Source organism: Lepisma saccharinum, chromosome 18 (genome assembly GCF_977018435.1).
Source record: "Lepisma saccharinum chromosome 18, izLepSacc3.1, whole genome shotgun sequence".
Lineage (NCBI taxonomy): Eukaryota > Metazoa > Arthropoda > Insecta > Zygentoma > Lepismatidae > Lepisma > Lepisma saccharinum.
In genome coordinates, this window is record NC_139246.1 from 17,525,290 (window position 1) to 17,597,378 (window position 72,089).

A 72,089-nucleotide genomic window follows, 5' to 3' on the forward strand; every position below is an offset into this window, starting at 1 on the left:
TACCCTAATATTATTTTGAGGCTTAGTGAATTCTAGAGCCTATTTATGCAGGAGAGAGGGCTTGAAAATTTTGATCTCAGATAACCCACAACTATTTGTCAGAGTATTTTAAAGGATATTTTATACTTATTATGGGCCACTAGAATATCTAAGCTTGCTTAATTTTAATGCCTGTAACGCTGTTATTGTATTTCTAGCTAAGGCTTACTGGATAAAGTACACGAAATGTTTAACATTTCGACTATTTGCCAAATTTTTTGTGTAACGAAAATTATTGTGTGTCTATAAAGACTGAAATTCTTTTACCGAGGGGTCCACAATTGGACGCTTACCAACATTGTTTCTTTTCTTTTTTAAATATAACCATTTATCAATATATTGACAATTCACAGGACAAGACGAAGTTCACACACGACTGACTATATGAACCATAGGTCCATTTGCTAAACTTTTTTCTATGCTAGAAGAATAATTTAGCCTTATAGCCTTTTTCAAGGTATTTTTGAAGTATTACTGATGTTTGGGTGCATCAACATTTGGGTTATTTCCATTTGGTTTATTATACGAGGCTACAATCACTATCTGAACACTGAAATCCTCAGATTGAAACTAAAAGCTTAGGCTGTAACTAGGGATTTAGTATGTATATCGACAATTTATAGGACAACACGAACTTTACAAAGGATTGTAGGTGACGTAGGATCACACGCCAGAGCTTTGTTAACCTGCAAGAAGCATTTACAACTAATATTACGAGGAAATGAGGTTGATTTTTTACTGTTTCACAAGAATGCTATCTTTTATACACCCAATATTTGCTTTTTCAAGTAACTACTTGTACCAGAAGCACTTACAGGCCAACTCTAACTAGACTTTGACTTATTCTATATCAGGTGCTAAATTTATAAAGAACTATGATTGTGTATATTTCTGAGGAAGTACGCAAAAGCAGATTACCCGATTAAAGTATCTGAAAAACAGATTTTTCTATGTAAGTATATTTTTATTGACTGGATTATTTAACAGATCAAACAGGAAGACTGCAAAATTCATTAAATGTAGTTCTATAGTATAGGTGGTTTCAGAGATATAAAAAGAACAAATATAAGATTTCGCTTTTTTTGCTTCTGAGGCTAATCGCAACGCTAAGGGTAAATGGCCAGGAAATGTAACGGAGGAGAAACAGTCCCAAAAGTTATGGGCTGCATGTAAGTTAATACCACAGAGATATTACAGTAGGTGTAGGTTCTACCACCAGAACATTTCTATTATAATAATACTGGTTATGCTGTACTGTTAGCTAAAGATGCTGATATTTGAGAAACTTAAAAGGTTATTTGCAAAATTTTAGATAAATAATAATCTGTTAGACTGTAAACATATTTTATATCCATTCTGCAAAAGACCCGATGACAAAATTTAAAAATTGTTATCGCCCAGACAGGGACTCGAACCCTGGACAGATAGGTTAAAAGCCTAACGCTATACCAACTAAGCTATCTGGGCACAAGGTATTCTTTTCTTGAAAAGTTAGTTATGTTAAGAAATATATTGAAACATTTGAGAACACTTTTGGTCTTGTTCGACAGAGAAGGAGACAACATTTCCAAATTTTTACAGACTGGGTGTATTTTTCCACTATAGAGGCCTTCACTATATGTAATTCGAAACGCTAAAGTTCAGCTAGCTTCCAAAATTGAGGTAAAGATTTTGTTTGGCGAGATTAACAAGTTACAATTATATCCAGTTACGGACAAATAAAGCTAAAACTCTCAGATTTACTGTACTAGCCAAGTTTTAGTAACATTTTCTTCACTTTAGTACAAATACCAAAGAAATAGGTATGTTTTATTTATAATTTGACAAAATGTACTAGTATATAATTCACAAAGTTAGGTAAAAAAACAGTATTTTAAAAAAATATTGTTACTGCCTTCAAATTTTATGTTATTTAGCTACTAACAACTGGTTTACACTGTTTGACATCATTTAAATAGGAAAAGAAGGAATTATTTGTTTAGTATTTTTATTATTTTATATTTATTTAAGAAAACAATTCTACAGTTTAACTTAATTTTTAACAAATTGTTACTAATTTATATATCAAAGTTATGTTATTTAGAGTGTATGAAGGCGTATAAAGTTAATAATTGTACTTATCAGTGCAACTAACAATTATATTGTACACACACACACACAAAAGATAATGTATACAGTTAAATCACTTGAATCAGAGAATAATATTTTACAGTAATTGATTCATTCAGCACTAGTCAGTACTTTTATGCATCAGAAAGTTTTCTTAATTTTCTATTATGCATGCTATTTTGTGCTATTCTTAAAATGTATTTCTAAGGCAAACTGGTTTAATTTTCTGCTTATAATGCAAAGTTGACAGTTTTCACACAGTGCATTGTACATTTGTTATATTCACTACTTACAATCCAAATATTATGCTTATTTAATGTATAACTAACTAACTCTCTAGCCTTTTTAAACCCGAAGGTTCATGGCTGCAGCAACACATGCCTTTCATCTGTTCCTGTCCTGAGCAAGATCTATATACTCCTTTCCTTCCCTACCAATTTCCTTTAGGTCCATCTCTACATTATCCCTCCATCTTTGTTTTGGTCTTCCTATTGGTCTTTTACCATCAGGTTTCCCAACAAGAATCCTGTATACTTTCTTTTCCTCTCCCATTTGTACCACATGATCTACACATCTAAGTCTTCTTGATTTAATCATTCTAATAATATCTGGACATGAATACAAATTATGTACTTCTAAATTATGTAACCTTCTCCACTCATCTGTCTCCTCATCTGTTTTAGGCCCAAATATTTTCCTAAGGATCTTATTTTCAAATACTTTCAATTTATGTTCCTTTTTCAATGTAAGGGACCAAGTTTATTTACTGTATTTAACTTTTATTTTTTGTAGTTAACAAAAATTAAAAGCTTATGCTGTAGTTATTATATCTTTTTCTATCAGCTTATTTTGAAATTAATATTATTAGGTATAGTCTTTGATTTATAACTATATTGGTTTTTTATCAATTTATCTAAGAGTACACGCAGACAAACATATGTGTACACACTTTTATGTAAATAGATATGCCTTTTTTCAATATTTTAGTATGAAGATTGCACTTTAGCTATTTAAGCAAGGGTAGGAAAGGTAGGATTTCTGAGAATTTGTTGCATAATTTGTTGTCCAAGTATAGATGAGAACTGAGCTGGGAGACTGTTTTGAACCTTTTCATGAGAGTTTGCATGTGAACTGTATGCAAATTGAGCACTATTGACTGTGCATGCTTCTAAGTTTTGCTGTTATTTTACATCAAGTCTGTGAGACTGTAGTCAGTTTTCCCATTTCAAGTAGTTTTATTGATTGCATTTGTATATGTTGTGGGGACTTAGCAGTTTTATGTTATGAGGCAGTTTGTTGTAGAATATTTTTACATGATTGTTTTGAGATATTGAGTGTCTGCTGTTTTACTTGTAATTATTTTCCTTCTTGTGTTGTGTATTTGACTATATTTTGTCCAAGTTCGTAGTATTTAGAATAATTGTTATTGACTTGTAGATGTAGGGAGTAATAATCCTTTGCAAGATGCCCTATACTTTAGTCTGAACATTATTCTTAGTGTTCACTTTTGAAGCCTTAGTATTCTCGTAGTATTATTAATGTAGAGATAAATTAGGCTGAAACGTAGGCATTTTTTCTGATAAATTATACTCACTTAGTTGTTTCAGCAGGTAGAAGTTGCACGATGGTTTACTGCTGATGATGTTAATTTGCTCTTCTTATGTACTATGTATGATGTAGCTTACTTGAGTAACTGGAATTTTCTACTGAAAAAAGGATTGCTTGTCTATTTTATTCCTATGTTGTTGAGTTTGTCCATAAGCAAGCCATGTTTTTACTCTATCCTATGCCTTGGAAGAATCTAGATATATTGTGTTTGCACTTTTATGTTTCTCTAAGGTTTCAGCTATGTAGTTTTTTAAACTGTGCTATGGGTGTGACTACTGATTTCCTTTTCTGGATGCCATGTTGGTTTCTGTGTATTCCTCTTGCTGCTTGAATTTGACTTAGGTTGTTTGCTTTTTTTCTTAGATCTTTATTTGTTTATTTCTTCAGTATTTTTTATTACTGTTAGTATTTTTGTTAGTAGAAGTTTTTATAATAGAGTAAATTCTTTTGTTGTTAAAGTAAAATATGTTAGTTAATGTAAAATTAAAGTAATTAAAAATCAATTTTTCAAAGTTAAAGTTTTAAAAATACAATTTTCTAAAATTAAAAGTTATAATAGTACATTTTTGTTAGAAGTTTTTATACTAGAGTAAATTCTTTTGTTGTTAAAGTAAAATATGTTAGTTAATGTAAAATTAAAGTAATTAAAATCAATTTTTCAAAGTTAAAGTTTTAAAAATACAATTTTCTAAAATTAAAAGTTATAATAGTACATTTTTGTTAGAAGAAGTTTTTATACTAGAGTAAATTCTTTTGTTGTTAAAGTAAAATATGTTAGTTAATGTAAAATTAAAGTAATTAAAATTCAAAAAAATAAAAAATACTGAAGAAATAAACAAATAAAGATCTAAGAAAAAAAGCAAACAACCTAAGTCAAATTCAAGCAGCAAGAGGAATACACAGAAACCAACATGGCATCCAGAAAAGGAAATCAGTAGTCACACCCATAGCACAGTTTAAAAAACTACATAGCTGAAACCTTAGAGAAACATAAAAGTGCAAACACAATATATCTAGATTCTTCCAAGGCATAGGATAGAGTAAAAACATGGCTTGCTTATGGACAAACTCAACAACATAGGAATAAAATAGACAAGCAATCCTTTTTTCAGTAGAAAATTCCAGTTACTCAAGTAAGCTACATCATACATAGTACATAAGAAGAGCAAATTAACATCATCAGCAGTAAACCATCGTGCAACTTCTACCTGCTGAAACAACTAAGTGAGTATAATTTATCAGAAAAAATGCCTACGTTTCAGCCTAATTTATCTCTACATTAATAATACTACGAGAATACTAAGGCTTCAAAAGTGAACACTAAGAATAATGTTCAGACTAAAGTATAGGGCATCTTGCAAAGGATTATTACTCCCTACATCTACAAGTCAATAACAATTATTCTAAATACTACGAACTTGGACAAAATATAGTCAAATACACAACACAAGAAGGAAAATAATTACAAGTAAAACAGCAGACACTCAATATCTCAAAACAATCATGTAAAAATATTCTACAACAAACTGCCTCATAACATAAAACTGCTAAGTCCCCACAACATATACAAATGCAATCAATAAAACTACTTGAAATGGGAAAACTGACTACAGTCTCACAGACTTGATGTAAAATAACAGCAAAACTTAGAAGCATGCACAGTCAATAGTGCTCAATTTGCATACAGTTCACATGCAAACTCTCATGAAAAGGTTCAAAACAGTCTCCCAGCTCAGTTCTCATCTATACTTGGACAACAAATTATGCAACAAATTCTCAGAAATCCTACCTTTCCTACCCTTGCTTAAATAGCTAAAGTGCAATCTTCATACTAAAATATTGAAAAAAGGCATATCTATTTACATAAAAGTGTGTACACATATGTTTGTCTGCGTGTACTCTTAGATAAATTGATAAAAAACCAATATAGTTATAAATCAAAGACTATACCTAATAATATTAATTTCAAAATAAGCTGATAGAAAAAGATATAATAACTACAGCATAAGCTTTTAATTTTTGTTAACTACAAAAAATAAAAGTTAAATACAGTAAATAAACTTGGTCCCTTACATTGAAAAAGGAACATAAATTGAAAGTATTTGAAAATAAGATCCTTAGGAAAATATTTGGGCCTAAAACAGATGAGGAGACAGATGAGTGGAGAAGGTTACATAATTTAGAAGTACATAATTTGTATTCATGTCCAGATATTATTAGAATGATTAAATCAAGAAGACTTAGATGTGTAGATCATGTGGTACAAATGGGAGAGGAAAAGAAAGTATACAGGATTCTTGTTGGGAAACCTGATGGTAAAAGACCAATAGGAAGACCAAAACAAAGATGGAGGGATAATGTAGAGATGGACCTAAAGGAAATTGGTAGGGAAGGAAAGGAGTATATAGATCTTGCTCAGGACAGGAACAGATGAAAGGCATGTGTTGCTGCAGCCATGAACCTTCGGGTTTAAAAAGGCTAGAGAGTTAGTTAGTTATACATTAAATAAGCATAATATTTGGATTGTAAGTAGTGAATATAACAAATGTACAATGCACTGTGTGAAAACTGTCAACTTTGCATTATAAGCAGAAAATTAAACCAGTTTGCCTTAGAAATACATTTTAAGAATAGCACAAAATAGCATGCATAATAGAAAATTAAGAAAACTTTCTGATGCATAAAAGTACTGACTAGTGCTGAATGAATCAATTACTGTAAAATATTATTCTCTGATTCAAGTGATTTAACTGTATACATTATCTTTTGTGTGTGTGTGTGTACAATATAATTGTTAGTTGCACTGATAAGTACAATTATTAACTTTATACGCCTTCATACACTCTAAATAACATAACTTTGATATATAAATTAGTAACAATTTGTTAAAAATTAAGTTAAACTGTAGAATTGTTTTCTTAAATAAATATAAAATAATAAAAATACTAAACAAATAATTCCTTCTTTTCCTATTTAAATGATGTCAAACAGTGTAAACCAGTTGTTAGTAGCTAAATAACATAAAATTTGAAGGCAGTAACAATATTTTTTTAAAATACTGTTTTTTTACCTAACTTTGTGAATTATATACTAGTACATTTTGTCAAATTATAAATAAAACATACCTATTTCTTTGGTATTTGTACTAAAGTGAAGAAAATGTTACTAAAACTTGGCTAGTACAGTAAATCTGAGAGTTTTAGCTTTATTTGTCCGTAACTGGATATAATTGTAACTTGTTAATCTCGCCAAACAAAATCTTTACCTCAATTTTGGAAGCTAGCTGAACTTTAGCGTTTCGAATTACATATAGTGAAGGCCTCTATAGTGGAAAAATACACCCAGTCTGTAAAAATTTGGAAATGTTGTCTCCTTCTCTGTCGAACAAGACCAAAAGTGTTCTCAAATGTTTCAATATATTTCTTAACATAACTAACTTTTCAAGAAAAGAATACCTTGTGCCCAGATAGCTTAGTTGGTATAGCGTTAGGCTTTTAACCTATCTGTCCAGGGTTCGAGTCCCTGTCTGGGCGATAACAATTTTTAAATTTTGTCATCGGGTCTTTTGCAGAATGGATATAAAATATGTTTACAGTCTAACAGATTATTATTTATCTAAAATTTTGCAAATAACCTTTTAAGTTTCTCAAATATCAGCATCTTTAGCTAACAGTACAGCATAACCAGTATTATTATAATAGAAATGTTCTGGTGGTAGAACCTACACCTACTGTAATATCTCTGTGGTATTAACTTACATGCAGCCCATAACTTTTGGGACTGTTTCTCCTCCGTTACATTTCCTGGCCATTTACCCTTAGCGTTGCGATTAGCCTCAGAAGCAAAAAAAGCGAAATCTTATATTTGTTCTTTTTATATCTCTGAAACCACCTATACTATAGAACTACATTTAATGAATTTTGCAGTCTTCCTGTTTGATCTGTTAAATAATCCAGTCAATAAAAATATACTTACATAGAAAAATCTGTTTTTCAGATACTTTAATCGGGTAATCTGCTTTTGCGTACTTCCTCAGAAATATACACAATCATAGTTCTTTATAAATTTAGCACCTGATATAGAATAAGTCAAAGTCTAGTTAGAGTTGGCCTGTAAGTGCTTCTGGTACAAGTAGTTACTTGAAAAAGCAAATATTGGGTGTATAAAAGATAGCATTCTTGTGAAACAGTAAAAAATCAACCTCATTTCCTCGTAATATTAGTTGTAAATGCTTCTTGCAGGTTAACAAAGCTCTGGCGTGTGATCCTACGTCACCTACAATCCTTTGTAAAGTTCGTGTTGTCCTATAAATTGTCGATATACATACTAAATCCCTAGTTACAGCCTAAGCTTTTAGTTTCAATCTGAGGATTTCAGTGTTCAGATAGTGATTGTAGCCTCGTATAATAAACCAAATGGAAATAACCCAAATGTTGATGCACCCAAACATCAGTAATACTTCAAAAATACCTTGAAAAAGGCTATAAGGCTAAATTATTCTTCTAGCATAGAAAAAAGTTTAGCAAATGGACCTATGGTTCATATAGTCAGTCGTGTGTGAACTTCGTCTTGTCCTGTGAATTGTCAATATATTGATAAATGGTTATATTTAAAAAAGAAAAGAAACAATGTTGGTAAGCGTCCAATTGTGGACCCCTCGGTAAAAGAATTTCAGTCTTTATAGACACACAATAATTTTCGTTACACAAAAAATTTGGCAAATAGTCGAAATGTTAAACATTTCGTGTACTTTATCCAGTAAGCCTTAGCTAGAAATACAATAACAGCGTTACAGGCATTAAAATTAAGCAAGCTTAGATATTCTAGTGGCCCATAATAAGTATAAAATATCCTTTAAAATACTCTGACAAATAGTTGTGGGTTATCTGAGATCAAAATTTTCAAGCCCTCTCTCCTGCATAAATAGGCTCTAGAATTCACTAAGCCTCAAAATAATATTAGGGTACATAAAATAAAAAAGCAGATGAAGAGTGGTGCTGATCGCATCATCTCCAAAATAGCAAAAACAAAAATATACAGAGCCCTATCTGATATATTTAGAAAACTTTTACCTAGTACAACAGTAACAAAATACTCAGCAAACTCTAAAATAAACAAACTTTCGTTGTTATTTGAGTAATAATAAGCCTAAACTTGTAAAATAAAAGGGTAGAACTTGCCAAAACATACTTTTGCATCCAAAATATAATTGAAAACTCTTTCTTGAATAGACTAAAAGGTCTTACTTTGGTAAAATAAGCATAAAATTGAAAAATAAAGGGTAAAACTTGACGAAACACACTTCGTGTGTACAAAATTTAATTGAAAACACATTTGAATTGTGTTATTTGAGTAAACGTGGAGAATAATCCTGTAAACTTGGAAAAAAATCTCTCTCCTCTCTCTCTCTCTCTCTCTCTCTCTCTCTCTCTCTCTGTGTGTGTATGTGTATGTGTGTGTGTGTGTGTGTCCAAAATGTAATAAAAAACACGTTCAAATCGTGTTATTTGAGTAAATATTAGGCTAAACTTGTGAAATAAACAAATAAAAGTTGAGAACACACACTTCGTGTGTCGAAAATATAACTAAAAGTCTTTCCTGAATAGTATAAATAGTGTTATTTGAATAATAATAAACCTAAACTTGTAAAATAAACAGATAGAAGTTGAGAACACACACCTTGTGTGTCGAAAATGTAACTAAAATTCTTTCCTGAATAGTATAAATAGTGTTATTTTGGTAAAAATAGGTATAAAGTTGTAAAATAATAAGTTAAAAGTTGAAAAAAATGTCTTTGTGAATCCAGAATTTAATGAAAAAATGTTGCCTGAATAGTATAAAAAGTGTTATTTTGGTAAAAATTAACATAAAGTTGTAAAATAATAAGTTAAAATTTGAAAAAAAAATGTCTTTGTGAATCCAGAATTTAATGAAAAAATGTTGCCTGAATAGTATAAATAGTGTTATTTTGGTAAAAATTAACATAAAGTTGTAAAATAATAAATTAAAAAGTTGTAAAAAATGTCTTTGTGAATCCAGAATTTAATGAAAAAATGTTGCCTGAATAGTATAAAAAGTGTTATTTTGGTAAAAAATAACATAAAGTTGTAAAATAATAAGTTAAAAGTTGAAAAAAATGTCTTTGTGAATCCAAAATTAATGAAAAAATGTTGCCTGAATAGTATAAATAGTGTTATTTTGGTAAAAATTAACATAAAATTGTAAAATAATAAGTTAAAAGTTTAGAAAATGTCTTTTTGTGAATCCAAAATTTAATAAAAAATATTGCCTGAACAGCTGAAATTGTGTTATTTGAGTAATAATAAGCCTAATAAACAGATAGAAGTTGAGAACACACACTTAGTGTGTCGAAAATGTAACTAAAAGTCTTTCCTGAATAGTACAAATAGTGTTATTTTGGTAAAAAATTAATATCAAGTTGTAAAATAATAAGTTAAAAGTTGAAAAAAATGTCTTTGTGAGTCCAAAATTAATGAAAAAATGTTGCCTGAATAGTATAAATAGTGTTATTTTTGTAAAAATTAACATAAAATTGTAAAATAATAAGTTAAAAGTTTAGAAAATGTCTTTTTGTGAATCCAAAATTTAATAAAAAATATTGCCTGAACAGCTGAAATTGTGTTATTTGAGTAATAATAAGCCTAATAAACAGATAGAAGTTGAGAACACACACTTAGTGTGTCGAAAATGTAACTAAAAGTCTTTCCTGAATAGTACAAATAGTGTTATTTTGGTAAAAAATTAATATCAAGTTGTAAAATAATAAGTTAAAAGTTGAAAAAAATGTCTTTGTGAGTCCAAAATTAATGAAAAAATGTTGCCTGAATAGTATAAATAGTGTTATTTTTGTAAAAATAAGGATAAGCTGTGAAAATGTTTGACATAAAGTCAAAGTTTGGTAAAAAATAAACTCAAAATTAAGTTAAATAGCACACAGTAACATACATTTACTACCTAAATCAATAATTAAAGAGTCCTAGGTTCGTTACCCTGTGATAAAAGCAAATAGTGAAAACTGTAGGCCCAGTCCCTGATAGGTCTCCCTTTTTCCTAGTACATATAATAAACCCCTACGCTTCGTTCTCCTTGTTCAAAGTAAAGTTCTCGCTCCAATCTAATTGGGTATCCAAAAACCTCGCTAAAGCGTCCTGTGCCTTAGGGCAACCCTGAGCGGAATATTAATTGGCGGCGGAAACCGGTTCTACAACCGACGCATAGCTTCAGAGATTTGACCCTTGCTGCGCATTCTCAGACATCCTTTGTTGTCTGGTTGAATCCCTCCCCTACCCTACGGCATTGCATACCTTTCTCCTGTTCTTGCGTACTGGTTAACCTTGAAAAAACCGGTTCTGAAAATCTACCGACGCGTTCTCTGATTGGTCAATCAGGTTCCTTCTTTGTCCTGGCGTTGTGACGTCATTTGACCTTGAACGCTCATCTCCCAAATTCCTTTCTCCCCTACCTGCGCGGAGTTCACAGTCTTCTGTCTGGCGTGTTGCACCATCGTGTTTCATAACATACATTATTACATAGTACTAATTAATAATAATACATATCGCGGGTTCGAGTACCGGGACCGTCTTCTTTCGTACCGTTACCACCGTTCATAGCGGTTCATAAACCATAGAAAACTTATTTTCAATATTATAAACATTAATATTATCGATTTATACATTACATACTTTGCAGTAATAAATATAAAACCATATGCATAGCATTTAGTACCTCTAATTACCTTCTATATACATATTTTTCATAAAATAAATAAATATATATTCATAAAAGTTATAAACATGCAAATACATAAATGTAAAGTACTCTAAGTACTTGCAAATGAATTCTAAATACATGCGAATTAATTAAAACCCGTGCAAATTAGTTATAAGTACGTGCAAATAAACTGCGAATATTAAACGCCCGAGGGCACAAACATCCACTATCTCAGATACCATCTACTAGTGTTGTACAACGACCGGATATTTTACCATGAAATGTCATGCGGTTTGTTAGTATTTCTTTCATTGTTTTCCTATTAAGGCTCTGTCCGAAAGATACGAAGTACGTACTTGAAGCATGGTTTTGGCGGAAGTGACGTCACCTAGTACAGTTCGAAAGCGCCAAGAACAGCAGTACGCAAGTGCATAGCTCGCAGTGCAGATGGAAGCTGACTCGATCACGTGATTTCCACACTCGTTGTTCGTTTGTTTAAAATCGCGGAGATAGAAAGCCAGCAACACAGGTTAAATATACGTTATGGGTCAGCAAGTTGTTGGCTAAAGTGCTTCTAATGTGTGGAAATATATGTGTACGAACATTTGAAAATGCAACGTGATTTCTATGGTGAAAAACAAGTGTTTAAAACGTGGGGAAAACAACGAGTACTCAGTTTTATCTACTGATTGTATTTGGCGCTGCAGTCGAAGTGCAATTCGAAAGACTTTCACTTCCAGTCCAAGAACTTTAAAACAGCACTCCAAGACCATACTCGGAGGATGCTCGCTTCAAGTACGGTCTTGCACCTTTGGGACACGGCCATAATATATTGAACGTATAATTTTACCCTTGATTGCTTCAAAAAAGCTAATTCGATTATGATCCGTTGAAAAGAAGGAAGCAACCTGCGAGATTTCACAGTATATGAGTAGACAAACAGGTCGACGTTGCAGCGTCGAAGCAACGGCCTTGTCTCTACAGCAAGGAGTATTGGAGCGATGTTCAACGCCGTTGTTCTATCATTGGTTCCTATCCTCCTGTCTAAGCCGACTCCTCGTTGCAGAGACTGTGCAACAAAGGTCACCCACCAGGCGCAGGCAGGAAAGACTTCGCGACAGGCCGGAAGGAAACTCTGGGATGTTAATTGTTTTTTACGCCGTTAGAGAGCAAAAGCGTGCGAACAGTAGGCAAGGTCTTACTGTCCCGTGTCGTACAGCAACAGACAAAATGTCCATGTTAGGCAAAGAAAAATATTTTCTTTTGGGGAGAATTTTAACCTAATTTACTAACCTTATCACCAATTCAAATTCAGTTTAAAATATAACTAGGAACGTGAAGTTTTCGTTTTATTTTCCCCTAAATTTCGATGTTATTTTTTACTGCAATTCGGTGTTATTTTTCGCGGTTTATGGCAAAATTCGTTGTTATTAATTTAAAATCGGTGTTATTTTTATATTTATTTTTATTGTTCCTTCTAGTTTTAAAATTTTCACATCTTTTTAGTTTTGGAAAATTGAGACAAATTTTAGTTTTAATGTAAAAAAGTTATGGCTTACCTTTGTGAGAAATGACCAAATTTCTTCTATTTGGAAAACTATTTAATCACATAAGCCACTAAATATGAAATGAAAGCACCCAAATCTTTGAATACAATCGCCGGACCCTGTGGCTGAGTGGTTAGCACATCGCGCTGCGACGACAAGGGTCCCAGGTTCGAATCCAGCTCGGGAATGGTTGTTTGTTAATGTGCATTCATCAATTTCATCATTTCATCACTCATCCCCATCTTCGCAAATTAGCCAAGAGGCACAAAACGCGAAGTAAAATAAAAATAAATAATAATAATAAAATAATTGAATACAATCAGACACATCATATTTCCCTAACAATGCGAGAAAATCCCTCTGCGACCTCAAAATACCGTTTTGTGTACACACACATACACGCCCTCCCCTCCAAAACAAAACAGGTGCTTTTCCCTTAAAATTTTCCCGTTCCTAGAAAACGTCCCTTCTGGGAAAATCCCCCAGAGAATTCTATTTCAGGATGAGGTAAAACACTGTCAGTCAAGTCTGCGCAAACTGCAATGAATGAAACGTGGCAATCAATTTCGAATCGAACATTCAACAACTACTTTTTTGTAGACTAGAAATTATAGATCTAATAGCGCCTCAGGCAGTTCTTTTTGAAGAGAAGAAGTGTTATCCCCTGTTTACAGTGCATAATTCGCGGTGTTTTTCGCGTTAAAGTGCAAAATTAGGTGTTATTCTGAAAAATGGCATAATTCGCGTTATTTCGCGGTTTCGAAACACCAAAAACTTGCTTCCTTTACCTACCCAAATACATTTTAAGCACTTTATTTTGCTTTCCTCAACTTCTCGGTGTTATCGTTAAGACGAAAACTTCACGTCCCTAAACATAACTTATCGTATACAAGTGGAGTGCTAGTTATCTTCCCTGATGTTGTGGCGTGGGCGCTGTTACTAATTGTCTATTGTTATAGTTGCGATATTTAGTGTACTGTTGCTAAGTCGTGTTCCAACCGATACCAAATGCTTGAAAATTTTAACAATTAAAAATGGTTCAAAATACTGATTAATATTATTGGGTGAGCCCAATTAGAAGCATCGATTTATCAGAGTTTTCCTTCAAAATATTCAACAGTTGAATCTGAACATTAAAGTACTTCTTACGTAACACAAAAATTACAATTCTGTACAATATTGTTGCCGAACAAATGGAAACTTCAAATTTTGCATGATAAATTATTAATTATACGACCTCGAAAGTATCACGTCGCATTTTGTGAATCCTGCGAAAGGACCGGTACCGGTGAACAAAATACAACCGATACTTTCCGATACCGATACATCGACATCGGCTCCTATTATATGAATAATACTGGGGTTTTCACCACTGTCCTATGTTAGAGCCACTGTGCCCTTACTTGGGACACGACACTGGATGAAAAAATATAATTTATGATACTTGGAGGTTTTGTTTTATGTATAGTGCCATACTATCAGCACAGATAAGGAAATATAAGCAGATCTTTATTGAAGGCAGGGAAACTGCTGTACGGATCTCCCGCTGGGATCGCCCCCTCGCAAAAAGCTTCGGAATAATACGTTGGGAGGCGATACTTCGAGGCACTACTCGAAATCTTGCTTCCACAAAAAGACAAGAGATGGCACTAGTAAATTTCAACAGCTCTCAAGCCTCACTTCACAGTAACCATTGGCCTGAAGCGATGGATTCCGAGAAAACCTTATCACACCTCCCTTAGGGTACGTAATTAACTTTACAATTTTTACCACGGCTACAGATATCTTTATCTCAGGGTTAATGGGTTCTTGGTTCGAGAATACGAATAAGAAAGCGTTTATAGCCAAAGGATATGTTTAAAGGCGAGTCTATATTCTGAAACTTAACAACGTACAGAGAAATATATGGCAAGTTTGAATATACATATATTATTCTTAATATGAATGATTAAGCTTCTTCTTCTTAACGGCTTCTTCTTCTTTAATCAATTTCTTCTATAGGAAATAAAGGCTTCCTCTTCTCTCATCAATAGCAAAGAAAAATACTTCTTCGTCTTTCTTCTTACATTATATGGTGAATGGAAAAGGTTTCTTCTTCATTCATCAATTTCTTCTATAGTAAATATATGAAAGTCTTCTTCTTCTTTCATCAATTTCTTCTATAGTAAATATATGAAAGTCTTCTTCTTCTTTCATCAGCTTCTTCTATGGTGAATATGAAAGGTCTCTTCTTCTTTCATCAATTTCTTCTATATACAAATGGTCATCCCCCTTTCATTCAGCGGCGTTCTTATTACCTCTATTCATTTGAATTCTTATTTTTTTTACGCAGCAGTTCTTATTTTCTTCTATATTCCGCCGAGATATTTCTATTTCTTATATTTTCGATAAATTCTTATATTTATTCCTTCTACTGCAAATTCTTATTTCTTCTATTGTTCTTTGGCAGCAAAAAGTCTTATTTCTCTTATTTATAGCAAATATTCTCTTTACCATATCTCTTCTCAATAATATAGAAAATCATTATACTGCATTCCTTACCGAGAATTGAACCAAAGCTATAGAGGATTATTAGGGGCATCTAATCTGACAATAGCGCCTCCTCCTAAAACGAGACCATGGGGAATAACCCAGGATAGCAAATATCCAGCGCTGCCTATGGCCCAGTGCGACTAATAAAGAGCGAAGCCGTAAAGTGCTTCGGGGCGTCTAATTTGACAATAGCGCCACCGGCGACAAACAACGAAAAACCTAACGACGTTCTCTTCGCTAGAGGTAAATGAAATCAATTCCGATCTAAAAGATCGGGAAAAGGACACATTTCTGTAATCATCTCCTCACTTATTAAATTTCCTTAATCTTACGTATATGAATATATCCTTTATCATGATAATTTGCTATTTACAATGTGTCATTTATTTCTTCCATACATTTTTGTACGCTTCACTTGTTTATATTCTAATTATTATAATTCATATAATCATTTTTATCCTCTTCCGATTTCCACAATCAACTCTCCTTTTCATTCTCTGGCGCGCTGCCATCTGTCGTCGCTCCCGCTAACTATTCCTTCTCGCCTTCGTGATTGTGTCTGCCGATTTGGCACGTGACACCCTTCCACCTGCGAAGCTTCAGTTCTGCCTCAGTGCTTATACATTGAAAACTGACCTCGAAGGCGTTGCTTTTCTTTTACTAGCGGTTAGGAAACCATAGTATGATGTACATCTATTTAAAGACTAGATTATGGAAAATACCTGACTCTTATACTCATTCCTAACAGATAAGAGGTTACTGAAGAAACAATGTTACAAAACGAGTACTTTTTCAAGGAACACTCAAGCAATTTACCACAGATATTCTGTACGTAGCAACGAGATAAATCGTTTATATGTGGTTTTATTTATCTGGCGTTTGTTTTGCACATATCCTTATCTGTGCTATCAGTGTAGAAAACCTTCACATTGAAATGAAATTACAGTTCAAACTATTAAAGTTCAAAAGTGGCCAAGTTAGGCCACACATGTGTATTGATTTTAGTTTTTTGCTGTTTTATATTTATTCCTTTCATTCACTATATTTAAAACTAACTTGGTTTTTGTTCATGCATTTTTGTGCTCGTTTTAAGGGAAGGTCCAAATAGCCTCAATGCTGATGTACCCATTCTAATTTTTAATAAAAAAACGTCAAGTAGTCTGGCAGATAGGGGATGGAAGTTACCTTATCGTAAAGGGTATGCAACCCTTATTGACGTAATGTAAGTTTGGTTGCATGGTATATCGGGGTTTGCTCAATTTTTGGCATTTCCTGTATAGATGATACTGTAACTATGAGTGAATTTTTAAAAACAAATTATGTATTTGAACAGATAACACGTTTATCTGTGGTATTTGTTACTTAATAATTCACATCCCAATTTATATATGTACACTTCTGTTCACAAAAAGTGGCACACTCGTTTGAGTTGAAGTCCAGCTTCGTGTCTGGCAGTACAGCCGAAGTAAGTGTTCGGAAAGCAGCAGTGTTGCTTACTATCAATCATTTTAACCACATGCAGGGAATTTTGTGTCTCTCAGACTCAAAGAAAAGATCTAACGGAAATATTGCAGCGTAAATATTAATTAACTGAACTATCCACGTCTACAATCAAAGTAATGTAAATGTGGAAAAATTCATGAAAAATATTTTTTTTTTAAAAAAAAAAGCCTTTTTGACGTTCGTGACGAAGTGGTTATCAGTCACAATGCGTTAGAGTGCGAGGGCCACGGGATCGAATTTGGCCTGAGCATGGATGTTCTTTTTGAGTCTCTCTTCATCGTCGCGAGTAGTCGATAATGGAAGAAAAGCAACACTAAATAACAAAAAGAAAAAAAATGGCATTAGAATAAACGAGACGGAAATAGTGCTGTGGTAATTCCTGAAAATGATGCAAAAAAAATCTTTCGGAGGAGTGCTTCCTTATCACTCATCCAGGCTATTAAAAATAAGTCAATGGTTGTCCTCTCATTTAACTTTAACAGTAAATGGAATTTGTGTAAATTAAAAATTGTCTGGCTTTACTTTCTTTACACGTGCACGTTGATTTCGTAATGAAGCACAAAATAGAATTGCGACTCTCGTAAAATTCTTACCGAATGAGTGAATGCCTCCTTAGATTCCATAATAATGACTATTGATTTTGAAATAGATAGTTTAAAATAATATAATTTATGTGCCGTTGGTTAATGAGTTTCGTCGTTACATGGCAGAATTTGCTATATTCACGGAAACTAGAGAATGGTAATCATTTAGGGTTGGAAACACTAACCTTCCACAAAAGCACAACTTCCTAACGTCTTCATTAATTTTCATGCATAAGCTTCACTTGTATTTTATCAGCAATGTGTACAGCATATGAACCCCATCTGATGAAGCGTATTGCTTTCAAATTAATGTAATTAGCGAGAAGCGACATCAAAAGTTTCGATCTGGAGAGGATAAGATGCAATCTTATGGAAAAGTTACTCGAATAGCTTGGTTTCTTCATAGTGGCTTGTGGCCATGTCGGTTCAAGGCCGGATTTGTAAGCTGAAATCCTAGGTTCAAATCCCGGTGTCTTCAAAGTATTTTTTTTTACCAATATTTTACAGCTCTATTCTCAGTGCCATATGAGTGATGTTTAGGTAAATAATTATAGTTACTGATTAATTCTGTTTGTTTCTGATAATAACATCTACAATCTGCGCCCGTCTTGACATTAGAATTTGGACCAGGCTTTTTTCTTTCCCATCTGAAAATTACTCTTAAGGTGCGATCATTCTTCGAGTGGGTCACTTGTAAATATCTATCTATGTATAAAACGAGGAGAGTGACGGAACATCTTAAAATACATCTGCTGATGTTCCTCACAACTTATTCACTTAATTTCAGTGGTCTTCTTCTTGAGATTATTAACGGTGCGTTTTATCACACAACAATTTTCAATTTTAGCACTTGTTGTAAATATCGAGTCTTAGCAGCAACTAAAAAATCTCAATTTCAAGTAGTCTCGAGTAACAGTCACGTTCTCTGAACGAGGAATAGTTTCAATACATATTTTCTTATTGGCACGCAAACAATAACAAAGTTTCAGGCTACAATAGATGTGACCAGAATAAAATACATTATGTATTTTGCTAAGAAAAAATATTTTGGAGACACGGGGATTAGAACCTAAGATTTCAGCATACAAAGCTTGCCTTTAACCGACATGGCCACAAGCCACGGTGAAGAAACCAAGCTATTCGATTAATTTATCCATAAGACATTAATTCATTCGGTAAGAATTTTACGAGAGTCACAATTCTATTTTGTGCTCCATTACGAAATCAACGTGCACGTGTAAAAAAAGTAAAGCCCGGAAATTTTTATTTTACAAAAATTCCATTTACTGTTAAAGATAAATGAGAGGACAACCATTGACTTATTTTTAATAGCCTGGATAACTGATGGGGGAGTACCTCCTCTCATGTGCCCTCCCTGTCTGTGACATAAACTCTTCTTCCTTTCGGATTTCTATTATTTTTCCCATCGCATATTCAATGCCAACTTTGCAATTCTGTTTGCCAAAATGTACGGGGAGGAGTCTTTTTAATTCTTCAAGCCTTCTCCTGGATTAGGATAACACTATTTCCGAAATATTTTTTTGTTTTGCATCATTTTCAGGAATTACAACAGCACTATTTCCGTCTCGCTTATTCTAATGACATTTTTTCTTTTCGTTATTTAGTGTTGCTTTTCTTCCATTATCGGCTACTCGCGACGATGAAGAGAGACTCAGGCCAAATTCGAACACGGGGCCCTCGCATTCTAACGTATTGTGATAACCACTTCGTCACGAACGTCAAAAAGGCTTTTTTTCTTAAAAAATATATATTTTTCACGAATTTTTAACATTTATATTACTTTGAATGTAGACGTGGAGAGTTCAGTTAATTAATATTTACGCTGCAATCTTTCCGTTAGCTCATTTCTTTGAGTCTGAGAGACAAAGAAATCACTGCATGTGGTTATAAGGATTGATAGTAAGCAACACTGCTGCTTTCCGAACACTTACTTCGGCTGTACTGCCAGACACGAAGCTGAACCAACTCAAACGAGTGTGTCACTTTCTCTGAACAGAAGCGTACATTGTTGAAACAGGCGGCTCATCCCAATAATCCCATATCATCTCGTAATTTATTGTGAGACCACCTCTAAAATAATCGAAGAAAACAAACTAATTTACATTATCATGCTTAATTTATGTCTGTGCTAAAAGTACACACTACGCTATAAGATATTGTTAAATGGACACTTTGCCCCGTCAAATATCATTTTACTTCTAGTAAATTCCGAGACAAATATAGTTGGGAATACCGATTTCGTAGTAGTAGATTGTCAAATTAGTGCTCCAAAATGAGCTAGAAAGGTTGATTTATTTACTGATTAAAGGGAAGTGTTACCAGTGAGCAATTTGGAGAGGGAGAAATGCCATGAGCTGGCCACACTGATCATGACTTTGAACTTGGTGGGATCGATTGGTATGGCTGTAAAGCGAGTTTAACTTAAGGAAGCACTGTTTGTTCGGTAATCTGCAACTTGATTACAATATTTCTAATCTATGGATGACGAGTTTGTGCAAGGGGATCAAGATGCAGACTGTAGCGAAGCGACTGAGGGACCAGATTCAGTTGACAATTCAGAAGAGAACGTCAGCTGCATCAGTTCATCTGCACAGCAGACGAAATCAGGCAGGTAGGCTGGCTAAGTACTGAAACAGTGGCGTAAAAGTACAATGGGGGTGCACAAATATTACTTGGCAAATTGTCCATGACTATTTTCATTAATATTTTCCATTGTATCCTACGTTTTTTTTAAGGAATTGGTTCTTAAGTATGCTGGTGTAGAAGTTGCTCGTAGCTTAGCGTTTTGTGTCAATTCTTGAGACTCTCATTGTGTAAAGAGAATAAACATGGCTATGGACAATTTGCTTTGTATTACTTCCGTGTACCATTCTATCCTATGTTATAAAATGTTAAGGGTGATCTTAGCTGTATGTTAAATTCTAATAGAGCTTTTAGCTTTAGCATCATGCTTTATTTTTATAATCTTAATTAAGAAATGAAACCCGATTTCCAATCTTAAATTATTCAACTCTATCACTTGCTTTTCTCTATCTTCAAGTAGTAGAGATATAACTGCACATGGTACAGTGGGATCTATGAGTATTACCGTGCAAAGTGTCCACGACTTTTTTCATTATTTTTTCTCTTTCATCCTGTGTGTTTTAAAGCGATGGATTTTTATGTATGCTGGTGCAGAAGTTGTCAACAGCTTGTTTTGAGTTTCCTTTAATTCTTGAAGCTGTTATTGGGTCAAATAAAGTGCACGAACATTGTGATGGACAATTTGCACGGTAATACTCATGGATCCCACTGTACATTATAAATCATAATTTATTTTAATCGTGTTTAATCTTTGTAGATTTGGAAAAGGCATCCATAGCCTGTATGATATATGTTTGAGGAATTTATCAAGCTACTTCACATTTGACTATCAATGGGACGACTCTACAGACAGCGGACCTCTAGATGATATTCGTAAGTATTGTATATACAATCTATTTAATTACATTTTATACTAGAAATTCACTGCACTGCAAATCGGTAAATGAATCTTGATGTATATTTTGGTGCGTGTTTTCCATTTGTAAGTTAATTAGGTATAACTTGAAACACATAAAACAATCCAAGATTACGAACTACTACATAAAAAAATAATTCTGAATATTATCTCGAAGGGAATTTGAACATGGAACCCTGTCATTCCATGATGATATTCACTAGAACATTATCACATTATCCAATGTGAGGAATGTCGGTTTTTAGAGAGTACTCAAATATCAAGTTTTCTCCCTGTAGTATGTGCCTGAAATCGCATTTATGTAACGCATTAAACCACAGCCACAATAATTATTCCTTCTTGCATTGTGGTTCTTTGTTCTTGTTTGTGCTTAGTAACCCTACACAACCTGAGAAGGATAAGGCGTAAAATGCAATTCATTTCTTCATTTTGGAGAGGAAACTATAAACACTTTCATTAATAACGTTTGAGTTATCTTGAACAGATTGCGCGTAATAATACTTGTATGTTTTCAATTTAATTGGATTATTACATTTTCATACTTTATCCTTTAAGCAAGTAGTGTGATCAGTGATTTATAAACACACACCAAAATTTTCTCAACACACCCCTAAATTGTTTTCAATTTTTTTTATTATCATTTGGACTGTAAATTTATCATTACACCCAGTGCTCGAACACCCCTAATTAGGAAAATTTTCATAAAGAATCTCCCTACTCAGATAATTTGCATAGGCATCCCACATCTACTACAGCGTCTCCATGTTGATCCATACAAGTAGGCTATCCTAGCTTGTATCACCAAACTCGACCAAACACCCCCCAAATAGGAATTTCAAGCACTGCTTGCACCCCTTTAAATAATGCAAATTTTAGATAAACCACTGAAAGTGATAATTTCCACAAATTGTGTTTATCGCGGTATTATTTCTGCACATAAATTACCTAAAAATGAAGGGCAAAATTTACTACTAATATCTGCTTCATTTTCTCAACTCAGAGTTCTAGAGATCAATTAATGCGCACGCACCGGAATTAAATTGTTTTCCTCGTACATTTCAGCGTACACAATCGTGCAAGATTTGTTTATCAATGCAATCGAGAGACTGCTGGACCGCTATCTAGAGCATCCAAAGACCAATGTGTGGAGGAAATCCTGGAAAGTTTTTATGACTCCGTCTGTTCGGTGGACGCATGCTATCTGGGAAGAGGAGCTTATACGATTTGTTAAAAGAAAATGCAAGGTTAGATATTCATGCTTCTTGTTTCTGTTTTAATTTTTAGCACTTTGCCTTGAGTCTATTACAAGTTTACATCTACATTGTTTCATTTACATGTATTTTTAGCTGTGCTTACTTGAATATATAGATTGTATGTGATACATAGAGAATCTTTGTTCGATATCTGGAATAAATGATCTTTGGAGCTCACCCGTCTGTTCATGCTGATCACATCACCTCCATTAAAGCTCTTGCCGGCCTCCGTGGCGTAGTGACTATCACAGTGCGCTACGACGCCAGCGGTCACGGGGTCGAATCCCGGCCTGGGCATGCGTGTTCTTTGTGAGTGCCGCTTCATCAATTTCATCATATCATCACTCATCTTAATCTTCGCGCGATTATCCAAAAGTGTCAGAAAAGCGAATTAAAATACACCAAATCAAACCATTAATTTATTAAAGCTCATTGGATACAGTATGGAGTCCTTCTTGAACACCCATTATTCGGTTTCCCAATGTACTTTAATCATGACACGGCGCAATGGACAGATAATTATTTTACCCATTCAGTGTACGTAGTTGCTATAAACTAGAGAAAAGTGTACGCAGACGATATAAACTGAATAATGTTGTTTATCTCTTTAAGCTAAAGTTTTCTCTAGGGTTACCTGCTCAAATAATATACGCGGAGAGGACACACACACAAACACCATATTTCAGATAAAGTTCAGAACCCGGGAAAATCAGGAATTTTAGTCTTCCGGTTTGATGCGCCAGTGTCTTACATTGTTATAATACAGAGCGTAATAAAGAATTTCTAAATTACTTATTAGGGCCGGCATTGGACACGCAAGTATTGCTCGGCAAATTGTCCGTGACTATTCTCATTATTTTTTTTCTCTTGCCTTCTACGTGTTTTCAATGAATGGATTTTTACGTACGCTGGTGCAGATATTGTCAACAGCTTCTTTGGTGTTTGAAGCTCTCATTACGTAAAACAAAGAGGAATAAACATGGTGATGGACAATTTGCTTCGTAATACTTATGCATCGCACTCTACCATAGTAAACAGAGTTCTGTTACATGCCACAAATTATGAGTGAGCGAGAGTTTGAAAATGTTGATACCGTATCAATCTCTTCTAAATTGAGATTTATAGCTAGCCTGAATTCATAACCCCTGTCGCCAGCCGTTGCTCTCTCAGGCATTCAAAGAATGTCACATCAGTAATTTACAAATCCTTCCTGGTCTATTGGAGTTAAGGTGCTGATCAGCAGGTATTTCAGGCCAACGACCAGGGAAGGAGGAAAGAGAACAAAACAGAGAGCAATGTGTGGTGTGGGGTCTTTTGCCTGGAATCGCCGAACAAGAAGGAACTGAGGAGATTGAGCGATCAAACACGTTTCGATATGAACAGCTATCAGCGGGGAATTGTATCATCAGAGACAGACAGGTATTGTTACTTCCAACCATGTTGATCTAGACTTGAAGGTATAAATCCGAAAGCTTGTGTTTTGCCATTTCCAAGTGTGTAGTTAGTACCTCTCGCCCATTACCATTAGGCTTACCTTGAAGGGCGAGTGCTCAAATGAGGAGGATGAATGATTAAGCGAGCTACATCACCCCCCTCAATGGTGAAGGTTCTTGGTTCGATCCCACGTACTCAGAGTACGTTACGTGGATGGAGGTGCTGGAATTTTCATTCATTTCAGTTTGAAATAAATGAAAACTAAGAACATAGAACCGTCATGCCATTTTTGTGCCCGATTTCGTTCATCTCAGGCGGAAACGCAAAGAAAAATAAGATTTTATTTTAAATTAGGCTTCCTCACCCTCCAGATAGGTTTTCTCATTTCTAGGCAGAGAAAAGAAAGGATGAAAGTTATAATGAAAACATTAAATGAATAACAGGCTGCGTACGTATTTAAAAGTAGAGAATTTATAGAGTTACACGTGTTTTAATGCTAATATCAGCTGGGGAGAACCATTAAGCTATGATAGATGTCGAGTTCTAACTTGAGGATGAATCAGATGAAACCTATAGACCTCAAGTCAGAGTCGGTCACCCGCAAAATGTAAATTGCGGAGGAACCTGCGCCCCAGCTCCGTCGCGGTTATCCGCGTCGGGCTGGCAATTTGGTATCAGGAGCGTCCGGCATTCCGCGTGGCGGAAGGTTCGATGTCGGATTTTAGGGAGGCCCATGTCATCAAAAATGTGGCCAGCCCAGGGACGTCCGTGGACGATTCCCTATCAATCTGCTCCTGGTAGCTCTGTGGTAGCACTCACGAACCCGGTACCATGGCTACAACAAATTCCCACCTGGGAAATTTTTTACCATCCAGAATTTTTATTAAGGAATAAGGGAAAGGCATTTAGATTTGAAGATTTCTTGCATTGACAGTGATTTTAGAATTTTTTTTTACATAATCTTGAATACGAAAATTATTACAACGTTGGTTATGAGGATGCAGTAAGCTACAGTAAACAGTAAACGAATTTTATCCTTAACAGTTAAATTAATTAATAACGTGGAATAAAAGTGGATTTTAAAGTTATTTATGAATGAGGAAAATAAATTAGCGCCACCAAGTCAGAGTCAATCGGCACTATGTGCATTTTAACGAGTCATAGCAGAGAGTATGCTTTTCTGAGTCAATTTTTTTTTTGTTATTGTTATTATTAATAATTGAGATTCATTAAAAGATTAATTTAAATTTGGTTTAAAACTGACCGTAACTTGTAAAGGATTTAGAATGCTTGAACTATGACTGCTGAGACTTTTGCAACGAGGATATTACATTTTTATATACATATATAGTTTTGGGAACGAATAAGGCCCCGAGGACCACTCATTTATATTCTTAATGACTGAAGTCTCCTAGCACCTCATGAAGGGAGCTTAGATTAAGGAGATAGTCAAGTTTATACGAGATAGTCACTTGCCTTACGTTACCTTAACTTACGCATACATTGCCTGAAAATTTTAATCCATGTTAATATGAAAAGAAACAAAACGCCAATTATATTCCTCGACACGCATGTACAATGTTCGTACCGTGATTTAGGGTATAAACCGCCCGATTAATTAAAAGTTCTAGTTGAGAAGTAATAGATGTATAATTAGGCTGCAGTGACGAGAGATGTCCGTTCACAGGTAAGCAGTAGTGACGAGAATGAGTCCGTACACAGATATACATATACTTATATGCTTTAAGCAAAGTTAGGCACAGCCAACTTATTTTGAATAACTAGAAGAGAATTAGGAGAGCATCACACGGCGTGGACGTTTCTCACATATTAACGAGATTTTATTGTTAGTTTATATTTATATATTTTTTTCCTGTCCGAAACATTGTTTCGTTTGACAGTTGAATATTTATCCTTAGCACGTTGTAGCTTCGAATGTTAAAAACTTTAAAATGTAGTTTGTTTTAAATTTTAAAATATAAATATTAATATTCTGCTCCAAGTTACGGTATTTATTAAAGTGAAACAGGTCTAATATTTTAAATCCACTCACGAGATATAATAATAATTTATAATAAAATGGCACTAATAATATTAAAGATTAAAAGCAGACTTATTATTTAATAATGTGCTTTAGGCACAAAAGTTTTTTTGCAGTATGTAATAATACTCGCTCAGCGAATACATCACTAGAATTTTATAGTTACTCTTCAGAAGAAGGTATATGATTATATTAGCAAAGTTTATTTTAAGCGCCAGTTATGAGAATATTTATATTATATGAATATGTAGACGTCGACGTCAAGATTTTTTTGCGCTCCAATAACAAGTATTTTCCTTCGGATATTGGATAGCTACCGATAATCCTGGAAATCCATTCTGCCATCGCAGAATGATTATGAGTAAACCACAACGGTTTTAGTTTCTAACTTTGCCACAATAATATGCTAAGCATATTTTAGAATGAGTAGAGGGAATTATAGATTCTTCATTTTTAGTGATGTTAGCATAATATAAAGTTAATTATCGCATGTTTAGAGAGTACTTTATCTTATTTTTTATGGTCGATTTCAAAATAAACGATTGTTAGCAGACGAAAAGTAAACTAACGAGACTAAAATAATAATTATCTTTTAAATAGTAAAGTTTGAACAAATTTAAACCAGAAAAGCCCCATCAAGAAAAGTAAAACTTCAGGTAGGAAATAACGTTAGTTGTAAGAAAGAGTAACTGCGGTTGAGACTAAATATGCACAGGAACGTGTACAGTCAAGAGCAGAAGCATTACATAAATCGTGTCATCTTAACAAGAAACCAAAGTAATTTATTAATCATGTTCTTCAGAATAAGAATTTTCTTATTAAAACACCCTCGATTGTACTAAACTGCTTGCCTGGTAATTTGAAATAATATTGGGACATGGTTCGAGTTGCGTCAGCGCGATCGCCAGCAGCAACGTCGCTGGAATCAAAGTTTAAACCTCATCAAGCTGAAAAACGGGAGCAGCTCCAAAAGTGTTAACACCGCTGCGGGCGAATCCTCCGCGATAACCAAGCAACCAATCACCGCGAGTCCAGCCCGACGTTATAAACATTACAGAGAGTAAACAGTACAGTTTTAAACGCGTGCATTTTTGTATGGGAGCGACCAAAGTCCAGCTCGGCAGCGGAGAAGCAAACCCCTCTCACTCCTCAAACCCCTTGCCATCCCGCAATCCTCCGTCGGTCATCTTTGGACCCAGTCGGCTTGTCACGACACATTTTTTTTTTTTTTTTCCAAACGTTGAATTTAGTCTCCAGTCTTGAAGCCGTCGGAATGAAGAATTTGCAACGTAAGAAAATCACCCCCCTTTCCCTCTTGTATCGAGTTACGCAGCAAGAAGCAGCCACTTCGGCCGCGAAAGACATGTATTCCTTTAACAGGACAACCACGGGAAGGAAAACTTCAATGATAGCAAATTCTTTGTTTGATACAATGTTGCCACATTTCAAATATGTTGCCACTCCGGCGTTATAATTCCCAGAAACGCTTTTACGAACAGAATTTGCTTCAAGCGAAGCAAACTATTAGAATAAATTTAAGCGATTATATATCTTAACGTTTTATTTCCCAGTAAAAGTATGTATATTTTAAACCTCTCTCACCACAATGAGCCAGTACACGTTCAATTTTTAACGATAACAGGACTTGGTCGACTGTCTAGAATGTTCGTTAACAATAGTATAATAATAGGCAAAGTAGAGTTTTCAATGTTTATAGCAAGCAATTTTCCATTCAAAAGAGTAGTAGTAATTTAAGTTGAATCAAACGGAAACAGGACATTTCTCATAGCACAAGGGAAATTAAAGAAATAATTTCGATAATTTTAACAAATATTTCATTGGTTTCGTTATGAATTCTCACATAAATATAACTAACCTTATTCAGTATCAATCTAATTACATACCTTATTATTTTATGGTTATTAGCTTTCTTTATATTGTATTATCGTGGTAACTTATAAATGTTCATACGAGGAATGGCAAAGCAGTTGAATTTCTGTATTTGTGTTAATAAGTCTAGATCAACACCCCTTTCCTCATTTCCCGTTTACGAAATTATACTTTATCCTTTACCTAAGTCTGTCTATTCATCACACCAGTCAAGAGCTATCAACAGGAGAAGGATTTTCCCAGCGTATCTATTGGGAATCAACATGCAGCAGTTTGGCCAATCACCAGCGAGGAGAACGGGATTCGAACCCGAATCTGCACGCATCCCGACGGTTTAGCTTCCCAGGACAACAGCATGCAACAGCCATGTGAGCCAGCCAGCCTGCCAGTATTTTAGTACATGGAACAAACACTTTCCACCCTTATAAGAAGAAACTCCCAAACCGGACAAAATTCTTCAGTCCCTTTCCCCATCAATGCTCCCACAAAAGAAGAACAGAAGAGATGCAGAAAAGAAGAACAGAAGACATGAAGAGGGAGCAGGGAAGAGAGCAGAATACCAGAGAGAAGAATGAACACCGTAGTTTTGTCCCCACAAACTACACACAATATGCTCCTGTTCCGAAAGTGCATCGCTTTCCACAAATATCACGGTACTTCAATCAAAAGTGCAGCTTACATAATCCAAGTCATCACTGTGTGTAAACGTTCCCCAAAATCTGCCAGTCTTCATAAATTTCACCCAATGAAGAAGCAGAAATTCATCAAGGACGTATCCTAGTGTTTACAATTCTCACCTCTGTGCACTTGCATTACAGAATGTACATGACCTCTCCTAAAAAGTCATTCCGCAGTGTTTACGAAAGTGCATTTTTATGTGACATGTAATGCGTCACATTCAACTCTACAACTTTCATGTAAAGCAGTTTTACACCCACAAAGAAGAACCTTCCAGTGTGTGCAACCTGTCTTTTAACGTCATGCACAGGAGTGTACTCAGTGAGTTTCAACGTCCCATGTCTCATTCACTTTTCCATAAATGCACAAACTATGCTTATCAACGGTGCAATTTTACATGGTTTAAGTGAATATGCTGCATGACAAAATCGTGTTTCGCCAGTGTCTACAATTTTGTCGACCGTTTCTCACTTAGTTCCTTGAAAGAAACGTTGAAATGAAAATCTGTGTGCAACCAGTTGTGCAACTTTTGCACGGGAGTGTACCATGTGAAAATATTTAAAAGTCGTTTATTCATCATTAAGTACACCGAACAATACTAATCAACAGTGCTTTTAACACATGCCCTTGTCGATCGTTTTCTTACCAGCTTTAAAGAAAACATCGAAGCAAAATTGCTAAGTGCATCAACCTCCAAAGGGAAGTCTCACAGTAACTCGACGGCATGTTTCCCCCAAGTGTACATGTGTGCTTCATGGATTCCAAATATTAATTCATACTTACATCCGTAATTCCAGTAGTGCCGAGAGTGATAACAATCCACTGAACTATCGTGACAACTCCAAACACTTCCAGTGAATGCGTGTGCATCGCAATATAAAACAAGAAGAACCCAAGTGGAAATATATTTATTATACACACATACAAACACTACGTAGTGTATCCGCGAATTTACGGTACCTTTTAACTCAAGTGAAAATACGTGTCGTGTGAGTCCACTTGTGTTGACTACTAACGCACACGTGTGTTCACGCCCCCTTTTGGCGACCTCAGGTCATAAGCAGTCATCATTGTTGCTTGGCCACACCTTTAACATGTTACGTCAGTTATGTCAGTGATCATCACATGTCAATCTTCCGCAGCTATTACAAAATTGACGGTACGCTCATTCCATGCATGATTATGTGAGCGAGTATCAAAGTGCAAGTTAAGCACTGTGCTATTTTTTTTTTACTAAGCAAAGATGCGAGCTTGTTATTTGTTTTTCTTACGGCCAGTTACACCAGACAGTACATTTATGCCTATGGCCAGTTCTCGCGTCTGAAGTATCGCCAAGTATTTACTCAATTACTATTCTGTTATCATTATTTTTTTTTCTTTTCGGTTTTGGCGGAAACTATGGTTTTATTTCATTTTTATTTTTTCTATGTTTTTAATAAAAACTTCGATTTATAAGGATAGATCAACATGGATACCTTAAATATAAATTTCAATTCTGGAATTTTTTTCCAGAGGGGGTAATCGTATCAATCTCTTCTAAATTGAGATTTATAGCTAGCCTGAATTCATAACCCCTGTCGCCAGCCGTTGCTCTCTCAGGCATTCAAAGAATGTCACATCAGTAATTTACAAATCCTTCCTGGTCTATTGGAGTTAAGGTGCTGATCAGCAGGTATTTCAGGCCAACGACCAGGGAAGGAGGAAAGAGAACAAAACAGAGAGCAATGTGTGGTGTGGGGTCTTTTGCCTGGAATCGCCGAACAAGAAGGAACTGAGGAGATTGAGCGATCAAACACGTTTCGATATGAACAGCTATCAGCGGGGAATTGTATCATCAGAGACAGACAGGTATTGTTACTTCCAACCATGTTGATCTAGACTTGAAGGTATAAATCCGAAAGCTTGTGTTTTGCCATTTCCAAGTGTGTAGTTAGTACCTCTCGCCCATTACCATTAGGCTTACCTTGAAGGGCGAGTGCTCAAATGAGGAGGATGAATGATTAAGCGAGCTACATCACCCCCCTCAATGGTGAAGGTTCTTGGTTCGATCCCACGTACTCAGAGTACGTTACGATACTATTTTGCTTCCTTTCATTTCCGTTGCGTAAATCCCAGTTAGCAAGGAAGATTGTGGCAATATTGAGGTAGTTTGCTTGCTTGTAGGTTGTCAAAGCCAGTTGGATAAGGTAAACTTGAATCAGGTTGATAGCTGACTTGGACAAGCTCGTATCAAGCATGCAGCTTTCTCTGACAAGCTTGTTGCAATTTTGACACGCGGAAAGTAGTTGACTTGATTCAAGCCTGATGCAGTCCTACAGCTTGCCATTACATGCTTGCAGCAAGTTGGTTCACTTTACATGAAACTCTTTTTCAAGCATTAAGCAAGTTACTGTGTTATCTGGAATTGATCATTATTATCATGATCATTATCAATAATGTGTCTAACTGAAAGTTTAATTCGAAGATGATTTTAAACTAAAACATTATCATGTTCTTACGTGCCAGTTCTTCGTACTTTAATGGACATAATTAAGGACTTTTTCACCTTTCAGAATCTACAATGTCTCTGCATTTACACAGAAACAGAAGTGTATATCCCCATAGAAGAATTGTTGCAACTTAAGGAGCGATACAAGGCAGTGAATATCACTCATATGTGGGGAATGTTTTGTCCTTTATTCAATCGTTACGATGTCTACGTTGATGTTGTATTCAGGATGTTGTCTCAGACGCACAAGCACAACCCTGAATTTGACGATATTCTTGAAAGGTAATTTTAATGTTATAATTAACGCTGTTACTGTTGTGATGATCTTAGAGATGGGGAATATAACGCCTTTTTGTATATCAGTGCTATATTTATGAAAAGATTGTCCAAAAAGAAACTGACTTCCGAAATACCTCGTCAATGTATCCCTACTTCTCTACTGGCGCTGTCCAGTGGTATTCTTTAAAAGTAACATTCCTTTTGTTGCGTTATTCTACTTGTTTTATTTCCAGGTTGCAGGCGTTCAAGTGAGGTGTTTCGTGTCTGCGGCGGTTTTTCGAGCACTGAAATGTGGTCAAACAAAAGATGAATGATGCACCATAACAATGCTCCAAGAGTTTTTGGCGAACAGTTTGCAAATTTGAAGTTTAAGTTCACTTTATGTACATATAGTCTATTCAGGACTGGGCCTACAGCCTGAAGTAGAATCCGAACCACAATGTGTTTCCACCGGTTATCGAACCCGGGATCCTTTGATTACAAGCCGACGACATTAACACTACGCCATAGGGAGTATTTTGGGAGAACTTAACTATTGTACCTAAGCTCTCTCTTCTGCTGATTTGTCACCTGTGGACTTCTTTCTGTTTCTGAGGATGAAATCCACCCTGAAGGAAGTTTTCAGACATAGAAATAGAAGAGAAGGAAAATTCGCTACTGGACCTGCAGGCTATTCCACAAAACGCGTACCAGAACGTACTCCAGCAGTGGAAGGAAGAAACGCTGAAAGCCGTGTATTAACACAGGAGGGAAATATAATGTTTTTGTATATATTAAAAAAAAGTTTCTTTTTGGACAGACCTTGTACATGTGAACATTGATCTACGTTTCTTTATTACCAGCCCCCGTGACGGAGTGGTTAGCATGTCGCGCTACGACAACAGGGGTTCCAGGTTCCTAATCCAGATCTGGGCATGTCCATTCATGAATTTTATTATATCATCACTCATCCCCATCTTCGCAAATTAGCCAAAAGTGGCGCAAAGCGAAGTAAAATAAGGCAAATCAATCAATCAATCGACTTTTTTTTATTAGACCTAATAACATCTCTGAGCTTCAACCCGGGGAGGCCAGTGATCCTGATCAAACTTAAGTAGCGTAAAAAATATTATAACGTAAGTTGTAACGTTAACGCTACATGTTGTTTTCTAAATTGAAACAAAAACCGTGTAAGGGGTGTACCACGGTAACGTTTAGATAATTTTTAATAGAAAAGTAAAATTGGGACTGCAAAACTATAGGATTGTTAGGAGAAGGTACGCTTTGTATCCACCCCTTTTCTTCAGATTTTTTTATTAGAAGTAAAATTGAAAGTAAATATGTATGTAATAAGCAGTAACTATCAATTTTGTTAAATGTTAAGGCAAGAAAGAATTCAAGTTACGCAGTAGCCAGTAAAGGAATTATGGGAGTGACACGAGTTCTTTTGAAGTAGCAAATGCTATAACTTATTCAGGAATCTAATGTTATTTTATGTATAGGAAACGTAAGTCAAATGTCGGATTTCTCTTTCAGTTACAGGTAGTAAAGCAATTCAAAAATGTATTTTTTGCTTCTAACTTGATATTATCAAAGGGAGAATACTGTAACTGCTTTTTATTCTTATCTTTCTAGTGCGTTATGCGCCAAGCACGATCCCGACAAGCCAAACATGGAAGATGGAATGATCTTCTTCATGCAGGAACTGGATATCTCCTCTTTACCTAACTTAACGGAGGATGACATTTGCTTGATATTGTGCAACTGTAAAAACTTAGAGATTCTTCATCATATTCATGTTACTTCCGCGCTTCTGAAAATTTACAGGGACTACGATGAATCCCAAACAAGATTTCAGCTAAGAAATATCGCAATACATCTTGAAGATGACAAGGCTGAAGAAACTATAACTGCTGTTATCAAACTGTGTCCGAATTTGACCGTGCTACAAGTTCACATTTACTCTAAAACGTGTTCTGGACTATTGCTACCATTTCTCGATCTTGATCGAATTGAAAGTTTGTTTGTTGTGGATTACTTTACGCGTAACCCGGAACTATTTGACTGTGAAATTGATCCGCTAGTACGAAAATTTGGACGTGATTTGAGAGTATTAAGGCTGAGAAATGTTTCTTTTGTAGACGTAGAGATTATCATGAGTTTCTGCAGAAGATTGAGGTGGTTATCTCTTGTTGACAACACATACAGAAACAGCAGCAAGAATTGTCAGTCGCTGGAATGTTTAAAGTTCCTTGAATTCTCGAACGGTGCCGAAGATGGGAATGTTTTACTGACGCGATGGTGTCGTGCTCTGGTGTCGAGTCCGATACTGAAAGATTTGGTGCTCGCTGAGATTTCCGCAAACAGTGATATCTTGTCAACAATGATTGAAGATTCTTTAACAAAGAATTTAGATACTGTGTTTTTCCGTCATTGTGACGGGCTTGAAGTTCATCATCTCACCTCTTTATTGACTTTAAACAATAAGTTTTTATGTCTGGGAGTAATCTGTTGTGAGAAATATGAGAAATCGGCATCAGACGCTTTGCATCAGTTTTTAGGAGATGCTGAACACAAATTTGTTCTTATGGAGGTTTACAAGTCTCTAAAATACTAGACTCCTTTATTCAGTAAGAATCCATAATTGAAATGTAATGGTATGTCAGAGTGAATTTGTGTAACTTCCCATTTCTGCAGGTTTATGTTGATATTTGGAGGTATTTTTACATTAATGTTTTCAGAAATCAATACAATTGAAATCAGTTTTGCTTTGCATTATGTATTTTGTGTGTATCAGTGGGTTGAAATCAAATCATGGGGCCTATCACGTGACTACAATTAATTATTGTTGTTAAAAGTGCTACAAAAGTGGGATATGAGGGTATGCTATGTATTTCCCCAAACACGATAATTTATCTTGTAATGTAAATATTTCGTTGTTCCCATGTTTAACCATGAAACTCCAACACTCCCCAACACCCACCTAAACCATAAAGCTTTCTGAACCCATAAAATGTTTCACAAAAGTCAAATTTGTGGTCGTTTTGGAGTTAAAATCAACTTTAACACCCTCTACGGCCCTTCAGCTTTTGTTATACTGCAATTCCACATTTTCTAAAATTGAAAAAAAGGATAACAATATTGTGGACAGAGAGGAATGCAGGTGCGACTTCTGATCGGGCAATGTCATTGCTGAGTAATGAAACTAGTAGTTGTATTGACTGTATTATAAACCCAGGAAATGATGAGCCCCCCTCTGGCAGATTTGTCTATACTTAAAACTAGCTCAACATGAGCCTATGAGCTTTTTGCTCAAGTGTGGAACTCTGTCTAATCCAAGATTTTTGTAAAAATGCCCTCTGGAATTTCCTGTGAAATGATGAGCTCCCTCAGATTGATTTGCCCATACTTACAAAAGGCACTTCTGTGAGATTGTTGTCCATAAACTTGTCAAAAATATGCTCTTCTTGATATTTTTTTTTTGCCCACACTTAAAAGTAGGTCATACACACACACACACACACATATTTACTTCTGGTTTAAGTTTAATTGGATACCAGGTTCAATTTGTTTATCTAATATTAAAACAATGCAATATGCAGAGCCTCTCTAGAATTGCTCCGTGACTCTCTTATTTCTTACATCATATGTTTGCATGTTTCAAGTAATTCTCCTCTGTGTTAGTGTTTGTTTAGATCAAAATAATTAATGTGCACAATTCCCGACACGGTAGTATTGAATTTTTGCTTTGCATGTTTCAAGTAATTCTCCTCTGTGTCAGTGTGTACAATTCCCGACACGGTAGTATTGAATTTTTGCTTTGCATGTTTCAAGTAGTTCTCCTCTGCGTCATTGCTTACAGAAATTCCCGAGTATTGAAGCTTTGAATGCAAATAAAATTGCATCAGCCAGTATTGTGAGAGTGGTTGAGGAGAACAGATGTGTTTTTACAGTGCTTCTCATACTTACAGGCCTGTTTGGTTTAATTCATATTAAATATATTTCTGGTATATTGAACAATATTTTGTCTGATATTTGTTACATCCAGCTTGTTTTTTGTAATCCACTTATATTTAGAGTCAGGCTTATATTTGTCCCAGCCTGTTATACAAAAATCAATACATAACAAGGTTATTGCCATTCTAGACATGCATGTTTGAGCAGGTATTTGCGGAAGGTCAGTGTGAATCAATATTTATTCTTTTTTTCCACTTGTAGGCTATTGGCTTTACAACCTGTCATAATAAGCATAGAGTTTTGATTTGAACCCCAAGAAATTTTATATAAATACCAAAGCCAAAAATATTAACACACATACACACACACACACATACACACACACACACACACAAATCACACTGCTGAACCCAACTGATATTTTTTATTAAGCATAGAATTTTGATTTGAATCCCAAGAAATTGTATATAATAAACAACAACAAAAATGCCAAATCAAAAATATTGTAATCAGTGTAATAAAAATATATCCAGCCCCAATTGGGTTAAGCACCAAAAGAATTGTAATCCAGATAAAAGCAGAATTCTCACAAAAATTTGCCCAAAATGCCATAGAGAATATAGCATGCAATACTTCACATATAAACATACAGATACTTCTTCTGCACAGTCATCAATATTGACAAACAAAATTAATTGGAAATATTTGTGTGATTGCCCTGTATAGCTTGGATTGCAAGGCCATATTTTGTAATTTTGTAGACCAGGAACTTGACCCTGTGCACCAGAAACAGGCCATAAGATGTTTATCTACAAATTATGCAAATATAATAGAGCATTTTACAATTTTGATAACAGAAGATGATGAAAAATATAATATTGTTCCCCTATTACCCAGGCTGTGCTCAAATATTCAATATGAATACCTGATGATGTGCATGTATTTCCAGGATGACAATTACAGATGTGAGCAGGTGCGGGCAGCCCACTGTGCCCAATATTGAATCTGCAAAAATTTGTTGCACTGATGTGAAGAGCCTATTGAAAATTAAACTTGTTAGAATTGACAATGTTCGTATCACCGATAAGAATAATTATTATAAGATTACAGATATGTTTTCAGGTTTATTTTTTTGTTTAGATTATGAATTTGTTAGAGCATATAATCACAGAACATGTGGCAGATATTATTACAGTGATGGCTCATATGTTGCTGAGTACATATACAGGGACAAGACTGAAGTGTTTGTAACAGCAGAGCTTGAAAAATACAGAAACATAAAATCAATAAAACATCTCATACATCCAAATTGTTGCAGGTTGTCATATCTTATAGAGGTTTGTTCTGAGTACAATTATATCTTATCAATTATGAACAGCTCTGCTGCATGTTGTGATGATGAATATCTAGTCCCTAAACCTAACAGAGCTGTGCAGTGATGTTGTTATTGGGAACAGGATTCAAATCCTACACAGATTTATGGATAGGAGTGAAGAATTAATTTTTGCCATGAAATTATATCTAGATACTCAATATCCCTGTGCAATAATGCTGTTATTGGGAACAGGATTCAAATCCTACACAGATACAGATTCTTGCTGAGCTTAATAGGTGATTGTCATGGAAGATACTCAATATTTCTGCTGTTATTAGGTACAAAATTCAATTACACAGACACAGATATAATATCTAGATAAATAATAATGCATACAGAACTGTGGCTTCTATAAATCTATACTCAGCTGTGCGGTGATGCTGTTATTGGGAACAAGATTCAAATCCCACACAGAAACAGATTTTTGCTGGGCTTAGAACTATTATGGATAGGTGATTGCCATGAAATAATATCCCTATACCTGACAGAGCTGTGCAGTGATGCTGTTATTGGGAACAATTTTAACAGAGCTGTGGTTTCCATAAATCTATACTCAATATCCCTATACCTGACAGAGCTGTGCAGTGATGCTGTTATTGGAACAGGATTCAAATATACAGATTCTTGCTAAACTTAGAACTATGCCATGAACAAAACTGTGCGGTGATATAATTATTGGGAACAAGCTTCAAAACCTCGCACAAATACAGATTCTTGCTGAGCTTAGAGTAAAGATACCAGTGATATAATTATTGGGAACAGGATTCAAATTATGGATAGGTGATTGCCATGAAGATACTCAATATTTTTGTTATTAGGTACAAGATTCAATTATACAGTTACAAAAATATTCATTAACAGAGCTGTGCGGTGATGTTGTTATTGGGAACAGGATTCAAATCCTACACAGATACAGAGCCTTGGAATTATTATGGATAGGTGATTGCCATGAAGATAGATACTCAATATCCTTTTACATGACAGAGCTGTGCAATAATGTTATTATTGGGAATTGGAACTTAGGTACAAGATTCAATTACACAGATACAGACACGGAAATAATATCTAGATAATAATTTTTAACAGAGCTGTAGTTTCCATAAATTTATACTCGATATCCTATACCGTGCAGTGATGCTGTTATTGGGAACAAGCTTCAAATCTCACACAGATATAGAGCTTTGGAATTATTATAGATAAGTGATTGCCATGAAGATAGATATTCAATATCCTATTAGACACAAACACAGTATCAATAAATTTATAATTTAATAGAACTGTGCTGTGATGCTGTTATTGAGAACAGGATTCAAATCATAGATAGGTGATTGCCATGAGGATAGATATTAGACACAGACACAGAAATCAATAAATTTATAATATCCCTATACCTGACAGAGCTGTGCGGTGATGTTGTTATTGGGAACAAGCTTCAAATATTATTTACTCTTGCTGATATGTTATGGATAAGATGTGAATAATACATACCCTGATAATCTGATTCTGATATTTTCCACTATTGTTCCTTTATAAACGTTTCAACATACGTTCCAGCAAAACTAGAACAAAACTGGAACGTATGTTGAAACGTTTATAAAGGAACAATAGTGGAAAATATCAGAATCAGATTATCAGGGTATGTATTATTCACATCTTATCCATAACATATCAGCAAGGGTAAATAATATTTTCAAGGCAGCCTACACAACACAGCTCTGTTAGAGATATGGATTATGACAATAACAATATCAACAAGGCTCTATATCTATGTGTGAGATTTGTACCTACACAACACAGCTCTGTTAGGGATTCAAAACAGTTCCATGCTGTAGAAATATCAGCAAGGCTCTATTAGATGTTATTTCCATAGTAATCACCTGTCCATAATAATTCCAAGCTCAGCAAGGCTCTGTATCTGTGTGGGATTTGTAATTGTTAGAGATAGGGATATTAAGTATAGAATTAATACTAAATATTATTTTATTTTCTGTGTCTGTATCTAATATCTATCTTCATGCCTATCTATAATAATTCCAAGCTCAGTATTAAAGCTTCTTCCCAATAACAGCTTCACCGCACAGCTCTGTCAGGTATAGGGATATTGAGTATAGATTTATGGATAAATATTATTTACCTCTTCATGGCAATCACTTATCCATGATTTGAATCCTGTTCCCAATAACATTATGACCGCACAGCTCTGTCAAAAGGATATTGAGTATAGATTTACAAAAATTTATTTACTAGATATTATTTCATTCTCTGTGTTCTTTATGACAATTACCTATCTATAATAATTCCAAGCTCAGCAAGGCTCTGTATCTGTTTGTGTTTGTGTCTAATATTTATCTTCATGACAATCACCTATCCATAATAATTCCGCTCTGTATCTGTGTAAGATTTGAATCCTGTTCCCAATAATTATATCACTGCACAGCTTTGTTAGGTATAGGGCAATCACCTATCCATAATTTGAATCCTGTTCCCAATAACAGCATCACTACACAGCTCTATTAAATATAGGGATATCGAGTATAGATTTATGGATAAATATTATTTCTATATCTATATCTAATATCTATCCTCATGGCAATCACCTATCCATGATTTGAATCCTGTTCCCAATAACAGCATTACACAGCTCTGTTAGGTATAGGGATATTGAGTATAGATTTATGTTATTAAATATTATTTCATTCTCTGTGTTTGTGTCCAATAACAGCATGGCAACATCACCGCACAGCTCTGTCAGGTATAGGGATATTGAGTATAGATTTATGGAAAATATTATTTCCGTATCTGTATCTAATATCTATCTTCATGACAATCACCTATCCATGATTTGAATCCTGTTCCCAATAACAACATCACCGCACAGCTCTGTCAGGTATAAGAATATTGAGTATAGATTTATGGAAAATATTATTTCTGTGTCTGTGTCTAATATCTATCCTCATAACAATCACCTATCCATGATTTGAAGCTTGTTCCCAATAACAACATCACCGCACAGCTCTGTCAGGTATAGGGATATTATAAATTTATTGATTTCTGTGTCTGTGTCTAATATCTATCCTCATGGCAATCACCTATCTGTGATTTGAATCCTGTTCTCAATAACAGCATCACAGCACAGTTCTATTAAATTATAAATTTATTGATACTGTGTTTGTGTCTAATAGGATATTGAATATCTATCTTCATGGCAATCACTTATCTATAATAATTCCAAAGCTCTATATCTGTGTGAGATTTGAAGCTTGTTCCCAATAACAGCATCACTGCACGGTATAGGATATCGAGTATAAATTTATGGAAACTACAGCTCTGTTAAAAATTATTATCTAGATATTATTTCCGTGTCTGTATCTGTGTAATTGAATCTTGTACCTAAGTTCCAATTCCCAATAATAACATTATTGCACAGCTCTGTCATGTAAAAGGATATTGAGTATCTATCTTCATGGCAATCACCTATCCATAATAATTCCAAGGCTCTGTATCTGTGTAGGATTTGAATCCTGTTCCCAATAACAACATCACCGCACAGCTCTGTTAATGAATATTTTTGTAACTGTATAATTGAATCTTGTACCTAATAACAAAAATATTGAGTATCTTCATGGCAATCACCTATCCATAATTTGAATCCTGTTCCCAATAATTATATCACTGGTATCTTTACTCTAAGCTCAGCAAGAATCTGTATTTGTGCGAGGTTTTGAAGCTTGTTCCCAATAATTATATCACCGCACAGTTTTGTTCATGGCATAGTTCTAAGTTTAGCAAGAATCTGTATATTTGAATCCTGTTCCAATAACAGCATCACTGCACAGCTCTGTCAGGTATAGGGATATTGAGTATAGATTTATGGAAACCACAGCTCTGTTAAAATTGTTCCCAATAACAGCATCACTGCACAGCTCTGTCAGGTATAGGGATATTATTTCATGGCAATCACCTATCCATAATAGTTCTAAGCCCAGCAAAAATCTGTTTCTGTGTGGGATTTGAATCTTGTTCCCAATAACAGCATCACCGCACAGCTGAGTATAGATTTATAGAAGCCACAGTTCTGTATGCATTATTATTTATCTAGATATTATATCTGTGTCTGTGTAATTGAATTTTGTACCTAATAACAGCAGAAATATTGAGTATCTTCCATGACAATCACCTATTAAGCTCAGCAAGAATCTGTATCTGTGTAGGATTTGAATCCTGTTCCCAATAACAGCATTATTGCACAGGGATATTGAGTATCTAGATATAATTTCATGGCAAAAATTAATTCTTCACTCCTATCCATAAATCTGTGTAGGATTTGAATCCTGTTCCCAATAACAACATCACTGCACAGCTCTGTTAGGTTTAGGGACTAGATATTCATCATCACAACATGCAGCAGAGCTGTTCATAATTGATAAGATATAATTGTACTCAGAACAAACCTCTATAAGATATGACAACCTGCAACAATTTGGATGTATGAGATGTTTTATTGATTTTATGTTTCTGTATTTTTCAAGCTCTGCTGTTACAAACACTTCAGTCTTGTCCCTGTATATGTACTCAGCAACATATGAGCCATCACTGTAATAATATCTGCCACATGTTCTGTGATTATATGCTCTAACAAATTCATAATCTAAACAAAAAAATAAACCTGAAAACATATCTGTAATCTTATAATAATTATTCTTATCGGTGATACGAACATTGTCAATTCTAACAAGTTTAATTTTCAATAGGCTCTTCACATCAGTGCAACAAATTTTTGCAGATTCAATATTGGGCACAGTGGGCTGCCCGCACCTGCTCACATCTGTAATTGTCATCCTGGAAATACATGCACATCATCAGGTATTCATATTGAATATTTGAGCACAGCCTGGGTAATAGGGGAACAATATTATATTTTTCATCATCTTCTGTTATCAAAATTGTAAAATGCTCTATTATATTTGCATAATTTGTAGATAAACATCTTATGGCCTGTTTCTGGTGCACAGGGTCAAGTTCCTGGTCTACAAAATTACAAAATATGGCCTTGCAATCCAAGCTATACAGGGCAATCACACAAATATTTCCAATCAATTTTGTTTGGCAATATTGATGACAGTGCAGAAGAAGTATCTGTATGTTTATATGTGAAGTATTGCATGCTATATTCTCTATAGCATTTTGGGCAAATTTTTGTGAGAATTCTGCTTTTATCTGGATTACAATTCTTTTGGTGCTTAACCCAATTGGGGCTGGATATATTTTTATTACACTGATTACAATATTTTTGATTTGGCATTTTTGTTGTTGTTTATTATATACAATTTCTTGGGATTCAAATCAAAATTCTATGCTTAATAAAAAATATCAGTTGGGTTCAGCAGTGTGATTTGTGTGTGTGTGTGTGTATGTGTGTTAATATTTTTGGCTTTGGTATTTATATAAAATTTCTTGGGTTTTAAATCAAAACTCTATGCTTATTCTGACAGGTTGTAAAGCCAATAGCCTACAAGTGGAAAAAAAGAATAAATATTGATTCACACTGACCTTCCGCAAATACCTGCTCAAACATGCATGTCTAGAATGGCAATAACCTTGTTATGTATTGATTTTTGTATAACAGGCTGGGACAGATAAAAGCCTGACTCTAAATATAAGTGGATTACAACAAACAAGCTGGATGTAACAAATATCAGATTTTTTATACAAAATATTGTTCAATATACCAGAAATATATTTAATATGAATAATTATATATATTTAAACCAAACAGGCCTGTAAGTATAAGAAGCACTGTAACAACACATCTGTTCTCCTCAGCTACTCTCACAATACTGGCCGATATGTGATGCAAGAGCTCTTGCATCATATTGGATAATAATTTGTTGCACAGCATGATGCAAGAGCTCTTGCATCACATATTAACCAGTATTGTGAGAGTAGCTGAGGAGAACAGATGTGTTGTGTGTGTGTGTGTGTGTGTGTGTGTGTGTGTGTGTGTGTGTGTGTGTGTGTGTGTGTGTGTGTGTGTGTGTGTGTGTGTGTGTGTGTGTGTGTGTGTGTGTGTTGTGGGTGTATCTTGGCCTAGTTTTAAGTGTAGCCCAAAAAAATATCAAGAGGGGCATATTTTTGACAAGTTTATGGACAACAATCTCACAGAAGTGCCTTTTGTAAGTGTATGCAAATCAATCTGAGGGGGCTCATCATTTCACAGGAAATTCCAGAGGGCATTTTTACAAAAATCTTGGATTAGACAGAGTTCCACACTTGAGCAAAAAGCTCATAGACTCATGTTGAGCTAGTTTTAAGTTTAGACAAATCTGCCAGAGGGGGGCTCATCATTTCCTGGGTTTATAATACAGTCAATACAACTACTGAAACTGAAAGATATTGGCCGGGAGGAAGTCGTGGCTGATCCGGGAGTGGCGTTTGGGGAAGCGAGAGGAGAAGGTGCTGTTGAGGAGTAAGTGGCGTTCTGGAAGTGAGGAGGTGCCAGGACCGGAAAGAGAAAATATTAGGTAAGTGAGAGGTTTCTACTTCTAGTCCACATGCAGGTCCGCATGGTCAAGGTGTTTTAAATAAATATTTGAAAAGGATCAAAAGCGAGTGTCTCAACTGTTACATCCCCGGGCTGCCATAGGCAGTTCAACAATATATATGAAGTCTTGAAGCTTTCCTGGCGACGAGTAATGAATATCCCGAGAATCTTTTCAAAATATTCCACTGTAAGGTAAGGTAAAGTTCGTAATTTTTTTGTAAAATCTCTCTCTTTCCTGTATTTACCATTCATACTCAAATATAACATCCCGGGTTCGGCACATGGTGTTTCGGATCTCACTTTAAACTGCAAGTCCAATCCCGATTAGCCTTTATGTGCACAAAATGTACTTAGAAACAAACTCAAATGTAACACATAGGTTTGTACAATTGTATGTCCTGACCGGATCCGATTGGGTAATACTATCACATTCCTTACACCTTACCTACCTACTTTTGTAAACCAGCGTCCGATTCTTTTAAAATTATACTTACTCATTTGCACTGTTCAACAATGGGTGGCAATAATCGTTGGCTACCACAACAATTGTCTTTAACAAGGAAATAGTTACGAACAAAGTGATAACTGAAGATTGCCATAGAAATTGTCCAGCACGATGGATGAAGATATTAATTAATAAGGCGATAGAGATAATCATGTGTATAAAAAAACCAGACGTCCTTATGACGGGAGATGCAAAGTGAATTTTCGAAAGAAAGATCAAGGTAAGATTGTGTCCAGCAGAGAAGAACTCCTAACATTTTGATAGATGTGAAGATGCACCAAAACCACACCAGGGTGTTGCCGGACGAACCTTTAATTTAATAGACTGATGATAGTAAGTGATTGTTTCAACTAATTTCAAGATTTAAAAAGTTACAATAGATAAACAGAGGGGTATTCTCCATGTTACCGCGTTTACCGCAGGTAAACTAACCTTTTTGTTATATTTTTATAAATTTCATCCACTGAGAATGCAAATGTTACATTTCCAATTTTTCATTTTTCCAGGAGAAACCTTTAAAGTTTGACATGATATATTTATTGAACCTTTGTCACCATTGCACTGGAAGTTTATATCATTGAAGCCTCTATAAGAAGAAGTAGTTGTTTGGTTAAATATGTATGATGTAATTAATTATTAAAATTTCAAATAGAACAATTGCACGCAACACTAACTTTGATTTGAGAGTGCCAATGTTCTATCACATTGAACACTGCATTTTAGAAATGAGATTAGGTAGTTGTTCTGTAGTGGAGATGAAACAATCTCATTTTAATTGTGTCATTCGGTAACAAAGTAAAATAAATAAATTTAATGCCAGCAGCACTATTACTTCTAAGCAGTTCCCACAAGTGATTGAAGTTAGAATGCAAGTTTGTTTTGAGCTTTAAGTCCACTTTTATGCATGGACCTACAGTTTAAAGTGGGATCTGAATCACTATGTGCCTCCACTGGGTATCGAACCCGGTTAGAATGCAAGTGCTTTATCTCAATCTCAGATGGCCACAACAGGCTGGTTAGTTCAGGAAAATTGTCATAAGGTTTCATTGGAATTGGCATTCTTGTGGCTGCTGCCAAATTTTGTAGATGAACCAAAAACACACTCAATATACCAATATTGGTTGTGTGTAGATGTCAGACGACAGCAGAGATGAAACAATTGCATCCTAAATAGACCACAGCCAAAATATCTCGATTTGTTACAATTTAGAGATTGAACATTTACATTATCAATGGACGATTTAGCTTTAATATATGGGTAGTTGCTTGCTCATTTATATTATGCAAACTATTAAAACAAGCTTCTAAACCAGAATTTAAGGAAATTATTCAAAGAACTTAAGAGACTGGTTTACGTGCGTCATTGATCGTTCTCCATTGAAGCCTTCTGACGACCGGATTTTCTCCTCTGTTGAACGGGGAAAGGGCGAGGGAGCCGAAGACAAAATAGCGAGTAGCTATTAAAAAATATATTTAAAAAAATTAAAAACGCGGCCTGCGTGCTCAGTTCCACCTCTTGGCGTGAGAGCACGGCTGGTTCCTTTCTTCTAAAATTACACTTGGTGCAGGAAAATTCAGTTCAAATTTTCGGCGTAAATGGAAATTGCCGGAAATTTGAAGTTGGCGGACTGTTTTATTTCTATTATATCTAATTAATATAAATGGGGTGTATAATAAATATAGGCTATTCAATAAATAAGAATTGTTACGGTAAACCAGGTCAAGTTTTCAGTCAATAAGTCAGTCATCGAATCAATAGAAAACTTTGGCAAAGTTTCGAAAAATGAAATAAATGATTTGCAGACTGCTGGTCTTCAAGGCCATGTTACCTCACAAGATACCATTTGCACTGCACATATTCAGGCAAGACGTGGTAAACAAACATGTTTGAACTAGAGACCATTTTTTTAAATCTCACTATAAAAGCTAAACATTACAATATTTGAAATACTCCAGCCAGTTCGGTGGCCTTGGGCGTTAAGTGGTAGACTATCGACATCGCGATAAATTGGGGAATTCCCCCTGAATGTGTTTCCAAAACGATTTCTCCCGTGAACTTTCAAAACTTTCCTGGATTCCACACACCCCTATTGTTTTACATGAATTTGTCCAGATGGTCATAGGAAGTTTTGTGTGGGTGGTTGCCATGGCCGTAGGCAGGAAAAATTTTCGGGGGGGGGGGTTCATTCATGATTGTTCCCAGGGCGTTGCCAGAAATTTGAATAATAGAAATAATAATAATAATTGTACAATAATAATTAAAATTTCATAATAATAAAACAATTTTATTCCATAATAATAATACTAATAATAATAATTATCATATTATTGTTATATCCTTGAGGGGGCTTACTCAATCCAGCAGATGAGTGAATATCCAGCATAAGTTTCTTTTTGGTTTTTTTACGTTTCATACAGTGTGTACTGAAATGCACAATTATTTTACTTCGTCATTAAACTTTAGATACCTTCAAGAAAAAACTTCAAAAGTTAGATGGAAATTTTAGTCATAAAGTTTTTGTTGTTTGACTTTAAAATTAAATTTTTGGAATTTTGAAAAGTGTGGAACCAGTTATTCTCTTTAAAAGCTTAACCTGGTGCATGGATTGTAACCTCAATCGCCAACGTAATCGCCTACGAAACTGGAGGTACTAGGTTTGAACTCCTATGAAGGGGGATTTATTTTCGACTTTATCGGACGGGGAATTTAAAAGCTGGAAAGGGAATTTTGGGACAATCATAAGGGAATCTTCAGTCTATATTCCTTGTGACGCAGGAACAACACTGGAAAGATGACAGCAGAAGTGATAATGGAGGGGCCGCGGGTGGGCTGCGATTCCGAGAATAAATCCTGTTTCACTCAACTTTCAGAATTCTCAATGTATGAAAATTCTAGCTCGATCGTTTCAACATTGTCTCCTTGTACTTTTGTGATGCTTCGAAAAAAATTTGAAAATTTGTTACAGATTTTGGTTTCTGAACATCCATTAATCCAACATGTCAGAAGTTTCGGGGGGCTTGAACCCTAGAAACCCCCCCTCTAAATACGGCCATGGTGGTTGTCCAGATGCACCCACCTCTTGTACCGGCAAGCAAGCAGCTAAGGCACTCATATACAGGGGAACCAGCAAGTGGGAGCCCATTGAGTTGAGATCTAGAAATTCCCATGTGCAATGCTGGATTCACGAATATAAAAAATGCAAAATATAAAAACTCGGTTCAATCCAAAGTGGTGCGACGAAAGAGATGTACTTGAAAATTACGAATAGTTCATAAATATTTAGGAGTGAAGAACTTATATTGATGCAGTTGCTGAATACGAATGAAGCTTTTCTCAACGCCAGACATCTTGAAAAGCTTCAAGAGTAGGAGAGAAGTCAATGGACAAACAACCAGTATAGGTGTAGAAGGTAAGTTCCTAGAAGTAGGTATGTAGACCTATGTGTGTCTCAAATTAGATGAAGCTTATACTTTCGTCATTATCATCTACAGAATTTAGTTTATGTTCACTGCAAAGGAAAAAGGTCTTATTGGTTGGTGGCATTGGTTGGAGGAGGTCTTCGCAGTTCTGAAATACCTTTCTTCCGTTATGGACAATTTCATGTAATTTAACGCATATGTAGAAATTAATTGCACAAAAGAGTTAAAATTATAGTTTCACAGAAATGCCATCTAACCGCATTTATTTAATATTTTGGACGGTCGCAGCTCTATAAAATCCACTGTGAATGCAACTAGCACTTGTCCTAAGAGCAGGGGATAGACATTAAATTCGATAAAGTTTAATATAACATTATCAACTAAAATCCAAGAAAATTAGAAATAAGAAAAAAAACTTATATTTGTAGGAAATAAAGTTATAATTAATAAGTCTCAGTATTGCAGGTAGATAATATAAAAAGCGACGTTATTTAATACACTAAGATTAGTATACCACCCAGTGCAAAAACTTAACATAACAAGAAACTTAACTCAACGTTATCTGTTTAAGATTAGCTTCTCAAACACATATCTAGTTAGTAAAACGATACATTAAAATAAAAAACATCCCAACCTTCCACAATGGATAAATTTTATACATGGTTAAGTATATACAGGCTTCACATCTAATGGGTATTATACATAATGTACAAAATTTAATTTGTAGAAACCTGAAAAAAAAATGAAATGACTTGTACAGAGAAATATAATCTGTTCTTTGTAGAGGAATGGACTGAAGAGGAGGTTCTCAGTTACGGTTCATAAAGAGATAGTGATGATAACACAGGGTAAAAGAACTTGAAAGATCAAAATGGCAGGATTGATCTTCAAACATTGCACTGAGAAGGGAGAGAAGGGCGAAGAATATTCGCTGTTATACGAGATTCTACATTCATCCACCATCGAACAGAAGGAGATGGAGGAAGAATATTGATGTCACAGGATAAAGGAGAGGGAACAAAATCTTCAATGCCTCTACAAAATGTTCACCTGTAGGAGGAAGGGGGACAAGGGAGAAGAATACTCGCTGTTATATACTGCGAGATTATACATTCATCCACCGTCAGACAGAAGGAAGTAGAGGAAGAACATTCATGTCACAGGATAGAGGAGAGAGAACAAAATCTTCAATGCCTCGTCAAAATTCCCACCTGTAGGAGGAGGGGGTACAATAGAATAGAATACTCGCTGTTATATACTGCGAGATTCTACATTCATCCACCATCAGACAGAAGGAAGTAGAGGAAGAACATTGATGTCACAGGATAAAGGAGACAACAAAATCTTCAATGCATCGTCAAAATTCCCACCTGTAGGCGAAGGGGGGTACAATAGAATAGAATACTCGCTGTTATATACTGCGAGATTCTAAATTTATCCACCATTGAACAAGAGCAAGTTGAGGAAGAACATTGATCTCACAGGATAAAGGAGAGAGAACAAAATCTACAATGCCTCGTCAAAATTCCCACTTGTAGGAGGAGGGGGGCAAGGGGGTAGAATATTCGCTGATTTATACTGCGAGATTCTAAATTTATCCACCATCAGACAGAGGGAAGTGGAGGAAGAGCATTGATGTCACAGGATAAAGGAGAGAGAACAAAATCTTCAATGCCTCGTCAAAATTACCACCTGTAGGAGGAATGGGCAAGGGAGTAGATTATTCGCTATCATATACTGCGGGATTCTACATTCATCCACCATCAGACAGAAGAAAGTAGAGGAAGAACATTGATGTCACAGGATAAAGGAGAGAGAACAAAATCTTCAATGTCTCGTCAAAATTACCACCTGTAGGAGGAATGGGCAAGGGAGTAGATTATTCGCTGTTATATACTGCGAGATTCTAAATTTATCCACCATTGAACAAGAGCAAGTTGAGGAAGAACATTGATCTCACAGGATAAAGGAGAGAGAACAAAATCTACAATGCCTCGTCAAAATTCCCACTTGTAGGAGGAGGGGGGCAAGGGGGTAGAATATTCGCTGTTATATACTGCGAGAATCTACATTTATCCACCATTGAACAAAAGAAAGTAGAGGAAGAACATTGATGTCACAGGAAAGAGGAGAGAGAACAAAATCTTCAATGCCTCGTCAAAATTCCCACCTGTAGGAGGAGGGGGTACAATAGAATAGAATACTCGCTGTTTTATACTGCGAGATTCTAAATTTATCCACCATTGAACAAAAGGAAGTTGAGGAAGAACATTGATGTCACAGGATAAAGGAGAGAGAACAAAATCTTCAATGCCTCGTCAAAATTACCACCTGTAGGAGGAATGGGCAAGGGAGTAGATTATTCGCTGTTATATACTGCGAGATTCTAAATTTATCCACCATTGAACAAAAGGAAGTTGAGGAAAAACATTGATGTCACAGGATAAAGGAGAGAGAACAAAATCTTCAATGCCTCATCAAAATTCCCACCTGTAGGAGGAGGGAGGCAAGGGGGAAGAATATTCGCTATTTTATACTGCGAGATTCTAAATTTATCCACCATCAGACTGAGGGAAGTAGAGGAAGAACATTGATGTCACAGGATAAAGGAGACAACAAAATCTTCAATGCATCGTCAAAATTCCCACCTGTAGGCGAAGGGGGTACAATAGAATAGAATACTCGCTGTTATATACGGCGAGATTCTAAATTTATCCACCATTGAACAAGAGCAAGTTGAGGAAGAACATTGATCTCACAGGATAAAGGAGAGAGAACAAAATCTACAATGCCTCGTCAAAATTCCCACCTGTATAATGAGGAGGGTAAGGGAGTAGAATATTCGCTGTTATATACTGCGAGATTCTACATTTATCCACCATTGAACACAAGGAAGTAGAGGAAGAGCACTGATGTCACAGCACAGGATAAAGGAGAGAGAACAAAATCTTGAATGCCTCGTCAAAATTCTCACTTTTAGGAGGAGGAGTAGGGCAAGGGTTTAGAATATTCGCTGTTATACAATGCGAGATTCTACATTTATCCACCATCGAAGAGAAGGAAGTAGAGGATGATCATTGATGTCACAGGATAGATGAGATAACGGAAGAGATAAGAAAATGGAAGGATTCATCGTGAAACTTTGCACCTTTGGGAAGTGTGACAGGTGGACGGACTTCGTTGAACATCGAAAACAGAGGAATGCCGTTCCATCATTCGTGGTCGATGCATCAACAGTTCCAGAATGTTTGATACCTGTCGTACCGTCAAAGATGTATCAGAAGAACGAAGGCATACCTTTGATCTGGATTTTAAAGATGTATCAGAAAAAAGAAGGCATACCTTTCATCTGGACTTTAAAAGGTAAATTCCAACAAGCATTTATCTGGCTCTTATATGAATAGATTAATTATGTAGTCAATGATGTAGACAGTAGTATAATTTGCTCATATTCAATTTGCATACATGATGACAATGGGATAAGTTTTTCTGCCTAGAACGATTTGTGCGAGGTAAGAATTAAACATCAAGATACAGATGTGCAAGACTTGGGAATTGGACGTATTTCTTTTATTATTTTTAATATGGAATTATTATTTTGTGAATCTAATGTTCTTGTTTTCATTAATGCATTTATTACACTACAACATTTTTATCATCTTCTTTATCACCTCATGGAGTACATTACAAATTCTTTCCGGATGGTGTTTTTTTATGAAAGTAAAGTGTGTTTTGTTGCAGAATTTAAACATTGTTAGCATGTTTGCCTTTGTTGCATACTTATAGTATATGGTCCTACTAAAGTGTATTCGTAAACAATATCGTTTCAAGGTGCGTCAGTCTGCATATACTATGTACAGTCAGGGTAAATTACCTTAGTTTGAAACTTGTTTTAAAATGAGCTGGATTTTTAATGCACTTTCCTTGCATTGCTTTTACCATTTGATGTTTACTATACCTAGCTCGTCTTCCAATAACAAATACAAGCTTTAAAGTAGGTATTATGGAGTTGTAAAATGATCTCATAACAACAGGATATGCTTCTGACTGTGTATGTATGTACACTATATATATATACACACACACACGCACATATTATATACATATGTATATGTATCAGTTAAAGTAAACGTCAATTTGTATGACACTTTAACAGCAAGGTTTCATTCTAGTCTAAAGAGATAGATAAATAATTTACTTATCGTAAACATGTGTAGTGCTTGAGCTACAAGTTTTACTCTGTTATGTCATGCTCAACATTATTCTCATAAAATTATGATATGGAAGAGTACCCTGTTCTGTTCTATATATCTCTGGAGCAAGGCCGTGCATAAGGGCAGGGAAGGGGAGGGGGTTGAATGGTCAGACCTTTCTTTACTTACTATAGAAATAGAATAGCACCTTTCGTTTGTTTTAGTTTTACAAACAGCAGTGGCGATTTCTCTGGGTGTGTAAGTCGTGGGCCGGTAGTTTTCGGCGCAGCGCGCAGTGGTTGTCAGGCAGGCAGATCGGTCCGTGACGGGCAGGGCGTTGCGAGGAAATCCAACGTCTTACCACTGCCAAAACATAGCATGACCGCGCATGCGCACCCTGCCACCCACGAGCATGGTTAGCACTAGTTAGCTTCTCAAGGCGTTGTATTTGTTCCCAACGGTTTGGCTTTCATTCACCCCGCGTTGTTTTGCTCGAGATTGTTGTGCATTATTTTTTAAACGTGTGGTGTGAAGTGATGTGATTATTTTAAGATGGAGAATAGTGAAAGTGTTGTGCAAAAGTATTTAAATAAATCCTTTTCTTCGCTTTCGTATTCAGAGAAGAAGCAAGTGATTGACAATGGTCGACCATGTCCGAATCTCACGATGTCAACATGTGTTAAAGGAAAAAAATGTTGCTGGAAAAGGTTTTCAGAGACATTTTCGAAAAGAACTCTATGAAATTTCAGACTGGCTTTGCGGGTGTGATGTGGTGAATAAATTTTACTGTTGGACATGTTTATTATTCTAGACTAAAAAAGGTGTTGGGAATTATCAAGGGTATGCGGATTTGAATCATCTCAATACTGCAGCGAAAAAACACAGTGAGTCTGAATTGCATCTTTCTAGTTTCTTTAAATTTAGTAGTTTTGTTGCCACTCCTACTAGAATTGACGTTCTTTTGGATACTCAACGAAAAGCTGAAATAGAGCTACACAATGAAAAAGTAAAAAAGAACAGGGAAATATTAAAGAGGTTGATTAACGCCGTCTGCTATTTAGCAAAGCAAGAACTGCCATTCCGAGGCCATGAGGAAAATGCAGCATCTCTAAATAAGGGCAATTACATGGAATTCCTTATTGCAAGTGCCGAGTTCGATCCCTCATTAAAAGAACATTTATTAAATTCTACAGTTTTTCGCGGTACTTCGGCAGGCATTCAAAATGATTTAATAAATTCAGTTTCGGATGTTCTGAGAGATAAAATCTATAATGAAATTCAAAACACAGACTTTGTGGCTATCATGGTCGATGAAACATCAGATATTAGCAATAAATCTCAGGTGTCAACAGTGTTACGCTTTTTTTGGGCCTCACAGAAAAAAGTCATTGAAAGATTTCTTGGATTTCATGACATGAGCGCCGATAAAACTGCAGGAACTCTTTTTAGTCACGTGGCTGAAATAGTGGATAAATATAAGTGTGGGGATAAATTAATTGCCCAGACATACGATGGATCTTCGGTAATGAGTAAAGCCCGGATTTTTATGTAACATCAACCCCTAAAATATGTACATAAATATGTAATAAAAATGTCTGAAATATGTAAAACATATGTAAATTCATAATGAAATATGTACTATAAATATTTATTCCAAACGTTACTTCCTATTTTTGTTACATTTTTTCCTCACAAAGGGATATGTTTATTTCAAAAAGACTTACAAAAATTGAAGTTACAATATTGCAATGCTTACATTAAGTATTTTTTATGTTCTTATAGAGCAAAAATATTAACCACAATTTGAATATATTCAATATTTAATATACAATGTCACCAGGTACCATTCAAAATGTTCAGTAGTAAATTTTCGTTTCCCAAATTTTTCACTCAAAAAGCACTTACAAAAATTCAGGTTACCTTTGATCTTGGGGCAGGCACTGTGTTTAATTATTTAACTTACAATATGTTACCAGGTACATTTCCAAATGTTCAGAAGTAAATGTTTGTCGCCGATCAGATAATATGTTCTTGTACACAGAGAAACTTCTCTCCACGTCACAAGAAGTAACCGGAGCGTACTTCAGGAGGTGAATGTGGTCGGGAGAAATATCATTGGGAGGCTTAACTGTTTCACCATTGAGAATGCGGCTCACTGTAAATAAGCTGACGTAACCTGGGTTTCTTTCAGTCACTGCGTCAAATTTTCTTCGAGCTTTCTCTCCCACATCTCCTCCAACAGCAGACAGTTTCTTTCTTGCATCCTCATATATATCCATGGCTTCCAGGAGAGGAAGCCCAACAGTTTCAAGTTTTTTTTATGCTTGTATCAATCCAACCAAAATTGCTGTTTATGTATGCCATATCGCAAGCAAGTTTGGTGTCCTTGAAGAGATTTTGAGCAGTGCGTACCGATACAGCTGAGTCCGCCGAAAATGAGTCAAGCACAGATTTCACTTCTTCAAAATGTTCGTTGTAAAACTTACTTGCCCGGATCCAAGTGCCCCATCTAGTAAGAATAGGTTCCGGAGGAAGTGGTACACCTGGCAATTGTTCCTTGTAAACTTGCACACGTTGTGGTGCCTTCAGAAACACCTTTTTCGTGGAAGAAATAAGTTGGTTGACTTCCGGGACATTGCTTCTCACCTCCTCAGCAATGCGTTGGAGAGCATGTGCCAAGCAAGTAAAGTGGATCAAGTTAGGATAAAACACTTTAAGTGCCGTAGCAGCTTTTAACATGTATGGCGCACTGTCTGTGAACATGAGAAGAACTCTCTCTTCTTGTACGCCATCCGGATACAACAATTTAAGACTGTCATTCACAAATCGTGCTATGGTGGAATGATAAGTACGCTCTAGAACTTTGCATGCAATGAGATGTGGTGTAGATGGAGAATCAGCAATTAGCGTTCCAACAATGAAATTACTTACAATCCCAAAGCATCAGTTGTTTCGTCGATGCAAATCCACACATAGGAACTGCCTACTTCTGCCCTAATTGATTCTAAAGTTTCTTTGTAGGAATGTGTGAGATATCGCTTTCGAAGGGTTGACTCGTCAGGAAGTTTACGGCCACAATATTTTTCCAGAAAATCCCGGAACTTCGGTACTTGAATTTTATACCAAGGGATGTTTGCTGCAATCATTGCTTCGCACATTTACTTGTAAAACCCACTGAATGAAGAATCCTCTTGCATCTGGGTTAGTAAAACTTGCTTCTTTTCACTCCGTAGTTGTTTGTTTTTCACATGAAGTGAAGTGCGAACATGTTGATCTAATTGAGACTTCATAGTGCACCCAACTTTTTTATCGCACACTCGACAAAAAATAACTTTACCATCCGTAGTAAATGCATCATCGACTGCTATCCAAGATCGCAACTTTTGAGATAACGAGGAGGTAGGCGGAGCCATTCCAGCTTTCTACAGCTAAAAAACTGTTTAAATACTGAGGCAAGCTCTTCTTAAAACTCCAATGGTTAAAATGAAAAGGCGACGAAATATATATACGAAATTCTACGGTTGAGTTAACAATACTTCTTTCAAGATTTGTCGCCGCCGGCTGCAAAAATCAAAACGATCACAACAATGTACGGATGAAAGGTAAGTGCCTCTCAGCGTTGTACTTGCCGCCTTCCATTGTTGGTTCTCTTCGTTCGCTGTGTGTTGCTTGCCGCTCCATGTTACAAACTGGAAACTGAAACACTGTCGAATCTTGATGTAATTGTTACGATGCGGCGAATCAACGAACTGCTATGTACGTACAACGAAGGCAAATCGCGCTTTTAAGTTACTATATTTTTTTACACCTGGAAATGGGGAGGGGAAGTGAGAAGATACTTTTTTAACTAGTAAGCCAAAAGTTCATTGGATTTTCCTCTTAAGGACTGTTTTATGTAAAAAATATTTCATATCTTAGGAATATGTAACATTTAGTAAAATATGTAAAAATATGTAATATAAAACTTCACTGTGACTTCTCTACTGACGTAATTCGTCAATATATTTTAATTCCACGCTTGTACGTATAAAGGAAAAAATATGTAATTACATAGAAATCCGGGCTTTAGTAATGAGTGGCCATTTGAATGGCCTTCAAAGCAAAGTTTTGGAAAAGTATCCGAAAGCTTTTTTTACGCATTGTTATGCTCATGTCATGAACTTGGTGCTGCAACAATCGTTAGAATGTAACAAAGAGCTTAAGGTGTTCTTTTGTGGTCTTAAATCACTGCCTATGTTTTTCTCTCATTCCCCAAAGAGGTTACACGAACTTTCTGCTTTCATGTCCAGAAAGCTCCGTCATTAGCTCCTACCAGATGGAATTTTACCTCTAGGCTAGTGTGGACAGTCAATGACAACAGAGAAGCACTGCTCATGTTTTTTGAACATGTTAGTGAAAGTGGACTTCGATCATTTGACTGCAATGACTTCAAGAGGATTTTCCAGCTTCCTGAAGGATTTCGAAAACATATTTTTAATAAAGGCTTTATCCAACTTGCTTGCCTTTCCAGACGTATTATTCAGTATATTGCAGTCTAAAAATGTTGATATTTTGTATTGCAGTAATAAAATAACTGAATTTCAACAACAGCTGCAAAAGGAAAGGGAGAATTTCGAAACATTATGGAATTCTATAACTGGTGCAGTAGAAGAGGAAGAGGTTGTTGAAATGAAAAGGAGGCGACTGAACAACGAATCACAGAAAGACCACTGCCTGAGGCTTTACTTTGAAATCATTGATAATATCAGCAACCAGATAACAATTAGATTCGCACCATTTGAAAAATTGCAATATTTTGATTTACTAAATCCCACAAAACGGGGCAACTTCAATAAAAGAGAAAAATTTCCTCACCATCTCGTACATAATTTGCAGGGAATTTATGGCAGTCTGTTTAATTTAACCAAACTGCAGAATGAACTTTATCTTTGGTATGCTTCCACTGAAGGATCAGAGAAAACACCAATTGAGATTGCAAATTATCTACTGGACATGAATCTAGTGGGTGGGTGGGTTTATGGAAATATATAAATTAGCAGTGTTGATCGCAACAATTCCTTCCACGACGTCATCTGTCGAGAGATCGTTCTCGTCACTGAAGAGGAGCCACACATTAGTAGTGGGATTTACAATATAACCAGGACCACTTACAAGTGTAGAAAAGAAGAGGTTATTTGATTGAACAATCCGATTTGCCTACACTTAAAACAATGGCAAGAGGGGCTTATACTCTAATTCTTCAGGTGTGATATGCTCTGAATTTTTAAGAATTTTGAATTCTAGTGTAGAAAAGATGAAGCCCCCTCAGACAGATTTGCCTACACTTAAAACTAAGCCAAGTTCCCATATCATCTTATTGTTTATAGTATGTTTTTCTGTCAAAATCCCAGGAGGCCCAGTAGAGTGTGGTGCATAGCCCCATGGTTTTTATTGTCTTGTAAACAAGAGGCTCTGGGTTTGAGTTCTGATAAAATGTGAGGCCTCCCCTGATGGCAAAATGTTAATATTGTTGCTTTGTAAACAAGAGGCTCGGGTTTGAGTCCTGATAAAATGTGTAAAATTGAAATACATGTGGCAAAATAATATGTCCACACGTGAGATTTTGAGAATAATTATTGCTAGTTGATATACAACTGATAGCTCCCAGATCTGAAACCCCCCACTCCTCTCCTCAGACAGATTCGGCCATGTGTGTAAAAGCTATATCTGTGTGATTGTTGTTCATAAACTTGTCAAAAATATGGCCCTTTTGATATTGTTTTTGGCCATATTCCTATGCTCTACAACTTACAGATCTAATTCAATACAAAATGCAAGCAAAATTTGAGCTGTTGCCTGCTTTTTTTCTAATCTCTGATCAATTCCATTGCTCGGGGTAAGCAATTATTTAGCTCGGAAATGCATGAATTGATATTAATCTATCAAAAGACTAATGTTTTGCTTGCATGCCTTGCCGGCACACAAGAGATATAATCTACACAGCTAGAAGGGAGCATTAATGATATTTCTGTGTAATTCACTGAAGGGGCCATTAATCTTTCTGTGCGACAGGGGAAAAATTCTTAGTCATGCAAGACAACATGTAAAAGTGTAACAAAGATCATTGAGATAAAGATACAAATTTTCTGACACAGTGGCAATGAACTGCCTTGCATGCTGAAACCAATTCTAGTTTTGCATTATTCTGATAATACGAGCACAGGCAAGGCTTAGAGAATAATTCATTGTATAGTTCAAAATCCAATTTTGTCTGTCTTAGCTTCTGGGTCTCAGAACCCAGTAAAATATGGATATATTCCATATGGAGAAGTGTTAATATTGCTGCTTTGAAATCAGGGGCTCTGGGTTTGAGTCCTGATAAAATGTGTAAGATTGAAATACATACAACAAAATAATATGCCCACACATGAGATATTCACTGCTAGCTGATATACAGTTGAGGTTTGAAACCTGGCAAAGTGTGTTGTACAACAGCATAATAGAGCAAATATCTTCTAGAATTGCTCCGTGACTCTCTCATTTCTTACATCATAAACATATGATTTTTTAACCTATGAGAATAACACTACATATGGTGTCATCAGGTAATGCCTCATGGAATTCACAGATAATTTTAATATTTGTCCTGTCATTAACCACAACTTGTTTCCTTTTTGAAGTGTTGATTACAAACATGGGTCTCTGTGCTTTGAATTCATCTGGTGTGTAATACATGTCAGTATTGCCAGTAGTGACCCTTTTGAATGCTGAAAATGCCTCATATAATTTAAGGAAATCATCCTTGGACATGTCTAAATTATAATTTTCTCTAGGAAATACCTCATTTCTGCCATTTTTAAGATATATGTTCTTGATGTTGCAGTTATCAAATTTACTTGAATTTTTTTCCTGATTATTGTGTCTTCCAGTCTGAAACAGTACCACCACAAAATCTGGCATGTTGTATTGTATACTGGAGAATGAATTTGTAGCATCAAACTCATAATAGGTACCAGTTGCGGGCTTCTGTACACATTGATATGTATAAAATTGTAGAGGAATCTGTGGATTTTTTATTATATCTGCTTTGTATTTAAGAGCATAACTGGCTTCATATTCAACAACTGGGATTCTTAGCTCCATAGTCTGAATAAGGCATTTGCCCTCATCAGGTAGGGTATTAGGCAGAGCTTCCCCTGTAGAGTTTAATGCACTGTACCTCATCAAAGCATTGTTATCATTGGCAGCTCTTCTAAATGTAATTCTTAAACCACCCTTCCACATAATATCTTTGTAATCTGAGAAGAATCCTGGCAACAGGCGCATGGGGAACAGCACTGTGTGGTTTTTAGATAATATCTTATCACCAGCCTCAAATCCACCTATTTTGTAGTAAGAAGCCTCGGTTTTGGATAATTTTAATGTGGCCAAAGCTGTGGAGGTAATGCCGGGATAATCCACTCTGTTTATAACAACACCATGCTTTCTGATCTCAATTTCAGAGAACAGATGTGGCACAAAATTATCTACCAATCTTATATTTGAATTTGCCGGATAATCTGTACCATCGAGTTTTACAACATCAAATTTGATGTATAGATCTGCTCTGTGGGGGTGTATAAAGCCATCCCCTACATCAAGATCAACCTCAATCTCTGTGTTGGGTTGATTTAAATTTGCAAATGTCCTCCTGTTTGGGGGGAATGATTGTAGCTCATAACTCTCAATATTTTCCATTTTCTTCTTGTATGTATTTTTATTTAAATATTAATCTCTATGATAGCAGTTGTTGTGGCTCCAGCAAAATCAACTAATTCTTCTTTTTCATTAGTGACCATCAATTCAATATTATCTATTCTATTATGACACACAGGAAAATATAATGTTGGGGATGGATTGTAGATGATGGGCTCCATGAATTCAGAATTAGGTTTAAATGTTGCAATAATGCCAGTTTGTTTGTGAGTGCCTATGCCATTTGATTTGGTGATCATACCCTCAGCCACATTACAGTGAATATTCAGAGTCTCTATGGCTAAGAATTTGGGTATATTCATAGCAGTGTGTTTGATGCCCGGTTCAAGTTTTGTGTTGTTCTCAAATCCTAACAGCTCTCCTATAGTACCCAGATCCACTGTTTCTGTAGCAGATACAATCTCTACTCTGTGAGTGACAGAATTTTGACTTAACACTACACCTCTGGGTAATTGAGCATTTAGAGTGGATAGATTATATTGCCCTGGAGTGATGACAATTTTTTGATCCCCAACTGCAATTGTGTTGTTGTGGTGTGTAATATTAGGGATCAAGTACATGCCATAAAATGCTCTGAGAGCTATTGTTTTGGGATACACTATGTCATCATGTAATTTGAGTTTCAATATTGAATTTTGGCTGGTGAGATGGAATACCCCCATGATGTTTCAAATACCACAATCTTCAATTGATGGTTTATTTATTTGAGACATATATCTAAGAACAGATAAACACAAATGTCCGCAATTAACATCTTTGAAATTTTGAACACGGGCATTATTGTAATAAAGATTAGCTGAATTTAGATATTTTATTAAATTTTCAGGTGGAACACCTCCAAATGAATCAAACACAAATGCCTCATCTTTTAAATATTTAAGATAACAGATCCAGTGAGTGCCCTGATTTTTGTACTTATCCAAATTAACAATGCCACACTCTTTGTTGAGTGGTTGTTCTGGTAAAGAATCAGACATGTACACACCTCTAAAATTTTTGATGCCCAGTGGCTTGATTAAAGCTTCAATATCTTGGTTTGTAAGCGGCTCTTGTTTTTTTTAAACTTATTCATGGCTCTCTTAACACCTTCGCCTTGTTTCTCCATGGCCAGGTTATGGCGCTTCAATTCATCTAATTCTGCCCTATTCTTCTTGGCATCTATTACTGTTTTTGCTATGGCAGCTGATCCCCCAGCCAAGCTCCCCACAGCCCCGAGAGCAGCTAAGATGGCAGGGATGGTAAATATAAATCCCCCCACATGCGATTTTTTTCTTGATTGCTGTAATTTTTTTAATTGGGGGGTACTAAGCAACAATTTCATACCATGCCCTTTTGCAAGACAAGAATTTTTTTTCTTGCGCTGCTTTTTGGTTAAAAGACTGTCAATAGTTTTAAGAGATTTAAGACCTGCATAAGGTATTTGATACATAACACCCTTGGCCTTCATTGTAGGTTTATTATATATATATTCACAACCCCCACCCCAGTTTTTGTTTGGTGCTCATAGCTATGGTGGTCCCCAATGCTGCTATTTTTTCACTTAAAGAGCATCTTTGCTTACAAATCTACCAAATGCAGCCTCTTCTAATTTCTTGTCTGCAACATGTCTCTTGTCAAGATCAGAATGTGTGTTGTATGCTATGTCATGGTCTCTGCAAGCAGCATCTAGGGGATTAACAGCAGGATCACCTCTGTTTAATCTATGGTCCAATTTTGTGCCTGGACCACAATACTGATAGCCTGGAAGGTGTAGTTCAAATGGCAGTTTGTTTATAATGTCATTAACAAGCCCCCGACCCTCAGAAATATTCCAAAATTTAGGTGGTAGAGTATTAATAATTTTTATAAGATATCCAATCCCCTTAGTGTCATTCACTATAAAATTAGACAATTTTGTGCTTATCATGTCCATAATTCCAACTTTTTCATTGTAAAAATTGTGGTTGCCAGCATTTTCCTCCCCAGCTATCACCAATAACCTATCTACAAGTTTCCTGACATCATCAACCCACACAAATTCTTTAGGCAGGGTGTTGTATTGTTTGATTCCACTACCAGTCTTGATCTGTGACCATATGGGCTTGATTAAATTATTGTATTTTGCTCCACTGCTAGACTTGACTCTTTTTTGTGTGGGATCATTGTTCTGGTATAGAGCATCTGATTTTATTAATATTTCTTTGTAATATTCATAATCTTGATCTGTATAGCTGCCAGGTTTTTTCCTAGTCATCAGTTCCCACAATCCAGGTGTGCCGGGGTACTTAACAAAAGCACCTTTTTCTCCAAGACGAGATTCTGAATATACAATCAGATCATCTCCCATAAATGTTACTCTGAAATTGCCAATTCTATGTATGATGCTACCATCACGCTCTGTGTCAGCATATAAGCCAAAAACCTCATCTTTGTTGTCTTTAGATGTGCTTAAATATTTTTGAGCAAGAAGACCCAATTCAATAGGATCCTGAGTAGCTTCAATTCTTCTAGGAGCAATAGGACTAGGTGTATGAATACTGGAAAGTGGGGTGAATGGATAATCTAATATGTTTCTTGCAGCTACAGGTACAAGCTCTGTGATCAAATTTTGATTTTGCTCTGTAACAGTTTTGATATTTTTACCTAATTCACCAATAGCATCAATTATAGGCTGTTCTGTTTGTTTGTGTTTTCATAAATTCCTCGGTTCTCTGATTTCCATCCCTTAAATCTTTTTACAAGATAATCTCTTAATTTAAGATCATCAATAATTGGCCTTTTCATGGTTATTTATTTATGTTTCAATGTCTAGAAAATTGTTGATTTTATTTCTAAATTTGCCACTATTGGGTGTTCTTGTCATATCAATTGTGACAAACCCATAACTGTCCTGGTTCCAGCACCTGCTGCAAAACTTAGAAAAATCATTGTAGCTCAAGTCCCCACCTACATATTCATCATGTATGTGTTTGAGGTTGGTATGATCCTGATGAAACACACATATAAAATTGCTGTTGTCTAGGATCAGCTGCTTGGGTATTTTTGAAAAAGTCTGTGCCAGGTAGAAGCAATCAATGTTTTTGTGTCGGCCCTGTGTAAAGAAATTTCTAACCTTGTTTTGATTATCCAGTATAATGTCATCAAACACAACAACAGAATTATCGAGACATTCATGAAGTGGCTTAACATCTGATTCAAAAGTGGCTATATCCAATCCATCATATAGCTTCATCAGCTGCTGATATTTTAATTGTTCCAAGCTCTTAGAGAAAACATACAAGTGCCTGTTTTTCCAGTCTAACCAGTTGGGTGCCAATAAAAAATTATCAACCATTAGTGTAGTTTTACCACAAGCAGATGGCCCAACAATAAGACATCTAATATTATCAGGTAGCAATTTTCCATTTCTCTTATTCTGCTGTTCAGGTTCTGGCAGCCTTTTTATAACATCCCATGTGTTCATATTATTATTTTGTTTGCATCGATCCAGCTGTGTTCTGGGAGTCCTAGCCATTTGACAAGTAACTTGTTGCCTTTTCTGCGGATGATTTTTTCTATGAGATATGTGTCAGGCTGTTTAGTTTTGCTGAGCTCTTCTTCATAAAACCTGCCTTTGAGAATTTCTCCTCGGTGGTCTTTTATTATATATGTGTTAAGGGTCCCAGGTTTAACTTGAACCACTGTAAATAATTCAGTGCTCCAGTTTCTTGTAAAGCCTCTTTTGAATAAGTGCTTATATTTACTGATTCTTACTTGATCACCCACCCTGTATTTGGCTTTTCTTGTTGTTGGCTGGTATCTAGGATAATAAACAGTTCTGATCAATTTTTGCTCATCAGATGAAGTTACTTCAGAGGGTTTCATGTTGATTGTGGAATGGACCGAGTTGTTATATTTATGTAGAAGTTCTGGAAGAATATTAATCCATTTATAATTACCTTGAAGTGTAAATTGTTTATACATAAGATTTTTTAAGGTTCTGTTGAATCTCTCTACAATTGAGGCCTTGAGGTCACTGTAACTCGAATAATGTTGTATTGCCTGGCTTTTAATAAATTGTTGAAACACTGAATTATAAAATTCTTTGCCATTATCTGTTTGCAAATAGCGCGGTGATCTTCCACTCTGATTGATGATTGTCCTGATGGCTTCTGTAACACATTTTCCAGTCTTGGATTTGAGTGGCACAGCCCAGGCAAATTTTGAAAATGTATCTATAACAGTGAGTAGATACTTGTAGCCCTTGTTGATTTTGTCTAAGTTTTTCAGCTGTCCACTTGCCATTTCAATCAAGTCGCTCTGCCATAAATCATCTATGCCTTTTGTGACTACTGGCAGTCTCTTAAAATTATGTCTGGCTTGTCTGTGTAATTCATCAACAATAATTTGTCTAGACATAATATGTAAACAAGAATATTGCAACTATAGGGTGTTCAGCAGCTGATACTACAGGATTTTCTAAATATAATTTGTCCCCTATTTGTATTTTAAATTCCAGAGAGCCATCATCTTCAACATAGGCTGTTTCCAATGTATTGGGATCTGTAAAATCCTCCAATTCTACACTGGTGATTTTCACTTTGTTATCAGCATTTGTTATTGATAAGGTGGGGTAGTGGTGTGCCTGTGGTTGAAGCCAATATTTGATCTTGATTGGTCTCATAGTGCCCCCAACAAAAAACTGGTAATAAAATTGTGCAGGGGACAGCATATATATTTTGCCGCCTGGTGTAAATGGTGAATCATATTCTTTGTTGGGGATGCTGTACAATTCAAGAATTACTGTATGTTTTGGATTCTCGATTATGCCTGTTATTTCTTTTTCTGCTGTAAGCAATCTGCTTGTTACAGATTCAAGATGCTCATTGATGGTCCTAACAATCTCATCGTGCCCCGGCTTGATTCTTATGTCCACAGCAAGTTTCTTGTATTGTTGCACAATTTCTTGTAGCTGGGTGGCAAAAACAGACAGAGCATTTGCTTGATTGGATTCCATGGTCCCTAGCTGTTGCTTGATATTGGCTACAATTTGCTGTAAATTTTCAACAACTGCCAATTTTGAATTTTGAGCAGTAAGATCATGGACCTGTCTTCTGATATCCTCAAACAGGGCATGCAATTCATTAATATGTTGATTAGTTGGTAGAGTGGCCACTGTCTGAGTGAGTTGTTTGATCTCTGCCTGGATATTCTTGATATCTTCTGATTTCAATATGCGATTCACTGCTCTCTTAATATTTTTAAGTTCCTGTGATGTAGGCAGATTTGATACTGTATTTTGCAAAGATTCAAGTGCCAATTTTATATTGTTTAATTCAGAAGCATCAGCCACATTTTGCATAGCATCTTGGAGCAGAGCTATATCTGCCTGAGAGGGTGTTGATTGTTGTAAAATTTCAAGCTTTGTTTGGATATCATCAATCAAGTGATGAAAATGAGATAGCTCAGATTCAGTGTTGAGGTTTTCAAGCTTTGTGATCTGTTGCTGGACACTAACAAGGGTATCTACAATCCCGGGCAGGCGGGATTCTAGAGATTCTTGTACATTTGCCAAATCACTTTGCACTGCTGCTATTGTACCTTCAAGATGGGTTATGGTACTTTGAATTTTTCCAAAATCTTCATATGTTTCAAGTTGCAGCTTGATGTTGGCAACACTCCGAGTTATTGCACTCAAAGCATCAGAAGATGGCAAATTGTTCATAAAATTTTCAAGTGTCTCAATTTTTTCTTTAACCTCGGCTATGGCATTGTTCAGAGGGTCCAGATTAGGTATTTGGAGTGACTGAATCTGTTCTTTTAGAGTGGAAATCACTAGATCAAAATCTTCTTGTGATTTTATGCTTTTGACAATTGTTTGGAGCTGTGCCTGGACATTATTTATTTGCTCTTCCAATTGTTGTTTCAATTGCTCAGAGTTGGTGGCCTGGGTCTTAAATCTGGCTTGAAGAGCTGCTACAGCTTCTTCTAAACTTTGAAAATTATCCAATGTGGCCAAATCAGTATATTTCTGAAGCAGCAATTTGAGTTCTGAGTCAATTTTAAGAAGAGGGTCCATGCATTGTGATTGCAAATTTGTAATTTCTAATTGAAGACTGGCATTGAGTGTCGTTTGTAAAGCTTGTAAATCACTTCTTAATTTCTTGACTCTGACATCAAGCATCAAAATCTCATCACTGTGATCATCATGCCTTGTATGGCCAAATATATCATTAGGTATTTTTGTTTTAGCGGTTATTTATTATTGAATATCTAATTCTTAATTCTATAAAAAAGGGTATAAGCTTGTCATAGGATCCAGGGACCTCAATATATAAGCAGTCACCAGCAGAAACAGTATATACAGTGCCAGAAATCATGTTTGAGTGCTTAATTCTATAAATATTTCTCCCTATTGAAATCTTGACATTGCCCTCAGGGGTTGTAATAAATTGCAATTGACCACCTACAGGTAATTGGTAATGATTTAAATTATTGTTAAATATGTACAATGTTTTGCCTGTTTCATCATCAACATCTGTAAGTATGCTGTTCAGATGAATAATTAACAAAGCACTTAGTTTAGATATTATATCAGAAGAGGCTTGTGGTGTTGGCAGGTCCATACTAGCCTGTTTTTTGAACCCAAATAAGTTCATAGGCATGTTTATTTATTTCAAATCATGCTCTGTAATTGGGCATTGATTGCCATTTTTCAAATCACAATGACCCCATGGTAAAGTATGTATGCCACATGATAAAATACATCTCTTATCATCATGTGGGTCCAGAGCCACTTTTCTTACAATATTTGTAGTCAATAAGTGATCCACACTCTGAATTCTGGATTCTGATGTTCTGATGGTACTACATGATTTGAGGCAATTTTTGTAATCTTCAAATTCAAGCTCTTTTTCAACAGTTACTCTGCCAATGCCCTTGGCTTTTTTGGCAACAACACCACTACATGTTTCAAAACTGTACATCTTGGCCCTTAACCCAGCAAATGCCACAATAACATCACCAATTGTCTCATCTTTTAACTTGCCAGGAACCTTTTTGTTGTGGGGTTGAATCTTTGTATGTTCACTGGTATCAAAATATTCAAGCAATGCAGGCTGTGCTATATCTTGATAAACATCTTCTGTTTGAATATCAAGAACAAAACTATCTGTGTCCGTGTACATCAATTTTACACAATCACCATAAAAAGGTTTCAACACATCATAATACAATTTTAACATGTGTAATTTGGCCAATTCCAATATTACAGCCCCTACATAAATAGGTTTATCAAACTTAATTTTTGTTTTTTTCATGTTGAAGAGTGCCATATTTTCATCATAAATTCTTCTATAATTGAAATTAGGCTTTGCAACCAATTTTTTGCTCAGGCTGGGGTCAGTAATTATTTTAACATCGGTATGTTTTCTGACATTTTCAATAGTTTTGCCATACACAGAATTGACCATCAATTTAAACAAGGCCTTATCAAATTGGCTCATTGCAGATGTTCGAAGCTCTGTGTTTGTATTAATATATGGCTTCAACCATTTTAAGTGCCTGAACCTCAAAACTTTGCCAACTTTGCTCACTTGAACACCATGATGCATCAGGAACTTGAGGTTTTTGTAATATATGACATAACCCTGTTTTGGCTCCAGAATCATCATCAATTTCTTCTGTTTAGAGCCAGGTGAGCACTGAACCTCAGAAATTGGGGGCAGATCAGAAAATTTGTTGTGTAAATTATCTGGAATTGTCAGATCAACCTCTAAGAACAGGCCATACTTACTGTCATCAAAATTCTTAAGATTCTCAATATTAAAATCTTCGACCCATTCAAGCCCTGCATATGGCAGTTTATCCATCATGGCATAACCATACAGGCTGTTTGCATCCACATACAATATATAATTTGATGGCAATGCTGGATCATAATCAGGCATATATTTGTTATTTGCTCTGGCATATCTCTGAGAGCATTGCACCATGCCTCCTCTTATACATTGCTCCATAAACAGATACATGTTCTGATCCTGGATCAGATCCAATTGCATTTCAGTGTTTAAAAACATTGCAGACCATGCTAGGCCCGGAGCACTGTAAAAATACATTGGATCCAGTTTATAATTTTGCATGGAAGATTTTCTGAATGCCTGCAGTATATCAGCTAAGAGAGTGACATCAAATTTTAAATATGCCATGTGATAATCACCAAATGTCTGGCATTTTAAATTGTTCCACATCAACTGGGCATGGTGATAATCATCATCAGTGATTCCAGATGTCTGATTTTGCTGTAAAACTCTTGTTGTGGTGGCAGAGCACACTCATCAAATTTAGAAAAATCTGTAACATAATCATATGGATATACACCCTTCCGCCTAATTAATTTCAGGTCCTGATTTGGAAACAAGGCACATGTGATTTTGAATTGATCATCAGATTATTGAGTGGCCAGTGTAGCCAGACTAGCCGATAAAATTCTGTATGAATCAAGAAATCTTAAGTGAATAGGAACACCATTAACTTTAATTATTTTGCTAATGGCAATATATTTCTCATCATTTTCAGCTAAAATATTTAAATTCTGCTTGTCAAACCCCTCGTACCTGATCAAATGATGGAAATCATAATTGGATGCACCATGGCAAAATATGGGGACAAATTTTGGTCTCTGGATCTTAATATTACAGCTATTACACAGGGCCATTTTGAATTTACCATCTATATGAGAATGGTGTTTCACCTTGATATTTGTATCTGAAAATTCAGAATCACATACCGGGCATTTTTCTGCATTGTTGAAATCTTCAATCTGTTTCTCTGTTAAAGGCAACATAGGTTTTGATTTTAATAAGATATTAGATGCTATGTCACGGCACTCATTTTCTATTCTATGTGCAAATTTTCTGATGGCATCTGCTCCCATGTATGAATCTTTTTTACTAACAACACCATCCTGTACAATTACATAATAAAAGCTGGAAGGTTCATGTAATTGATATGCTGTAATTGAAGATTCCTCAGGGTCTGGGCTACAGAATGCAAGAGGTTTGAGATTTGATTCAAAATCACAGACTATATATGCTGGGTGTTCCAACAAGGCTTCAAACTTTTTGAATTTTGCATTTTCACTTGGCATTGGCATCACCATATGAACAGGTTTATGATTTTTACAGTATTTTAAATGTTCAATTAACTTGTTTTTGGCAATTTCTGCATTCACTTCCCGAACCCTATTCACCATTTTTTGACCATCAAATACAGTTAAACATCTTCTGCACAACTTGAATATTGGATTGGATTTGTCTAGTTGTGTTCTCACTAAAGCTTCAAGATTATGTATCAGAGTGTAATGATATGTGCCATCCCCTTCAATTAAGAGCAGATCAATCGGAACAGCAGAATCATCATCAAATGTACTGATTCTGAGAGGTGCTATCAAGCAATTGCCACGGCCAGTAGAACAAGTAAATACATTAATAGATAATTGTTTACCATTGATATGCCTGGCCTTTTTTTCAAATTTATCAATATTCTGAACAGACATTGGATATTCTAAACCCTCCATTGCCTCATCAAAATCGTGCTCATGTTGTTTGTAATAAGTTATTCTCTCAGGATGCCTTGAAACTGGATACAAAGCAGCTAAAATACACCACAAAAAGCATTTCTCATCATTATTTTTAATATTAACCACGGCTGTTTTGTTTTTAATATTGGCAGGTAATGGCAAATATGTAGATCCTTGTAATGGGCTGAATTCAGAAATATTAACATATAACTTGTGTGGAGATCCGCATAGGCTCCATCCTGACTCTTTTGCTGCAAATTCAGAGTGTTTAATATTCAATTGATCTATCAAACTGCTTATTATTTTGTCTGAATTTGCATTTGAATATACCGGTACAGTTTCTGTTATGTGGGGCTGTGTAAATTTTGTGCCGTTTGGTTTCTTATATTGTGTAAACAATTTGAGGGACAGCTTATAAGAGCCATTTTGTGCATTTAGAATTGCCTGCACATCAGGATTTATAGTGTTCAAAAAATTCTTAATACCACATCTTGGCTCTGATTCAAACCGGTAATCCCTTAATTGGCCATTAAAACTGCTATGGATAGGTGGTGCATAGCGTGGCTGTTTTGATGGTCCAGCATTAACAGGTGCTTCATGCTTTCTTTTCAGACCAGATGTAGATGGTTGTGAGGGCAATGTTGATGACTGTACATAAGAATTACACTTGTGCCATTTGTAATATGCCTTGCTTAATATTTTATGGCATCTTGGACACATTTTTGTGGCCTTTCTGCATTTCTTACGGTTACAAATATGGCAATGCCTAGCCCAATTAGAACTAGATATATTTTTATTACACTGATTGCAATATTTTTGTTTTGGCATTTTTGTTGTTTATTTATATAAAATTTCTTGGTCCAAAAAAACAGAACTATGGACAATATGTCAAAACAATTATAACAGCAGTTAGTGGCTGAGCTGGTGCTTTTATACCCAAACAACAGCAATAACTAGGCTCTGGTGATCCCCAATATAAAATAATTTTGCTCTTTTATGCTGTTGAACAACACACTTTACCAGGTTTCAGATCTGGGAGCTATCAGTTGTATATCAACTAGCAATAATTATTCTCAAAATCTCACGTGTGGACATATTATTTTGCCACATGTATTTAAATTTTACACATTTTATCAGGACTCAAACCCGAGCCTCTTGTTTACAAAGCAACAATATTAACATTTTGCAATCAGGGGAGGCCTCACATTTTATCAGGACTCAAACCCAGAGCCTCTTGTTTACAAGACAATAAAAACCATGGGGCTATGCACCACACTCTACTGGGCCTCCTGGGATTTTGACAGAAAAACATACTATAAACAATAAGATGATATGGGAACTTGGCTTAGTTTTAAGTGTAGGCAAATCTGTCTGAGAGGCTTCATCTTTTCTACACTAGAATTCAAAATTCTTAAAAATTCAGAGCATATCACACCTGAAGAATTAGAGTATAAGCCCCTCTTGCCATTGTTTTAAGTGTAGGCAAATCGGATTGTTCAATCAAATAACCTCTTCTTTTCTACACTTGTAAGTGGTCCTGGTTATATTGTAAATCCCACTACTCACATTCTGCCTCTCTACTCAAACTCAGTCTTATCTCCATCGAGAAAGAATTACTTTCTAAGCTGCGAGAAGGGGATAAATCCAAATTTTATGAGGCGGTGATCAGCGCATTTCTTTCTAAAGAAAGAAGAATAGAGCTGGAATTCAAGTAACTGTAAGTAATGAGCAGTTGATTTTTCAAAATTACTTTTTGGAAGGATAAATGAAGGGTAAGGGAAAAACCGGGAATGTGCATGTGAATTTTAGCAATTTTGTAATGAACGAGTCATTCTTATGTCCAGTGTGTTTTTTGTAGGGGGTGGTGGGAGTTCCAGACCCCTCTGGTTGAAAACTTTTAGTCAAAGTGGCTTGTTAAATATACCTAGTCTGGCCATAAATACTGTTACAAACTTTCGGAAAGTGTACATTTTGAAAACTGATTGGTGCTATTTGTGTGTAATATATGTAACTGTAACATACTAAAAGAAGATTTAAAAATCTGAAACCATATTCAATTTATTCACAAAATAGTGTGTAACAGCATTTATGGCCAGACTAGGTATAATACATACAATATCCCAAGTAACTAGAATTTCTCCCCCACTGGAATTAGAAATGTCCACATACGTTAAGATCATTGAAACTCGTGCTTTAAAAATTAATTGTATGGCGAAGTATTGAACATTAATTTTCTCGTTTAAACTGTTCTTTGGCAGTCCTTGTTTCTCCTTACCCTTCAAATTTAAAATAATTTATGTAATTGAATGTTTTTCTAAATTTACACCAAATATGTTCGGGCAAAATTTGTAACATTTATTCACAGAAATGAGAGGGGGAGGGGTTAACACTCCTTCTTTGCCAACGCCTTAAGTTCAGGGTCAGGAGACGCCACTGACAAACAGTATATTAAAATAATTTATGATTAACACCACTGATATCAAATATCATAATGGAAATTCCGATGCTTCCACCCAGTAATTCATTAAATTCAAGTCAAGGTTAAACAAACATGGCCACCGAGCGATCTTCTAGATTGTTTTCAAGCAGCAAAACGCGTATCTCAGCACATGCCTTCCCAGACACCACGAAAGCTTGTGGCAAGCTTGAGATAGCTTCCTTTGCTGCAATTTTGACACAGCAACTGTAGTTGATTTGATTCGAGCCTGACGCAAGCTTACAACTTGCCATTATATGCTTGCAGCAAGCTTGTTCACTTTACAATAAAATCTTGTTTCAAGCTAGAAGAAAACTTATTGTGCTGTCTGGGTGTGATCTTTAAGGCTTCCTTTTGATATGGTACTGCACCATCGTGATCTTAGCTCCACAGCTCGCTAATTGTAAAACAAGCTCAGGTCAGGATTTACAAGGGTCGTTCAAGGTTGACCAGGACTTTCGTGCGTAAAATATTAATGAATCAATGTAGCGCTGCATTACTAGGGCAGGACAGACCAAAGTAAGTATATATATAGTTGAGAAAGTAGCGCAGTCTTCCCTCCCGAAGCTGAAAAAAGAGGGTCGTGGGCGGTCCCAACCCTGACGTCACTCACAGGACAGGGGTGACTCTGTCACTGACCTTTCCGCTTGTTATAGGATCTGCATTTGTGCGAGAGAGTGTGAAAGTGCCTTGTTTTTCCTTTTTCTGTAGCTTGTGTGATAGTGGAGAATTTTTTTTTGCAACAACAATAACATTTAAGGAAGATGCCGTGCAATTGTGCTGTTGCTTTGTGCCCGAACAACGCAAGAAATACTGTAGGTGTAAGCTACTTTTCGTTCCCAAAGGATCCGATTACGTGCAAGATATGGGTTTCAAAGTGTAAGAGGTTAGATCCTGTTAACGCCAAAACAGCGACAGTGTGCTCATCGCATTTTCTGGATGCTGATTACGAACGGAACTTAAAAGCAGAACTGCTGAGCATTGCCTGTAGACCGCAACTTAATAAAAACGCTGTACCAAGTTTAAATTTGCCTGGTTGTGTGGTGAATTGTAGTAGTGTGCAACAGCCAAATGACATAATTGATCGAAGTGGACGTGCCAATAAACGTCAGATTAGAAAGCGAGCATTGGAAAA

General features: G+C 35.7%; 1 protein-coding gene across 1 annotated transcript; it reads left to right on the plus strand.

The window, feature by feature from the left end:
• Nucleotides 1–20,089: 20,089 nt before the first annotated feature.
• On the plus strand, nucleotides 20,090–34,118 carry LOC146001882 (uncharacterized). The gene is made up of 5 exons (XM_083139591.1): nucleotides 20,090–20,285; nucleotides 21,015–21,130; nucleotides 22,236–22,417; nucleotides 31,022–31,239; nucleotides 32,851–34,118. Exons 1-5 carry the CDS (start codon nucleotides 20,152–20,154, stop codon nucleotides 33,830–33,832), a joined length of 1,632 nt encoding a protein of 543 aa, XP_082995717.1. The 5' UTR covers nucleotides 20,090–20,151; the 3' UTR covers nucleotides 33,833–34,118.
• The last annotated feature ends 37,971 nt before the right edge of the window (nucleotides 34,119–72,089 follow it).

Excerpts from the sequence above, each read along its gene's own strand:
- LOC146001882 (XM_083139591.1), top strand. The coding sequence starts at position 20,152 with ATGGATGACGAGTTTGTGCAAGGGGATCAAGATGCAGACTGTAGCGAA. Across the intron at positions 20,286-21,014 it reads CAGCAGACGAAATCAGGCAG|ATTTGGAAAAGGCATCCATA; the intron begins GTAGGCTGGCTA and ends TAATCTTTGTAG. Across the intron at positions 31,240-32,850 it reads TTTGACGATATTCTTGAAAG|TGCGTTATGCGCCAAGCACG; the intron begins GTAATTTTAATG and ends TTATCTTTCTAG.